This window comes from Juglans regia, chromosome 10, assembly GCF_001411555.2.
Source record: "Juglans regia cultivar Chandler chromosome 10, Walnut 2.0, whole genome shotgun sequence".
NCBI classification, from domain to species: Eukaryota; Viridiplantae; Streptophyta; class Magnoliopsida; order Fagales; family Juglandaceae; genus Juglans; species Juglans regia.
In genome coordinates this window covers 11,628,704-11,685,949 of record NC_049910.1, presented here as the reverse complement: position 1 = coordinate 11,685,949, position 57,246 = coordinate 11,628,704, and the positions used below count along the sequence as shown (strand labels likewise).

General features: G+C 35.9%; 3 protein-coding genes across 4 annotated transcripts; all 3 read left to right on the top strand.

The window, feature by feature from the left end:
* The first annotated feature begins 205 nt into the window (after positions 1 to 205).
* Positions 206 to 20,463, top strand: LOC109021584 (CLIP-associated protein-like). Of its 2 annotated transcripts, none has more exons than XM_035694413.1 (21): positions 206 to 754; positions 1,188 to 1,343; positions 1,433 to 1,495; positions 4,189 to 4,257; positions 4,813 to 4,978; positions 11,948 to 12,106; positions 12,339 to 12,436; positions 13,214 to 13,288; positions 13,370 to 13,438; positions 13,516 to 13,601; positions 13,688 to 13,805; positions 14,677 to 14,775; positions 14,861 to 15,218; positions 15,368 to 17,124; positions 17,264 to 17,365; positions 18,233 to 18,337; positions 18,482 to 18,556; positions 18,639 to 18,707; positions 18,844 to 18,912; positions 19,123 to 19,224; positions 20,019 to 20,463. In XM_035694413.1, exons 1-21 carry the CDS (start codon positions 422 to 424, stop codon positions 20,181 to 20,183), a joined length of 4,293 nt encoding a protein of 1,430 aa, XP_035550306.1. In that variant the 5' UTR covers positions 206 to 421; the 3' UTR covers positions 20,184 to 20,463. The 2 variants fall into 2 exon arrangements, with proteins under 2 accessions (XP_035550306.1, XP_035550305.1); XM_035694412.1 differs by having other exon boundaries at positions 11,945 to 12,106.
* Positions 20,464 to 23,983: 3,520 nt separating this feature from the next.
* Positions 23,984 to 25,209, top strand: LOC109021582 (two-component response regulator 24-like). Its single transcript, XM_035694417.1, has 2 exons — positions 23,984 to 24,568; positions 24,757 to 25,209. The coding sequence occupies exons 1-2, from the start codon at positions 24,269 to 24,271 to the stop codon at positions 24,931 to 24,933; spliced, it is 477 nt and encodes a 158-aa protein (XP_035550310.1). The 5' UTR covers positions 23,984 to 24,268; the 3' UTR covers positions 24,934 to 25,209.
* An 8,595-nt stretch (positions 25,210 to 33,804) lies between these two features.
* On the top strand, positions 33,805 to 35,323 carry LOC109019597 (two-component response regulator 24). The gene is made up of 3 exons (XM_019001927.1): positions 33,805 to 33,886; positions 34,347 to 34,684; positions 34,935 to 35,323. The coding sequence occupies exons 2-3, from the start codon at positions 34,400 to 34,402 to the stop codon at positions 35,112 to 35,114; spliced, it is 465 nt and encodes a 154-aa protein (XP_018857472.1). The 5' UTR covers positions 33,805 to 33,886; positions 34,347 to 34,399; the 3' UTR covers positions 35,115 to 35,323.
* The last annotated feature ends 21,923 nt before the right edge of the window (positions 35,324 to 57,246 follow it).

Sequence of the window (57,246 nt, the reverse complement as noted above, 5' to 3'; positions counted from 1 at the left end):
CATTACGAAAAGACCCCACCAGACTCCAACTCCGAATTCGGAGCCACAAACCCAAAAGCTCATCGCCATCTGGGCCACCACATAAACTACCTATTAAAAAAAAATGTCAAAAAATACGGGCAAACCCGCCCGAAAAAAGGCAGTGGTATAACCGGTAAATTTGGTGGAAAACAAGTGGTGAATTCCACAACCAAAGTCCCCCCACCAAGTTCCCAACCACAATAGCATTCGCTTCATCAATCTTCGTCCGTCAATCAGCGAAGCAACCTTCTCTCTCACTCTCACACTCACTGCTCCACCAGCAACATTTCCACTGCATTTAGCCTTTCTCTGCTCCCTGTCTCCGCTCTCCCCTTCTATGCTTTCAATTTTGGCGAATCGAGTTCAGATCTGAAGCGGATCGCACCAGATCCGAGCAACAATGGAGGAGGCCTTGGAGCTTGCGCGTGCCAAGGACACCAAGGAGCGCATGGCCGGGGTGGAGCGGCTCCACGAGGTCCTCGAAGCTTCCAGGAAGAGCCTCACTGCCTCCGAGACCACGGCCCTGGTCGACTGCTGCATGGATCTCCTCAAGGACAACAACTTTAAGGTTTCTCAGGGCTCCCTCCAGGCCTTGGACTCCGCCGCCGTCCTTTCCGGAGACCACCTCAAGCTTCACTTCAACGCCCTCGTCCCGGCCGTCGTCGACCGCCTCGGCGACGCCAAACAGTCCGTCCGTGACGCCGCCCGACGCCTCTTGCTCACTCTAATGCAGGTACTACTCCTGGCTGCCCACATAGATACGTGTGCGCGTGAGATTGAATTTTAAAGCATTTCATGGTTGTTTGAGTGCAATTTGAGGCGATGTGGGCTCAAAAGGTGTTGGATATAATTGAACTTTTGTCATAAATTTGTTTGGTTATGATCAAATTAAAATAAATCTGTTTTAAGCCTGTTTAAGCAAAAATCCAATTCAAGTTTAGTCATTTTCGATTGCTACGCAATTTTTTGGGGTATGCCTTTTCCAATATTTATTGCAAGTTAGGCTAAGGCACACTTTTCCAAATAGCGTTAATTAGTTCAATCTCTAAAAAAGCATCAGTTCTCGGGGTTGCATAACATCAATGGATAAGCTAGCTCTAAGAATGTTTAATTTAAAACGGGCAAGATGTTTATTGCTAAAACATGGGTGCTTAATTGTGCTGTAGGTTTCTTCTCCAACGATAATTGTTGAAAGGGCAGGGTCTTATGCCTGGACGCACAGAAGCTGGAGGGTTCGAGAAGAGTTTGCGCGTACCGTCACATCTGCAATTGGTCTTTTTGCTGCTACCGAGCTTCCTCTTCAGCGGGCTATCCTTCCTCCGGTATAATCATTGACAACAATGCAGTCTTTTGTGTTTAGTCCGATTTTTCAGGGAAAACAGACCATGTTTATAAATTCTTCAATTATCAGATTTTGCAGATGTTGAATGATCCAAATCCTGGTGTTAGAGAGGCAGCTATATTGTGTATTGAGGTTGGTCTTGTCCTTTGGTGTGCTTTGTTTTATATCAACTCTCGCCTGGCCTTGCTTGTTTGCATTTTATATCAAACTGCTATTTCTATGAGCTCGATTTGCCACTTCTTAATACACAACTATAATTGCTGTAACTTTTTTTTAATCTGGATGAAATTTAAATTTTCATCCTATAAATTTAAGGACTTGATTTTTCCTTTTCCACTTGAAATAGATATAATAGGTGCCCCACCTACTGGGGCAAATCTCAGTAAGTTTTAGCTTTGACAGCTTCATCTTCAAGGGGCTACACTGTTTTTTTTTTAGATTCCCTATGGAGGATCTCATGAAAGAAGTACTAAAAGAGCCTTAAATGAGTAAATGGTACTGAATTGACATTGCTTCCGGTTGTAGAATCTTGCTCATAGTCTATGTTGAACTTTATCCTTATTAAAAAATTTAATTATAGGAATAGCGGATGCAGCTTAAAAGCATCTCAAAATGCTTGTTGAAGTGCTCGCATTAATATTCAATGGAAATCCATCTGGGAGGAGTAAAGCCCCCCTTCTAAGAGCAGCTTTCTTTGTTTATTTGGCTACATTAGAGAAGATCCTTACTTTGGAAAACATAGGAGGCATTTCGTGTTAATGGAGTGATGTTGCATGTGTTGGAGTTGGAGGTATGGGGTAACCATGGATAATTTATTTCTTCATTGTGAGATCTAGAACTGTGTGGCATGCAGTTCCTGTCTTCTTTGGATTAGATTGGGTGATGCATAGACTGGTAGTATATTTATTAGCATGATGGGGAGGAAGATTTGAGAGTGATCAGCATAGGATCTTGTGGATAATGACCCCAATCTGTTTTATGTGATGCATATGGTGAGAAAGATACAATTGGAACTTCGAGAACAGCACAAGGACAGTGGAGGAACTCAAAGATTTCTTTGCATTACATCTCATTAATAAAGTTATTTTTACCTAGATATATAAAAAAAAGATTTCTTTGCATTACATTTTACCATTGTGGCAGCTCATTTATGTTATTCTAACTTTAATGTCTAGAAGTTTCTTGACCTTCTTGTAAGGCGTTTACGTGGTGTTTACCCTAAAAAGGGGTGAAATGTATGTATACTCTTCAAACCACTACCCTTATTTCATTACACCCACGTTTTTAGTTGTTTATGGCTGGTTTGAAGTTCATTGTATTTGGTATCAACCACTAACTCTTGACTTGCATGATCTTCAAACATTATGTGTTCTCAAACCAAATCCTTACTCAGGGACACATCTCCTCTAAAACCATCTCGTTTCTTCCTTCTTTGCTATCCTAAACCAATCCATTTTCCTAGAATACCATGAAACTTCTCTAACTGTTAGCTGCCAAATCACCTATCAAACCGGCCACAAAACTGATTTAATTGCTGTCCAGAATTTCTCCCTGTCTCAGCCACCATTTTTTCTGAGTTTACCACACTATATTAAAGAGGGCTAGGGATTTTTATATTAATAATTTTATACTAATATCATATCAATATGTTAAATCCCTTCTTAGATATTCTCTAGATAAGAAGAGGAGAACCAAGAATTGAAAAATCTACAAAGATTTAAGCATAGAAATTTCTAACTCTAGCAACAATATCTTGCAGTCTTCAATGTTGTGGGTGTTACGCTCCTTCCAAATACTCTACATTAAGCATAAAGGAGCCATCCTCCATATGTCTATGCTCACATTGCCTCCTAGTTTACCTCCCTATGCCCCCATTAACTCCACCACCTGTTGGGGCATCACCCAATCAATCCCTAAAAGGTGAAAGATTATATCCAGAAAGCCCTAGCCACTTCTCCACTCTTCTTGCACATACACCAATCTATCACAATTCTATGCCTCCTCCTGAGTATTCATTATTAAAATATTCCTTAGAGCTAATCGTCCATACAAAGAAAGCCAGTCTTGAGGGAGACTTGTTCCACCATGTGATTTCTTCCAAGGAAAGGACCGTGGAGCTTCTAGGTTCAGAATGTCATAGAATGAGTTAACCTCAAATCGCCTTCTTCTGAAGTTGATCCAGCCCATTTTATCCTCGCCAATTCCCCTCAACTTAGTAGAGTAGAGAATATTGAAAAGCAAAAAACTGATTCCACTTCTCAATCCTGCACTAATCGATTCCACTTCCCTCAACCACCAAAATTCCAAACCTTCAAAACCTTAGATCCTTTCCCGCACAAAAAAAAAAACCCAAGATCATTGCTTTTCCTATCCTAAAACCATCACAAGTACATCTACATTTCTCTTACTTGTCCTACATCACTTTGGTGTTTGAGGTTAAATGCTTAGATTTAGGCGCCAATAGTGTCTCTTTGTGGAGTATATTGGGTGATGCCTAGGACAGTTTAGAAGGTGCTTACTTGTTGGTAAGGGTGGATGGTAAAAATAATGGTTTGGCAATTCTACAGTCTATTATGACGAGAATGTAATAAATGGATGTTTAATGGAAGGCAAGATGCTGTTGTATGTGTATACATGTTAACTTGATGTGTTGCATTAAATGATAAGGAAATCTATTTTTCTGAAGGTCAATGCCATATTAGTCTGAGCTCAGACACTCCAAATGTTTTATCTTCAATTTGCCTTTTACCAATAATAAAAAAAAAAGATGGATGTGATGGACCGTAGACAAATTAGTCTGAGCTTTTCTGTTTGTTTGTTTGTAGGAGATGTATACACAGGCTGGGTCTCAATTCCGTGACGAACTTCAGCGGCACCATCTTCCTGCATCCATGGTGAATTTCTAACTAAGGATGCTTCCATCTTAATTTGCTGTTTCCTTTCCTTCATATTTTATATCTTGCATGGCATGTTTTGGCTACTTTTTCTGCCCAATTTTAGATAATGCTATATTCAATAAAGGTTTAGGTGTAAGATTAGTTGTTGCTTTACATTTTAACCATGAAAGTAGGCTATTATGTATTTTAAGGGGAAATACAATTTTCCCACTCTCTAACCTAACATGCATTTTGCTTATGTTTACTTATATATAAAATAAAAACTAACATGGGTTTTGCAATGCACACCCTAAATTACAAAAACCCACACATTGCATCCTCCAACTGTCATAAAATTGTAATGTGCACCCTCTACTAACATCCAACCATCAAGATTATGTCATGTTTCCTATTTTTCATTCATTCATTTGCAGTTGGTGGTAGTTTGAGGGTACAATATGTCACTTTTTTGTAGTTTAACGTACATATTGAAAACATGTGTCAATTAGAGGGTGCAAGATGTATTCTCCCCATCTGTTGATCATTAGCTTATGATACAAAATGTAACTGTAGGTAAAAGATATCAATGCCAGGCTAGAAAGAATAGAACCACAAATTCGCTCTTCAGATGGGATTACAGGTAATTTTGCTGCTGTAGAGATTAAATCAGCAAGCCTTAATCCAAAGAGAAGTAGTCCAAAGGCCAAGAGTTCATCAAGGGAGATGTCTCTGTTTGGAGGTTAGGATCCTTTTACCTCAGATATTGTAAATACTCTGCTTTTATATTGTATGATAAATGATATTCTGGCACTTCTACTTATGTAGATACTGTTGTAGAACAATTTTTTTCTTTTCAAATCATGGTCAGAACAGTATTATTTTCAAATTATATCTCTCAACAATAGTTTGTCTGCATCTTTGGTAGCAGTGGTTATATTGTTTCTTTTTAGAGAAGATGATGGAATCTTTGTTTTTTATTGGTAAACAATAAATTCATTTATGAGAATGATATGCATAATCCATGTACATGGGACATATACAAGAGCGATACCTAGGCATGATTGGTAGTTGTTACAAGAAATTCATGCATACTCAAACCATTAAAGCCTAATACAATTGTCCAATGGAATAAAGTGTTGAAAAAGTAAATTCTTAGCTCATCCATTGACCACTTGTGATCTTCGAAATTTCTTTCATTCATTTCCCTCCAAAGACACAATCATAGGCAAATGGGGACTATCTTCCATTTTGCTGCGAATTGTTGATTGCCATGCAGACCTCTCCAATTTGCGAGGAAATCATCTAGCCTCCTTAGCATCACCAAAGCTAATTCCGCTCTAGCAAAGAAAGTATTCCATAGGGTTGTGGCTACCTCACAGTGAAGTAGTGGATGGTCAATGGTCTCCCCACTCTATTTGCACATACGATACCAAAAAAGCTACTTGTAAGGGTGCCTTAGGCCATGTTTGGCAACTAAAACTATCGCTAAGGGTACAAACATTTTTCCAGTAAAATGATTTTATTCCCAAATATATGACAACATTAAAACTCATCAAAATGTACCAAAACTCCCAAAACTCAAAATACCATCTTCAATCCAAACATGCTCTTAGTCTTCGAAATACTCTTCCAAGGGAATGGATTCGAATTTTGGATAACTAGGGAATGATAGTTACCCTTGTACGACTGCCACTTAGAAATGTGTACGGGGAGAGAAGTTCCTCACCTTGGATAATCTAAAGGTATGTCATATGAGAACTTCCACGCAAAGAGAGCACATTTGAGCTCGTGAGCCCTAAGTGTGTGGTGGCTCCGTTGGCCGTGCCGTCGACATAGAAAGAGTTGCAGGCATTCAACAACTTTGCTGGGAGTACCCGACATCAAGATCCATTTGTCTCGTGAGCCCTAAGTGCGTGGTGTCGTAGTCCAAACACCCGACGGCCCAATTGGCAGCCCAAACACACTCATGAGCCCTAAGATTCGATGGTGACTGACGACTCTTTTGGGAGTACTTCGACGTCGAGATCTTCTCCGGTGACGAGCTATCTCTCATCGGGCCTTTTGTGGAGTTAAATCACAGATCTAGGAGTTCAGATCCGCAACTATCTCTCTTGTCGCTGGGAGTTCAGATTTGCAGTGCGCTCTCTCTCTCTCTCTCTCTCTCTCTCTCTCTCATCGTTGAGGCTAGGGGTGTAAGGAGTTCGGTCCAGACTAGAAACACCAACCAGACCGAACTCCAGATTGGTCGGTCTCAGTCCCATAAATTGTGGACCGAAAAAATTCGGTCCTGTCCCAGAGTTTATAAATTTTGGACCAGACTGAACTCTATAGATATTTTTAAAATATTTTTAATAATTTAATATAATGTTTATATAAGTTAATGATGTAATTTTCACTTAATTTATTATCATTGATTATATAAAATATTTTTTTAATGAGATAGTTACATAATCCACATTAATAATTCAATTAATTTTAATTTAGTAATTTAAATAAATTCTTTTTATTAATTTATTTGAAAAAAAAAAAAGAAGAAAAAAAAAATTGGGCCGGACCAACCATACCGATAGCTACCGGTCTGGTCCGGTCCCTATGGAGGTTCGGTCCGATCTAGAGAAAATGATGTACCAAAAATTTCGGTCCATCATTTTCCCCAGACTGGACTGGGCCGATTTACACCCCTAGTTGAGGCAACGAAGAGGAATGGAGCTTGGGAGCCTTTGCATTTGAAACCAAAGGTCTGATTGAGATGGGTAAGATTGTGCGCTTTTGGGTGGAATCGAAGGCTTTTGAGTGGAATCGAAGGCTTTTGAGCTTTCACCAGAAAGATGGGGGTCCTCGATAAATATTGTGGAGAAGAGCAAAAGGGTTTGGAGGCCTGTAGTTATGGGTTGTAGTAGAGTGGCTGGTGGCTACAGTGGAAGTAGTGTTACAGGTGGAGAAAAACTTGAAATTCACAAAACACTTGCACGAAGGTAGCAAAGTCTTCATGGCTCAATGAGGCTCCAATGTACATGGTAAATACCTGACTGTTACCAAATATGGTGGAGGAGGCAGACAGAGTGATCTAGTCATTCTGGAAGGGTATGAAGGGCTAGGTTGGGAAATTTTATTTGTCAAGTTAAGTAGAGCCGCTGCTATGTTTTTATCCATTCCCGATGATGGGTCATGGCGGGAAAGCCAGGAGAAGACATCTGGTCATCAGAACATTAATTTGGAGGTGAAACAAACAAACCCAAGCATAACCGTGGTGGCGAGACTATCATATGCGGCAACTCTGAAGAAGGATCACGCTTTGGCTACTCGATTTGATTCCACGGGCAAGAAGGGGAACTGAGAAAGTGGCCTTTAGACCGTGCAAACCATGCAAGGTCAGAACCAGCATAAAGAGTCTGACTCTGGAAATATGGCTGAACGAGAGATGCTTAGTACATTAAAGGATATGAAAATCCAACTTGTCGAATTGGAGGCAGCGATTGCTTTTTTATCTACGAATGGCCTCACCACTCATGACAAAGAGAACCAATTTGTCGGTATCTCTTCAGGCATCTTGTGACAATAACAAGGGTGCTGTTGAGGAGGTACAACATTTGAATGCAAGGGATGGTGTGGAGGAAATTTTGGGCTTGTCGTCGGTGCCTTGTGAGGAGGAATGTTTAAGGCTGGGTGTACAGTTGGGAGTTGAGTGTGGGGAAGTTGTTGTCCCCTTGATATCTCTTCCTCCATTAGCTGGTTCATCATCGGATTGGGTTCTGCAAAAGGTTCATGAAATACAGCACAATGTGGGGATTACATGTGGAGGATTTGACGACCAATTCACAGCACTACCCTGTGCTATTGAGGCAAGTCACCTACTTGAAACAAATTCAAGATTTAAGAAGAGCAGGGAGTTAAAGCGTCTTACTTGGACAATCAACTACGACACTAAGGAAGGTAGTTCAAGTTGAGGGAGGATTAGAGGGAGGGCATGAAGCCTTCCTCTGTCCTTGTAGGTAAGGGTGCAGTATTAGTTTCAGGTGTAGTATGTAGAATGTAGCTTCTAAGGGTGTTTCGGGTGGTGTCTTAGTTTTGTGGAAACAAGGGGTTGGGGTAGTTACAGTTGCTTTGCTACGGGAGGAGCGTTTTGTCCCAATCGGGCTTGGTGTATATTGTATGGACTTTCTGGTCATTAGGGGTACACAATTATGGGCTAGGTGTTCTCTCTTGTATACACCTAGTGTACTTGATTATGCCTATCGATATTAATAAATTTTTACTTATAAAAAAAAAAAAATTCCTTTCTTAGGAGGATTGGTTGGCTCACCCGCCATGTTTTGGGTTGCAAAGTCTCCAGCTTGCCATTGAAGTTTCTTGGCCTCCCTTTGGGGCCACCTCAGAAATCCAAGGCTATTTGGGACGGGATTATAGAGAAGATTGATGGCTTGTTTGGGGAGTGAGATGAGATGCGAATTTTTTGAATAGTAGTTAGATAGTTTGTGAATAGTAGTGAGATAGTTCGAGTTGAGTATTTTTTGGGTTTTGGGAAATGAGAGAGAAAAAATTGAATAAAAAATATTATAAAGTTAAAATATTGTAATAATATAGTTTTATAATACTATTTTTGTTTGGGGATTTAAAAAAGTTGGAGTTGTTTTTTATTTTTTATTTGAAATTTTGAAAAAGTTGTAATGATTAGCTTGAAAAAGTTATAATGATTAGTTAGAAAATTTTGTATTTGAATTATGTTTGGAAATAAGATGGGATAAGATGAAATGAGATCAGATGAAAATTTTATGTTCATCTAAGGCCCCAAACCTGCCCTGAATGTCGTTTGGCTGGTTGGAAAAGGATTTATTTGTCCAAAGGTGGTAGAATTACTCTAATCAAGAGCACCTTATCTAATATCCCAACCTATTTTTTCTCTTTTTCCTTTGCCTATAGGTGTAGCTAATAGAATGGAAAGGATATTTCGTGCTTTCTTGTGGGGTATGGAGAATGAGAAGAAATTCCATTTGCTTAAGTGGGATAAGATTTGCAATCTTCTTTCACTGGGTGGTTTGGAGATTAACAAACTGAAAACTTTCAATGAGGCACTTTTAGGCAAATGGCTGTGGATATATCATCAAGAAGGGGATGCTCTTTGGAGACTTGTTATTGAGGCCAGATATGGGAGTACTTGGGATGGTTGGCGCTCCAATGAAGTAGGAGGGGCATATGGTGTGGGAGTGTGGAAATTCATTCGAAATGGATGGGAGGAGTTTTTCAGAAATTTCAGATTTGAAGTAGGTAGGGGAAACCGGATCATTTTTTGGCATGACTTGTGGTGAGGATGAGGCCTTGAAGAATGTTTACCCCTCTCTTCAGAATTGCTTTGAATAAAGATGCCTCTGTGGCTGATTACATGGATAATTCTGCTGGATTTATTCAGTGGTCAGTAAGCTTTATTAGAAATGTCCAAGATTGGGAAGTGGGGGACATTACTATTTTTACAGCTTGCTTTATGCTTTAAACATAAATTCTGAAGGGGGAGGATAGATTACTTTGGAATCAGCTTGGTAATAAGAAATTCTCGGTTAGATCTTTATACAAGGCTTTGGCGTCACATTCTTCCACTGATTTTTTTCTTTGGAAAAATATTTGGAGATGCAAGGTGCCTCTTAAGGTGGCTTTCTTTGGGTGGTTGGCTTCTCACGGGAAAATTCTTACCATTGATAAGTAAAGAAAGCGTGGTTTCTTTGTAATGTATTGGTGCTTTATGTGCAAAAGATGGGGTGAATCGGCGGATCATGTTCTTCTTCATTGTGATGTGTCAAAGGCTTTGTGGGACGAGGTATTTGCTAAGGCGGGAATTGCTTGGGTGATGCTCAAGAGGGTGGTGAACCTATTTGCATGTTGGAGAGGGCTTCTAGGTAATTGTCAAATAGCAATCGTTTGGAAGATGGTTCCTCTTTGTCGTATGTGGTGTATTTGGAATGAGAGGAACGGATGCTGTTTTGAGAATAGAGAACGATTGGTGGAAGGGATTAGAGCTTTCTTTTTACATACTTTGTTGCTTTGGGCTTTGGTTATTGCATTGGATGGGAATAGTCTCAATGACTTTTGTAATGTTTTTCAAGGTTAGCTTGTAATTAGGTGTCTCTCTATGTACACTTCCTGTGTATTTGGACTATGCCTAATTACGTTTATTAATAAATTTCTTTCTTAAAAAAAAAAAATTCCTTTCTTAGAAGAGTGCCATAAGATCTTATCTACTTCTCCCACCCACTCTAGTAGAGTACAAAGGGTTGTAAAACTCATTGAAGGCATCAACTTCCCATTCTTGTGCGGTTATGAAGAAACTTACTCCTCACTCGTATATGTCTTTTGTACTTGGGCTATGCCTGTTATCATCAATAGATTTATTGTTTATTGATAAAAATATTGGGGAAAGCCATTTGATAGCTCTAAGAGATATGCAATTGAAGCTTCTTGCATCTGCGCGATTCCATAGATTTTTGGGTAGGCTTCCTTGAGAACCCCGTCACCATACCATAGGTCATGCAAAAACTTGATTCTAGACCCATCAACCACTACAAGATGAGTGTGTCTAGAGAAAATCTCCTATCCTCTTCTTATATGCTCCCATAATTCCACCCCATGCCACCCCCATGTGGTCCATTCACCTCATTTGAACACCATCCTACAAAGCTTGTATTCAATATTTTGTGATGGTAAACAAACTATTTTTGATAGTTGTGATGGTAAGCAAACTTTTTTTTATTAGTAAAAATATTATCTATATCAATAGGAGTAACTAAGTACATTGGACATATATAAGAAAACACCTAGCCCATACTAGAGAGCTCCTAAAGACCCATAAAGCCCGTGACCAATGCATGTGACCAATTTAGCCGTGGAAAGATGAAACTGACAATCGTAGCATTGCAAGGTCACCCAAACATTTAGGGGTTGGCTCAAGTGGTAAAAGGCCTTGGGCTTGGGGGTACTTCCCCAGGTCTAAGGTTCAAATCCCCTTGGGTGCAAACAATCTCTAGGGGCCAACGGACTGGGGGATGTTTTCCTTGAATTACCTGAGGTGCACTTACAAGAAACTCCTTGCCAAGGGCCTGTGCACTCCCCGGGATTAGTTGGGACTTTGTTCGCGGACATCCAGTGCCAATAAAAAAAAAGCATTGCAAGGTCACCTTAGTTGGAATTGGAGTTTAATGGTCCTTGTAGTTATGGCCCTTAGAAGATGTTCTTTTCATATTTGCAAAATGTCAGATGGGCTTGTACTTTTCCTTCTTAGATTTTCTTTGTTCAATACTGATTTTTTTACAATTAAAAACAAAAGAAAATAACAATTCCGACCTGTTGGATTCGAACCAGCGACCTAAGGAAATATTATGAATTTTTCTTGTTCTTTGTATGAATTTTTCTGGCCAAATATTATGTTTTTGATGGAAATACTGAATTTTCACCCGAGCATTTGTGTTCCTTGCTACTGTAGAGGTGGATTATAACTGTTTGGAATTTTTATATCATATATTCAACCATATCTCAATGTATGCATCAATGAATTGTTGATGGCTGCCATTTTTTTCCAGATTTACTATTAATGTTAGATCATCTGTAATTTTTTTTGCTTTGTTGTTTTTGTTGCTATATGAAAGATGTTGAATCATATGGGCATTTCTGAAAAAATTAATTATGTGCAATTATTACCGTGAGCGTAATTTCTGTGCAGCAGAAGGAGATATTACAGAAAAACCTATAGAACCTATTAAAGTGTACTCAGAGAAGGAGCTAATACGGGAAATTGAGAAAATTGCTTCTATCCTTGTACCAGAAAAAGACTGGTCTTTTCGGATAGCTGCAATGCAGAAAGTTGAAGGCCTTGTTTCTGGAGGTTGGTTTACCCTCCTCTTTGTCTCTTTGCTTGCACATTTGTCTGTGCATCTGTTTGAACATTTTCTATGCTCCTAAAGTGATATGTTCTGTTAATCATTTAGATTCCCAGAGTGTTGATTAATTAAAGAATGTTTATTATTTGTCATCATTATTTCATTCGATGAATAAAAATGTCTTTCTTACTTATAAAAAAAAATTAATTTGTCATCATTAATTTGTTTCTCCATCAGGTGCTGCTGACTATCCATGCTTCCGGGGACTCTTGAAGCAACTTGTTGGCCCTCTAAGCACACAATTATCCGATCGAAGGTCCAGCATAGTGAAGCAGGTATGTTGGCATTTTCTTGTATTGTAGGTGCCGGTTAGTATGTTCCTTCCTCTCCACTTATAAAAAAATAAGTATGTTTTCCTGCTCACCCTTTTCTTTTCAGGTGATTTGAATCGAAGTTGCTGTTTCTTATCTACGAGTGTTGGTTGTTTAATGTTGTTCATAATTGTTTTTGTTATTTCAAGTGGAATGCCTTTTGATTTTTACTGTTCACTAAAGTGTGTTTTTAACTTTTGAACATATTGCTGGAACTCAGCTTTGAGTTTAAGTTCCGGAACTAAAAATCTCTACTTCCCATTGATACTTTGTTGCTATCCATGCCTTGTTGGGATATATCTTTTGATTGGCACTAGCTACTGCATAAATAAATTCCAAGAGGGGAAAAACTGTATTTTGTATGCTAAAATATGCATTAAGAAGGGAAAATCCGTACTACCTTGTATCTGTATCTAGTTCCTAACTAGGTGTATTCTCTTGTATGCTTCCTTTGTACTCGGGCCATGCCTATTTTAATATCAATAGAATATCTTTTTACTTATATAAAAAAAGAAGGGAACATCTGTACTATTCTAATTCCATGGCCGTTGTCTTGGTGAAATTTCAGAAGGAAGAACAAATTTTTGGTCATACTACAGTATGAAAAAAGACTGAAAAATTGCACTACAACCAAGTAGCACCTCTATTCCAATCCATATCTGTTTCCTCCATCCCAATTAAAATCTTTGTGGTTGTATGTAGCTCTTGTATATTTATTTCCCTCTAATTCATCCTTTCTAGGCGTGCCATCTATTATGCTTTTTGTCGAAGGAGCTGTTAGGAGATTTTGAGGCATGTGCCGAGATGTTCATTCCAGTAAGTTCAACTCGTTCTTCCTGACTATAGCAATCTTAATATGATGAAAGTTTTCTAATAATCTTATGATACAATAAACAGGTTCTTTTCAAGCTGGTTGTGATCACTGTACTTGTAATTTCAGAGTCTTCAGATAACTGCATAAAAACGGTAATGCCCAACTCTTTTTTTTTTTTCCGTTGTTATTTTGTATTTTCTTCTTTCATCTGAACCTTTTTGCTTTACAGATGTTGCGTAATTGTAAAGTTGCCCGTGTGCTCCCTCGTATAGCTGATTCTGCAAAAAATGACCGTAGTGCAATACTTCGTGCAAGGTATGGCTAACCATTTTTTAAAATCTTATATAATATAGCTGTATGTGTCACGGTTCACTCACTTTTATTATTCTTTTGTATGGTAGGTGTTGTGAATATGCACTATTGATATTGGAATATTGGGCTGATGCTCCTGAAATACAGCGATCAGCTGATCTCTATGAAGATTTTATAAGGTGCTGTGTTGCAGATGCAATGAGTGAGGTACTTATGGTTGGAGTTCTTATAATTTTGCTATGTTCCAGTGGCTTAGACGTGCATTTTGCATGGTTTTTGGGTTGGCATGCATGATTGGTTATTGAAACGATCTAGAGAAAGCGCTCACCACATTTACACCATAACCCCAAAAGACTAGTCAAATTTGAATCTTCCCTAGAATCAGTTATGAAGTCCAGTTTCACTTAAGTGGCCAATGTGGGGCTTAGCACCCATGACTACCTTTTCTATCACCTCATCCACTCTATGTGGGTTATTCATATTCCCACTGTGGGACTGGTGTGGCAGTTATGGTTGCCCTTGCGAACCCAGATAAGTGTTGGTCACAGTTATGGTTGGCTCTTCTAGCCTACTCATTAGTAGTTTCAATGGAACTTTGCATGCATAAGCTGAAGGATATGGCCTTATGCTCCTCCTGTTCTTCAATCTTTCTGATTCTTTGAGCTTCCAATCATCCTTCTCCTTTTAAGATCGTCTGAATGCTTTGATTTGAGGGCTTATTTGCTTCTTTTTCAGTCAAGTGCACCTCTCTCTCCCTCTCCCTCTCCCTCTCCCTCTCCCTCTCTGTGTGTGTCTGTTTTTGTTTTAACAGTATTTTTATATTATTTAAGGAGATTTGGAATGAGTATTACCTAGTGTGTTTAGTGGTGAATCATGTTTGTTTGATATTTTTGGGCACCTTCTGCTTTCTATAATTGAATGCTAATTTTCAAATTGTAGTGAAGAAGTCACTTTGTCTTACATACTCATTCCAAATACCCTTAAATGTGTATACACATGCTACATTAAAAAATATATAGTTATCCAAATAACTCCCGGACAAGGTGATTATAAATGCCAAATGTATTCAACTTTGCAGGTACGATCAACTGCAAGAATGTGCTACAGAATGTTTGCAAAAACTTGGCCTGAGCGTTCCCGGCGCTTATTTTCATTGTTCGATCCTGTCATTCAAAGGGTAAATGTTTATTTTCCCCTTGGGGATGTTTCTGCTTGATTTCTTTGGTAAAATGCCATTGCTTGAAATGTATCTTTTTGCTCAGATAATAAACGAAGAGGATGGAGGCATGCATAGGCGACATGCTTCTCCTTCCATCCGTGATAGAGGTGCACCGACTCCATTTACCTCTCAATCATCTGCTCCCTCGAATCTACCTGGGTATGGAACTTCTGCTATTGTTGCAATGGACAGAAGTTCAAGTATACAGTCAGGGACGTCTCTGTCTTCTGGACTACTTCTGTCACAAGCAAAGTCACATAGTAAAGGTAGTGAACGGAGTCTTGAAAGTGTTTTGCATGCTAGCAAACAGAAGGTCACTGCCATCGAGAGCATGCTTAGAGGTTTGGATTTGTCGGAGAGACATAATTCTTCAACACTCCGATCATCAAGTTTGGATCTAGGTACCAAATGACTCTGCTTATTAATATTTTTCTTTCATTCCAAAATTGTTGTCAAGTCTGTATGAACTCATGCAATGATGCAGTATAATATAGTTAATGTTTGAACAGCTTGTGAGTGGTAAATTTTTCTTTTATTGCCCCTAGTGCAGGAGTTGACCCTCCATCATCTCGTGATCCACCGTTCCCTCCTGCTGTCCCAGCTTCTAACCATACTTCAAGCTCTTTAATGCCAGAGTCAACTGCCTCTGGTATCAGCAAAGGTGGTAACCGAAATGGCGGCTTAGTTTTGTCTGACATCATAACCCAAATTCAAGCTTCTAAAGTTTCTGGTAAAGTGCCATCTCGAAATAACATGGCAAATGATCCTTTGCCGGCATTTTCATCATACTCAGCTAAGAGGGCTTCTGAAGAGAATAATGACGTGAGGGAGGCTAGGCGATTTATGAATCCCAACATTGACAGGCAGCACGTGGATACGCCGTACAAAGATGGGAACTTTAGGGAATCACAGAACAGTTATGTTCCCAATTTTCAGAGGCCGCTTTTAAGAAAGCATGTTGCTGGACGGATGTCTGCAGGCAGGAGAAAGAGTTTCGATGACAGCCAGCTGTCACTTGGGGAGGTGTCAAATTATGTAGATGGTCCAGCATCACTTAGTGATGCTCTGAGTGAAGGACTCAGTACAAGTTCTGATTGGTCTGCTAGGGTTGCTGCTTTCAATTATCTTCGGTCTATGCTGCAGCAAGGCCCAAAAGGTATTCAAGAAGTAATCCAGAATTTCGAGAAGGTAATGAAGTTGTTTTTCCAGCACTTGGATGATCCCCACCATAAAGTTGCACAGGCTGCTCTTTCAACACTTGCAGATATTATTCCATCTTGCCGGAAGCCGTTTGAGAGTTACGTTGAAAGGATCTTACCTCATGTTTTCTCACGGTTGATTGACCCAAAAGAGTTAGTTAGGCAAGCATGCGCTACAACTTTGGAAATTGTAAGCAAAACTTACAGTACAGATTCTCTTCTACCGGCTTTGCTCCGGTCACTAGATGAACAGCGATCACCGAAGGCCAAATTAGCTGTTATTGATTTTGCTATCAGTTCCTTTAACAAGCATCCAATGAATTCTGAAGGCTATAGCAATACTGGTATTCTCAAGTTATGGCTTGCTAAATTGACTCCTTTGGTCCATGATAAGAACACTAAGCTTAAGGAAGCAGCTATTACATGCATTATATCTGTTTACTCCCACTTTGATTCAACAGCAGTCCTGAATTTTATACATAGTTTATCAGTTGAAGAGCAAAATTCCTTGAGACGATCTCTTAAACAGTACACTCCTCGCATTGAAGTGGACCTAATGAACTCTTTGCAGAACAAGAAAGAGCGACAACGATCTAAGTCTTCTTATGATCCATCTGATATTGTTGGAACATCCTCTGAAGAAGGATATGTTGGTGCATCAAAGAAGAGTCATCTCTACAGTAGGTATTTGGCTGGTTCCATTGATGGTGATGGTGGGAGGAAGTGGGGTTCCACCGGAAATATTGGTCAAGCAGTTTTTGATGAAACTCACGAGAACCTTTGTCAGAGTTTTGATAGCGGTTCTAATGCTGATGGTCTTGGTTCCAAAACCAAGGAGCTATCTTACACAGTCAATGCTACTGGTCAGAATGTGGGCTCTTGGTCAAGCCAAGTAGAAAATGTTGACAATAGTGTTAATGTGGAAGGTTTGTCTACTCATCCGGACAATAATGGTCTGATGAGGTCAGACCACTTGGGGAATGCAGATTTCTTGAGCCATGCCAATGAAGCTCCAACAGAGTTTGACCTTAACCATTATAAACCAAAAGCTGTTGATATTAGTGGTGTGCCAGACACAGAACTAAGCATTCCTCAAATTCTTCATCTGGTGAGTCCTGTGATATCTCAAGTGTGAAACTTTTCATTAGTTTTTTCTCAGAAAGATTTCCTTCGGCATCTTTTAATGTTGATTATATAACTTTAAGAAGATTTCACTAGTGGTGAAGGTTACGTTTGTTTTTATTTAGATAAGTAATGGGAATAATGAGAGCCCTATGGCAAGTAAGCGCGATGCTCTTCAGCAGTTAACCGTAGCTTCCATGGCTAATGATCACTCAATTTGGACTAAGGTATACTCAATTTCATGCTTTCATGCGATTATGGTGCACTTCATAAGTTAATGCATGCTAGTGTGTACCCATTTATTTTTTTGATTGGTAATCATAAATTTCATTGATAATATCAATAGGCATAGTCCATGTACATGGGTTGTATACAGGAGAAACACCTAGTTAGAATTAGGAGTGTACCCATTTGTTATTAGAATGAAAGCGAGATTGGATGATAATCTCCTTGTGATCAGGCAGAAGAAATTGTATTCTCAAATGAATTTCACGTGTCTTGAATTAATCCACTTTCTTGTTCTAGTAAGGTTTGGAGCCTTTATTATAGTATCTTTTTGGTTGGAAATTGAAATTAATTATCTGTAGTAGGCTATTACTTATAAATCTAATCTACTTTAGAACACTCTACTCTCCCTGCCAATATGTATCCTGTTCTATTCAATATTACTATCCTGAGAAGACCTTGTTTCTTGGTCATAATTGAGCAATTAATTTATTAAGCATTATTTCTTAATAGTACTTCTGAACTTATAGTCTTGATATACTATCATGTTTAATGGGGTTTATTTATTATCTTTTTATTAGATAAATAGCATTACTTATCAAAAAGATAAATAGCATTGAATTTGTCAAGCGGTTTACTTGTGTGATGCTCAGCCAAGCACATGCGGCCATATTGCTTCATTTTGTTATCCATTATTTTACCTTTTAGTTGTAGCATAGTTGTAGAGTTGGCTGTACTTTTATGTGAACTATCTCTGTGCTTGTGAAGAACAGAACTTAAGGTATCATGTCAGCTTTAACTTAGCATTTAGCAACATCTTAAGATATATGTAATTTGATGTCAGTGGTTGTTTTATTGTGTGTTTGCAGTACTTCAATCAGATTCTGACGGTTGTGCTTGAGGTGTCAGATGATTCTGACTCCTCAATTCGGGAACTTTCTCTTTCATTGATTATTGAGATGCTTAAAAACCAGGTTTGTTACACACACTGATTCTTTGCTGTATGATATTCATATTATTTTAAATTTTAAGTATCCTTTTTTCCTGCTGACGGGTATCTCATATTTAAATGAGTGCGTTCATCCTCTATTTTCTTCTTTGTGGTTTCATGTTTCCAGAAAGATGCAATGGAAGATTCTATTGAGATAGTGATTGAGAAGCTGCTTCATGTTACGACGGATATTGTTCCAAAAGTAACTAATTTCTGTTGAAATATTTCATTTTCTCTGAACTTCCTTACTTTTCCAAATCTTATTCTTTCCATTTCACTTTCAGGTTTCAAATGAAGCAGAGCACTGCTTGACTATTGTATTGTCTCAGTATGATCCTTTCCGATGTTTAAGTGTATGTGGATTGGAAACCCTCTCTCTCTCTCTCTCTCATTTCGTTCATCTCCACCACTCCAACCACAAAAAGAAAGAGTGTTGACCCGTATTTTATGGAATCATAATAGAGATGCTCTCATTTAATGATGTTGCAGGTTATTGTTCCTTTATTGGTTACTGAAGATGAGAAAACTCTTGTTACTTGCATAAACTGTTTGACCAAGGTATTCCCTGGAACATCCAGTCATTTGATTTTGTATCTCAATAGGTAATTCGTTTTAATTTTAGACCTATAGAAGTTTTCTAATGCATGCGGACCTCCTGTCTATTCAAATGAGGAATCAAGTGACCTTTTTTTTTGCACCGTTTGTCTTTGAGTTCTTTTGCAATTTTTATCTACACTTTTTTGTTAAGACTCTTTGTTTTCTTTTCAGCTTGTGGGTCGGCTTTCACAAGAGGAGCTGATGGCTCAGTTAACCTCATTTTTGCCTGCTCTTTTTGAAGCGTTTGGAAATCAGAGTGCAGATGTTCGCAAGGTACCATATTTTTTTTATCTGCACTTGAGAATATGGATTGATGCACTATATTTGTGTGCTTGAAATGAGAGAAGTGGAGTAAAAAATATAAATCACTTGGCATGTATCATACTTATCCCCAGAACTGAGCTATTTGGTGAGAAATGGAACTGTTCACATACAATATTTAATGAACATTGTTCAAACTAATCACTACACAAATTCAGTTGACCATATTTCTATTTTTTGCTTCTCAAATCTTGTCCATTATCAATGTAATGACCCAAGGGAAAGTGCTAGTCATATATGCACTTGTACTTCAAAGTCACTAATCAATGTAACAGTTGAAGGTCCTTGGATGGTAAAGGCCTTTGTTTTCACAACTATTTTCATCTCATCTCATCATTACAACTTTTCCAAATTCCCACACAAAATAAAATAAACAATTCAACTTTTTTAAATCTCAAAACAAAAATAATATTAAAAAAAATATATATTCTAATAATATTTTATTCAACTTTTAACTTTAATCTCAACTCATTTCATTTCATCTGCGAAAACAAATGTCAATGTGAGACTTGACACTCAATGCACCTTTTTATACTTGTTCAAATTTATCACATTTCACTCGATATATTGAAGTGAATTCTGAAAATGAAAAAATAACTTGGTACCTAATAGAAAATAACTTATAAAGCTCTCTCAACATGTTCATCAATGGAAGTAATTCTCTCTCTCTCTCTCTCTCCCCCCCCATATCTGTTCTAACTAATTCTAACTTTCTTTTCTTTTTTTCTTAATCTTGGGTGGTACAGACTGTTGTTTTCTGTCTAGTGGATATTTATATCATGCTTGGAAAATCATTCTTGCCATACTTGGAGGGGCTCAACAGCACACAACTGCGGTTGGTTACAATATATGCTAATCGAATCTCACAAGCTAGGACAGGCACTGCAGTAGATGCTAGTCTTGATAGCTGAGTTTGATTTTAAAGGATATTGTTGGTCATGGGTGTTAGCTTATTCATTGTTGTGTATTTTGTATATTGTGTGAAATGCATTGCATAGGTGGGCTTTCTTTGTTTTTCCCCTTTTTTGATTCCTATTATTATTTTCTTTTGTTTTATTTGTTTGTATGGTTTCTGGAGGAACAGTGCTTTTGGTGTGGTAGCAAATATTGCATTGTATTAATGTGCCGATATTGTAATATAAATTCTTAGAACATAATCTATGATATGGAGAAGAAGGTTTTGGAAGAAAATCTCCTATAATGCTCGCATTTTAGATTTGTTTTGGTGGTTTGCTCATACATGCATGAACCAAGGTATCCGAAATCTGACGTGCATTAGTAAACACTGGGTGGTTGTTGGAATCCCTTGAAATAAGTTGACAAAATCATTAGTTAGTAGTCTGTCTTATGCTGGAAAATTTCACCTCTCGACCAAAATTCCATTTCAAATTCTCCAATGGGATTTGTAGTTGAAGTGCGGTCCATTCTTCCCCATTTCATTCATTCATGACTCCAAGATGTGCAGATTTGACCAATTTACAGCCCCAAATATGCCATTGTCTAGTACTTGAGTTCATTTGACGGGGCTTCAGCCTACTGTAGACCGTATACCATATTGTATCCGTCTTGTGTTCTTTTCAGCCATCTTTTCCAACCAAAATAATGTCGTTTAAATTTGGATCCATAGCTCCCAATCGTCGCCAGAAAATAGTCTGCAAAGGACTAGAGAATGCCTAAATTGGAGGGTCCTATTTCTGTTTGACTGGGCCCCCTAAACAACTAACTAAAGTAGGGGGTAGCCGATTCGGGTTTGGACAAATTTTTGAACTGAACATATATATATCGGTTTTGAAATTTTAAAAATTGATACATGCTTATTCTTTTTCTAGTTTCGGTTTGGTCTGATCCTGTTTTTTCGATTTAACTGTTTACACGTGTTGAACTACATAATTTTAGCATTATAATTTATAATTTTTCAACGCTAAATTTAATTGTTAAAATTTAATATTTATTATTAATAATTACTAATACATTAGTATCTAATTATATTAGTATAATATAAGTAGTGTTTAACTTATTATTGAGATTAACGTATTAGTTATAAAATTAATAGACATGTATAAAATGTTATATTAATTAGTAGTTTAAAATATAATGTAATATAAAAGATTATATAAAAAATATATACAAACTGGTTTTCAAAATATGAAAACAGGCACAGAACCAATTTCGATTAAGAATTAGTACTAGACTAGACCGGTTACGAATCAAATTGAACCCACCCAATCTAGTTCAACTGATTTTCTTATTTTTTCTACACCTCTACTCGGAAGAGAGAAAATAAGGTTCTTTCTTTTCATAAAACAACTTTTTTTATTGACACTGGGTGACCGAAAATAACGTCTTGACTAAAGTGCATATCGGATAATTGAAGAGAAAAATCTCACAGTCCAATAGTTTCTAAAAATTGTTTGCACCCAAGAGGATTCGAATCTTAGACCTTGGAGAGAGCATACTACCAAGATCAAGACATTTACCACTTAAAACAACCCTAGGGTTCTTTTTATAAAGCAACTAGTTGTTTGGCATGTGATCTTAAATATTTCGGTGGAAGGGTGTTATTGCAAGACAAGTAAACAATTTGGAATTGACTTATGCAAGCAAAACATTAACGATGGAAGTATACTTTCTTTTGGTTAATATTAGTTACTACAGAGAATGCTCATGGGTTGAGCTAAGGCTCTTGTGTTGAATGGAGATAATCTACATAATTTGCTTAGTCGTTTCTAGTTCAAGCTTGTATATATGTGTTTTCTCTTATATATTTCATGTATATTTGAGCTATGTCTATTTAATTGGTAATAAAATTTTCTTATTACTTATAAAAAAAGAAGTTAATTTTCTCCATATAGATAAAGAAAAAGAAGATTTATACGTGGGTTTTACAAATTTATTTCATCTATAGTTAATTGAACGATAATTTTAGTTGTAGTACGAGTGGATTTTGGGGTTGAATCTGTCCCCACGCTTGGGTTGAGATTTTGTCTGAATTCGTTGTACGGGCCAGCGGTTGCCCCAACAATCTCGTTCAATAATAGAAAAACTCAAAATCAAGACAATCAAAATCAAAATCAAATTAGAGCAAACAACGCAAGATCATGATCACCAGACTGCAACAAAGAATCAAAGCATAACCGATCAGCTAGAGCAAGACAACAACTCCATATTTCAAATAATATCCCACATCACCATACCCACAACTTTTTGTTTCGAAAATCACGATTGAAGTATCAAGAAGTTTGAGAGAGAGAGAGAGTGAGAGAGAGAGGATATCTTCTAATCAGCAATTCTATACTACACACCTGCTGATGCCGGTTTTTATTTTTTCCTTTTACAGATGTGTGGTATAGGGCTGTTGAATATAATTTTTCGGAGGACTAATGGTTGCACGACAAGTGAAAGAGAGCGTCGTGATAGACTGCGAATGCTGTGATAGATCGCAAACGGCGCAATGCCAAGTGAAAGATAGAGATGGGGTTACAAGGTCTCGATACAAGAAAGGCTTAGAAGTTTTAACTTAATATGAGACTCTAAATTTAAATGGCCAAATTTATGGTCATTTAATAATAGGGCAGGAATATCATCACCCGACTTACTAGAGATAAAACATTTGCATGGAAAATTTTATAGGTTCTAGATACAGGAGTTATTGTCTTCCCTTCACTGGAAGATTCTGAAATGTGGCGTTAATGGTTTTTACATCAATTGCCTACACGACTTAATAGGCATAAATTTATCTACAAAGCGTGTTACATCAATTCCATCGAAATATATATGTTTTCAGCTCAATCAATAAACCAGATTCATGCTTAACATCACCAATAAATGTTAGGTAGCTTTCGATCAAGATAAATAGCTCAAACACATTGGCTAATATGTACTGGAGATGTGAATACATTATCTCACTCTTGATGAAATCAGACCCAATAGACCAGAAATTTCATTTCTCAGCTTGCAAAAAGCTACATTAACTGAGGTTAATATAAAGAATTATAAAGAGGGCTACTTTTGAAGATATGTGAAATGCTAGCTATTGTTGTAGTTGAGCAACATATTGATCTAGAATGGTAAATTCGTACCAATTGAAATTTTGAAGGAGGTGGTGCCGTGCAAGACACACATTCTAAAATGGTAAAATAAAAATTAGCATTTTTGTCACTTGCCGATCATTAGTATATTTGTTCTCATGTAATTAAAATGGACAGATGCAACAAAATCTCAGATGTTACCTTGAAAAGAAGAAAAATCTGGCTATTGGATTACATTGTATCCTTTTCAATAGCTACGTTACCGCGAATCTCGGGTTTCTGCTCTTCCTCTCACCCTTTGCACGTTTTTTGCCCAGCGGATATGGTAAGACAGAGAAAAGTGTTAGCCCTGAGTCATCTATATAAGCTGATATTCAGGCACTAGTATTGTCATCAGCATCAAGCTTTGAAGAGTTTGGTGGTAAGTGCCTGTAGTTCCTAGCATTGTCCTTCTAAAGCCTTCTTAGATTAGTACTATTGTTCCTGGTTTCTTCTTTTGAGTTTTCTCCTTTTGGTTACGATCTAATAGTGTTGTATCCTCATGTAGAGCATAGAAATGCAGGCAAACAGTTGTTTTCAATACCATTATTTCAGAGAGTTCTTGTATTTCTAGTCATAACATGTTGGTCCTGACTCCTTTCTGTAGGATAGCTTCAGTAGCATCCATGAAGTTAAGTGCTTTGGCCCCATTTCCTAATTAGCTGCAAGTTTTCTAGCTTTAATTCACTTGGCTATCAATTATATGCAAGTATTTTCCTATAAAATAAGGCTCTTCAGTTTGTTGAGGAAGAAAGAAAGGTGTGGGAGCAGATTGTGATGATATCAATTTTGGGAGTGTTCTTTTATTTTCTTGGATAGGTTTCACTTAATTATATAAGCTATAGATTGGTGTCCCTTGCATCTAAATCAGCTCACCTTTTTTGCCCCCACTTCGTCGTGCAGAAGTATTAATTAGATCTTAAGAAGGAATGGCATCTGATACTGATTATGATAGTGATGGCATGAGAGACAATGGGAATGGAGGCTCATCTGAAGGAAATGGCAGGAGAAGGAGGCATCCAATGATGACCTGGAGGAACAATCTGAGAGCGCTTGTGGTGGATAATGGAAGAATATGCCGGATAATGGAGAGCGGACTCCTGGACGCCTACGGCGTGGAAGTAGAAGCTGTGGGGACTGGGGAGGCTGCAGTGGAGCTCATTGCTTCTGGAGAAACCTTTGATCTCATTGTCATTGAGATGTTTCTGCCTTTCATGAGTGGACCTGAGGTATATACAACCTTCTTCCATTTCATTTCATTAACACAAGGACCAAACTTCAATTCTCTGGTTTTTCATCATAACTTGCTAAGAAGTACATCCTTCAACTTTGAGATTATGCTACTTCATGCTCAATTAACTTTCTAGTTCTGGTACTTTAGCCACAAGATAACGTGCTATTCCATATTATATGTCAGACTGCTAGGACGATTCGTGAGATGGGCATCACCAGCAAGATTTTAGGTATTGCCCCAATGTATTGGGAAAAAGATGCACAAGAATTTCTTGCAGCTGGAATTGACGAGTTCCTTGAGAAGCCATTTACACCAGAATTGTTCGTCCCATTCCTAAGGGAGATTGACAACCAGAAATGAAGCGCATACCAAAATAGAGGACTCATTCCCAGGCTGATCCTATGATATCGTACCTTGAGTTTCCTTTTTGTTATAATCTTTTTCTATGTTGTTCTTCTGGGATGTACTCGATTGCAGTACATCAACAGAAGTTGAGTTGTTTGTTGGTTTGTTTCCTTGTCCTTGTTCGTTTTGTTTCCTTTATGTTTTGTTGTTGAAGGCATAAAATCGGAACTGGGTCCTCTTTAAGTTTCATGTAAAAGCCTGCATAATAAAAAAAATTTCCCCTTTGTTCTATTTTCTTCTTCTGCTCCCTCTTCTAAGAAATCTAACTCTCTCTTGCCAATTGCCTATATGTGATTACCGCTAATTGATTTCTCAGGTGGCTAACAACAATATAAGCAGTAACTGTGACAATCTCAGACAATTTTCCACCACAAAATACCACTGGTTGTATTAAAGGTAAGGGATTGGGAAGGAAATGTAATCACGATCTCATGGTCCCAAAGTACTAAGAAAAAAGGCAAATCCATACCGAGATAAACGAATCTGTAAATATGCAAAAAGCGTATCTTCACTCTATCCTGCAAAATATTCATCAATCCTTACAATAATATTGTGAATCTGTGAGTGATACCTGAAGTTGAAACCGAAGGCTTTGGAGCGTCTGTGTTAAAGGGAAGGTGCAGCGCTACACACACTCCTGCACTTCTCATTTTTTGCAGCGCTGCAGTTGTAAACTTCCAACTCCCCTTCTCGATCATGGTGACCCAAAAGGTTGTTAATTCAACAATCAAAGATTCGAAAGACTTATCTTTTACAATCTCTTCTCGATCGAGTTGGGAAACAGGTGCCAAACCAAGTCTTTTTGGGCTGCACGGTAATCCATTATACATTTAAGGCAAAAATAAAAAAAAAATAAAAAAACTGGTAAAAAAATGCAAATAAAGAAGAATATTTTATACCATATACCATATTAGATCGAGTTTTTTACTGTCTATAAAAATAAAAAGACTAGCTTAAATGTGTTTATTTTTTTTAATCAATTTAAAGAGTTTCTTCTGCCCTATACTATACATGACTTGTTTTTACATTTTATCTTTTTATTATTATTTTTTCAACAATATATATCTATTTAGTGTAAAATTGTTGAACAGAAGAACTCGGAAATATAAATCCGGAATGCCGGCGGAGTATGAATGACGTAGTATTTCCATCCAATCAAAGTTTGACATGAATTACATACGTAAGTACTATTTCTTAAGAGAAAATATACTTACAACCGTGAATTGCGTAATCGCCGCGTAATCGTTTTGAAAAAAATGAATAAAACATGGGACCCACATGAAAAAAATTAACTTTTTAATAGTGGACCCCACTCTTTTTCAAAGCGATTACGCGGCGGTTACGCACTTCACGGTTGTATGTAGAATTACTCATTTCTTAATGACGCGTTATTTTATAGAGTTTTGTTACATAATTTTCACCACATTCCATATTCTATATTTTTTAAAAAAATTTAATATATTTTTTAATTTTTTTTGAGTTTATTTTTTTTAAATTATTTCTAATTTTCTATTTATTATTCATATAATAAATATTTGATAAAAGAAAAAAAATTAAAAAAATATAAAATGTAGAATATGAAGAGATTGTAAAGATTTATTCTATTTTATGATAGGTTGAGACTATCGTGTATCCTTTTGAGACTATCTAATAATTACTTATCCTAGATATATATAATTAATTACATGATTGTTCAAATTATTTTAATTTAAATGATTGCACTGGAGGTCATCTAATGCAATTTGACAATGGTGTGATTCAACAAGAACAAGACTTTTATTTTGAAAATGAGGTATTATAGATCGATTTGTAAATTGGATATGCTATATAAAAAATGAAGAAAAAAGAAGAAGAAGAAACCCTAATTTTGATAGGGTTGAGATGCGTGAGAGAGAGGAGAATATATGAGACTTCCTTTCACACGCGTTACAAATACAAATATGCTGGCCAAATTCTATATCATCTTAATACATATTTGGACCATCACATATAAGGGTGCCGAATCGTGTTAACGGATCGTATGTATAGGTCAATTCAAATCCAACCCATTAAGTTTATCGCGTCAAAATCTCAAATCCTAACAAGACCTGTTAAACATAACGAGTCATGTCATGTCAATCCGTTTTGATCCGTTTATGTAATTATGTTGAATAGACCCGAAATTAACCCGTTTGACCTAGTTAAATTTAACATAATTTTATACAAATGTTAAAATCACAATATCTATAAAAAATATACAACTAACTATAAGTTTCAAATTACAATCCAAATAATAAAAATATCAAAATTAAAATCTCAATAATTTTATTTTTAGGTATAAGGGTATAATTGTAACTTTAACATTCTTAACGGATCATAACGGGTTAACTCGTTATCCACCCGTTAAGCAATCGTATCTTAACGGGTCAACTTGTTAAAGCTAAATCCTAACCCACTTTTATCGTGTCATTTTCGTATTAAGTTAACGGGTCGTTACACATGTTGACATCCCTAAGATTCACACACACAAATGTGCCTTACACCTTTCACATATGGGCCTGCATGGGTATCAATTTCATATAAAAGTGGTCACATGATATAAGTCCAATAATGCACTATAATTCGTTGAAAAGTATAACAAAAATAATAATTTGGTCCAACCCCTATATAATTTGCTAGGGGTGATACGCGCCTCGGCCACACCTTCAATGGTCAGATATATATAGTGTAGTGCTACTATGTCACCAAGGTTTGACCACTGTAACTCCCGGTCCCATCGTGAAACACTTGGTCCCATCATGAAACCCAATCCCAAACCTGCTAAAGCCTAGCCTTCAAGAGAAAACGATACCGTTTTGGGTAAGCTACCTCTCTTTCAAAATTTTTCTTGACCCCAACGGTTATTGCTCTTATCTCTTTTCATTCAGTTTTTTTTTCACACCCCCGAATCCCTCTCCACCTAGAGTTCCACCTCCCCACGCCTCTGTAACCTTTTTTCTTTCTCCCTTTTAAGTTCTCTCTCAAGCTCTCGGTTCTCTCTCTCAGAGTCTCTCTCGTTTCACTGCACACCTACATGCAGTCACCATTACCTGGGTCTTCATGCACTGCTACAACACCGCCAGCCTCCTTGCATGACCGTCCTCCACTCTCATGCACCATCATCAGCAATAGACGGCGCCGGACATCAAGACTCCGCTGTCGGAAGCAGCCCCGTTGCACTCCTCACAAGAGTCGCACATGCAACCACCGTAAGCCACCCCAAAGTAGAACTCCTCTTCTGATGTTTCCCGTGAATCAGCCACCCCCACGCACGTTCAACGGTTTTGAGCCACCGCATCGCAACCTCCTCTCTCGATTCACCACTGTGCCAGCCATCGAAACCTTGGACGAGTGTGCCCTGTTGCACCATGCCGAAACAGGGGAGGTATTTCCCCACTGTAAGACATTGCAACCACCCCCACTGTGAACTCCATCACGTTGAGACCCTATAGAAAATGCCGGTGAAAACTTCCTGTCACCCCCTGTCCACCGCACGCCACCTCAATCTCACGTTGAATTGCATCTCTCTCTCTCTCTCTCTCTCTCTCTCTCTCTCTCTCTCATGTTTAGCTTGCTCATCCCGTTACCTCTCTTTGTCTCATCACATGGTTTCTCTTTCATCACCGTTTCTCTCTCAGTGCTCCGCCTCCAAGCTCGTCAGCGATTTCATCTCAACTGTTCATCTCCGAGTCCCTGTCGCAGTTGATCCATCTCTCTCTCTCTCTCAGTAAGCTTAGTTTTTACGTATGTTCTGGCTGATTCTTTTCTATTTCAGAAACTTTGTTTATGATTTTTTTTTAACTTCCCATTTTATTTCCTAAAACATCCCTTTAGGTGAGTTTTATACTTATTAGTCTAGTACTCATTTTATGAGAGTATAATATATATGTATATATATATATATATATATAAAATATGAATTTTTTGAAGTGAATAGTAAGTATAAAATATTTTTGATTTAACCAAAATTATGATTTTTTTCTTATAATTATTTTGATATAATTATGTTATTTAGTTTTATATTTTATAGTTAGACCTCATTAGTAATTGAGTTAGAATTTAATACTTTAGTAAGAGATTAAGTTGGATATTGATGAATTCGGGAAGTGATGATATTTGTAGGAATTGAGAATTTAGGTTTTTGAGGAATAAAAAATAGGTTATTTTAGCATCTTAGGCTTAAATATTGAAATACATGTTCGATTTCAAATTTACGGGAATTACATGATTTTTTTATAGGTGACGATTAATATTTGTTTGACATTATTGAGGAAATTTTTGAAGGCTAAGAAGTCCAGGTAAGCGGGGTTTATATACTAGTTTTGCATAAAAGAAATGAAATGAGATTGACTTTAAAAATAAGCATGTTTGTTATTTAAAAGAAATATGAAAACGACATCAAATGTTTATTCTGCATATGCATAAATTCTATATAAGAGAAAATATTTTCTGTCAGGACTGGTGTAGACATGAGCTAATTTTGTGCATTATGTTTCTGAACCATGCAAAAAGAGCAAATATGAAAATTTAAAAGTTTTTGCTATGAATAAATGAAGATGTTTTGATTCTGTTTATTTCGAATATGTAAAATGATCTGAAACTATTCAGTATTTTGTTTTGATATGATGTGTCATATGAAAACCTTGGCATGAAGTCCTGATTCTATATTTGAATGTGATATGGTTCCGATGATGTTCCGTTCTATTTTGTTAAGGCCCAGCCACGGGTATAATGGTGGTTTATAACCCTATCACGGGGTGAAATATGGTATCTAGCCCAACCACGGGTATAATGGTGGTTTATAACCCTACCACGGGGGTTAAACATGGTATTTGTCCCGATGTGATGCTACGAGATGTTATGAATATAGTGTTTCGGTTTGAATATGCCCAAGGATTTTCGTTTTGGGAACAAGTTTGTTTTTCTGAAAATTTCGCTATGATGTTTTGTACCAAGTTTGTTTATGTATTTTGAAAGTAAATATGTTGTTTCTGCATTCTGAAATTCTGAAAGTAAATGCTTTGTCCTGCATTCCGAACTTTATAAATGCTCATATTTACATGCTAGTATATGCTCTCTGCTTACTGAGTTGTTGATAACTCACTCCTTATCTCCATAATATTTTTCATATATTTTGATGGTTCAGTTGAGGATCAAGATTATGAGACATTGGGTGAGATGATTTAAGTATAGTGGATTAAGCATAGAAAGTTTTTATGAGTATTGACGATTTTATTAAGAAAATTTATTGTATTATGATGACTTGACATTTTGAAAAATTGGTTATATTGAGGAAATTAGTTTGAATCGAAGTTTTTATATGACATTGAGAATTTGGAGTCTATATTTATATTGTTAAAATGTGAGTTTAAGTGATAGGAAGTAACTCTCCGACCCCGTGCGAGATCGGGACGTTACAACCAATGAGTGTACTTCTAGTACAAATTGTATTTTTTTTTTCTTTCAAATACTTTTTAATTTTTTTAAAAAAATTTTAAAAAAACACCAATATACTAATAATGATTTTCCTAACCATTAAGTATAAAAAAAAAAAAAAAACATGAACGATCAAATTAAAAGGGCAAACTCAAGCAGCATAGTATCATTTTCCATATATATAACCTCCCACTGCACATCATAGGGGCGGAATCTCACTATCCCTGGCCCTTCACTATGGACAGGTAGAATATTTTGGAGTGCATTTGCTTTGGCTCATTGAGGCTTCGAGCTAATCTCCACAAAATTAAAAAATGAACCAGAATTAAATCATGAAGCCTCAAAGAAGAAGAAGCAAATATTAAGATATAAATTAAATAATAAAATCTGCTTATTCTCATCAGTTTAAGTTTTTGAGACAAATTGTGATTTCATATGATATTAGAGCAGAGATCATGAGTTTGAATCTTGACTCTACACTCAGTCCACACGTGAGGAGGAGTGTTAAACAAAAAAATCAACCATATAAACAAATAAAACCAAATAACCAAACAAAATAAAATATGAGTAGTTCTACATATACTTACAATTTTACGTATAAGATCCATTTTATTAGTTTTCTTTTTAAATTCAAATTTCATAATCTTTACCGTGTCAAAAGCTGAAACATCAGCACATATTGTTATGTAAATAAAAATTGTAAGTAAAAATAGAATTTTTCATAAAATATTATCAATCTAACAAGAATCCCAAACAAAACAAAACTAACTAATTAATTAAGGTCTGTTTGGTGACACAATTATTCTCAAGTATTCTCAGCTATTTTCAGATATTTCTTTCTCAAACATCATTCAAATACAAAACACTTTTAGTTTTAAATATTTAACTTTTTTATTTAATTATTATATAATCATTACAACTTTTCCAAACTCTCAAACAAAACACGAAAAATAATAATATTTTTTTAAAATTTTAAAACAAAAATAATATTAAAAAATTATGTTAAAACAATTTTTAACTTATTTTTATTCAACTTTTTTTCTATTGTTTTCCAAAATCCAATAAAACATCTTAATTGTGATAGGTTTTTCTTACCACGTCAAGTGTGGCGACGAACCTTTCACACTACCTATGAGTAAGCTTGCTATTCGCCCCCAATGGGTGGGCAACCGGCCACCTCCACTCCTTGCACCCGCATGGGTAGGGGTCGAGTCTAGTCCTTGGGTCTCGGTCCCATCCCGCATGGTTGGGTGACTTCGCTTAGATGCCAGGAGAGAGAGAATCTAAGAGATTGAACAAGAACGATATGAGAGAGAGAGAGAGATAGAGAGAGAGAGAGATCCCCACTTGGCACCTACCACCTATTTTCCCAAGAGGCTTGGCGCTTGCCTGTCTAATGTGGACGGGTTGCTCCGCCAACCTTAGGCGGGGCCCAGTCAGGAGTACTGGTGTGGCTACTTGGCCCCCACCCCTAGATATGGGAAGAGGGCCTTGCACCCTTACATAGTGGTGTGGGTTGGGTCTACCTCGGTGGTGCAGTCTTCCCATTCCCCCTCTTTTTAATATGGGGAGAGAAGGATAGTTGTAAGCTATTAGAATGAAGATATAGTAAATTGTCTTGTTTTCTTTATTTATTTAAAAATCAATATTATATAGGCACATGTTATTGTAAATATTTTTATAATGAGTAATGTTACTCATCATCCAAACTTTTATTATCCTTCCATCATCCCATGATGTGTCATTAGATGATTAGATATTATTTATTATATTTCACTTATAAACCTATCATTTAATGCCATATCATGGAATAATAGGAGAATGATGGAAGTTAAGATGATGAATATATTTTTTCTTTTCTAATTGCATTAAGTTGTGTTAGAGTAAGCTCTAATCGTTGTGAAAAACTTAAAACAACCTTAACAATGGAGGGCTAGAATGGTTCACCCCTATGTGAGGGCTATAATGGTTGCATTATCCATCTTGGAAAATTTCCACCTACAACATTGGATCAAGGGCATCCCCACAACAATATATCTGTAGATCAAAATGAGGAGTCCCTTCTCCACCCACCTAGAAGAGTGGCGCAACCCTCTACAAGGTGGCCGGTGTGATTAAGCTGTGTCCCGCTATCCTGTCCAAGGGTATTAATTGGGAATAGGTCTCCCCCATCCCTTTTTCCAATTTTTTGTTCGGGTAGGAGTTCTAAAAAAATGCTTTAACTTTTAAAAAAATTTCCCCTATTGTAGTAGTACTCTTGTATATATTCCCTTGAACTTACTCAGTTAATTAAACATATATAGATCATTAAACTTATACGATTTTCTTGTATTTATTTTACTTTGGATTCCATGTTAACTTATACAAATTAATAAGTTTATTGTTTCTCATACACTTGGTTTTAATTTAATTTTGTTTAGGTGCCACTCATATATATAAGAAAATAGGTAATATATAAAAATTATACCAAGTATATAATATATAGATACCTTCAAAATTAATCGCGACGCTATTTTCAAGACGCGATGCCTTCAATAATTTTTTATTTTTTTTAAAGAAAAACATAACTTAATCGGTAAGAAAAACATGATACGCCATTAATAAGGCCAGATGGGGTTACTCTGGTACTAGTACTGCACTACTATTAAACACACTAATTAATGATGAGTTGGATGTAGAAGTTTCGTGATCAAGTAGAGTACTCATCATGTGTTTACTCAATCATTTCCAAATCTCAAAGATCTCATGAATTTAATGACATTGGCGGTACGTACTCATGATAATTAATTTTCACGCCTTTTCACCCTTAATTAATTGTAACCTGGCATTTTCATGCATATACAGACATACGTTAATTTCAAGCTGGCATGTATTGAAATAGTAGTAGTAGCAGAGCTAGCTGTTTTATTTTTATTTTTTAATTTTTTTAATAATATTTTATAAGTTGAGTTAATTAGAAAGCACAAATATTCCCAAAAACAGGGCCATATATAATAATTGCAGAGATTGTGTGAGAATTTCACTACTTAATAAGACAGAAAAAGGTGCATAAATCTGGAAACAAACGAAATTGTGGATTGCGTGGGGATATTATGTTATCTAGTTTTTTTGTTTCGCAGCTGTACATGATATTGGAAGAAGCTCGATCTAAATGCTATTCTCCTCAAAAGTCTTCAATTTTTGTTGTCACTTGTTCAAATAAACTAAGATGCCCCTTTGAACTTCATTGCCATGCTCATTTCATTTATGGAAAAAATCACAACAATAGATTCTCATGCATGTAATAATTTTAACAAAATCCCAACTGATACTGATGATCTCATATTACCACGGCCATTTTCTTCTTTTTCCTCCATTATAAACTAGGACTCCGACGCCTCAAGGAGAGCACACACCAATTCTCTTCTCTTCACTTCTCTCTAGCTAACACCAGCTAGCTAGCATAAACGTCGAGGCAAGTACTACTACTCTAGCTACCAAGCCTCGCTCCTTCTTGTTGATCACTCTATCTGAAGATCATTATATCTTTGATCATGCTATTATTTAAGCAGTATATTATATATATATGCTGCCATTTTGTTTTTGTTTTTAATTTCCTCTTTTGATGCATGCAACGAATGATGAATTAATATGCCTGATCATTTCCCTTCAGATGATGCTTCATTTCTAGGAATAATGATCATTTATTATATGAAGTTTAATTGTTATTAATTGGGTAATTGTGAGATGAAATCGTGAGTTTCACGATTCATGTAATTTGTAGTTTGCATGCACTTGGGCACCTGCGCGCAGTACTTGTAAATTAATATAAGTTTTTTTTCCTCTTTCTGGTTTTCAAATTAATCTTACACTAACAGATCATGATGAACTAATTCAGTATTAATTATGATCTTGTTTGTTTTTTGTGCGTTTAGGAAAGCAAGTTGATTGTTCTTGGCCGGAAACAAGATCAAGAAATTAACAAAAAATGTCGTCCAATAATACTGAAAACTGGATGAAAGATATTGGAGTGCTTGATCATCCAAGTGGTGTCGGAGAAGGAAGTACTACTTCTGCAGCAACAAATATCACTGCACTTGTGGTAGACGATGATTCTGTAAACCAGATGATTCACAGCAAAATCTTGGAAAATCTAGGCATACAAAATCAGGTGGTGAGGAATGGCAAAGAGGCTGTTGATCTCCATTCTTCAGGAAACAACTTTGACCTCATTTTGATGGACATGGATATGCCTGTCATGAATGGCATCGAGGTATAAATTATATAAATATATATATATATATATATATATATATATGCATGCATGCATGCTCAGTAATGAATAAACCCAGAAATTAAATATGCGATTGAATATCGAAACTTTGCTTAATTATGAATTTATTATTTTTTTTTTTTTTTAAAAAGCGGGAAGAATAGCAAAAGTTCTCGGGAACTTTGCCTATTTTACAGATTTTTCTTTTGTTTAATTTCCTTATTTGAATTATATATATTTATGTATTTAGGCAACGAGGAAACTCCGAGCGATGGGCGTTCGTAGTATTATTGCGGGAGTATCGACATGCACAAGAGATGAGCGAGAACAAAAGGAGTTCATGGAAGCTGGGCTTGATGATTTTCAAGAGAAGCCTTTGACAACCCCCAAGGTGGTTTCAATCCTTCAAAAGGTCAACAAAAAATGTTGAATAATTGCTAAATACTACCGATCAAGGCTGATCAAGAAAAGGACGGAATATCATGAAGTTATACAAATAAAACTACTCTAGTACTCTTTTTGTTTTGTTTTGTCTTTCCGGGGGTTGCAGACAATGAGAAACTGTAACTCTTATAATCATGTCTTCCAACATGAGAAAATGGAAATGTTCTCAATAAAGTAGTCTGCATGCTCGATCAAGTCTTGCAAACTATATGCAGTTGCAATAATGGACCATATATATATATATATATATGCATGCATGCATCTTCGACAAAATTAAATAAAAATCTATATTTCGTAGCAGTAGTTCTACTAGTGTTCCAATTATCGCTCCTTTGATATATAATATGCTCGGACTGGGGAATATTATTGCTCCTAGTTTCTCTCTGTTCTTTTGTTTTCCTATTACTAATGGAAAATATCTCCCAATTACAAAAGGAAGGAGGATCAGTGAAACAGATTTAAGAAAAAATTAGGGAGAAAAACCTGGACCAATGTACAGATTAATGATTCAAAGTTTATATTTTCTTTAAAGCTAGCTGGGAGTAAGAGCTAGGCCGCCGCCATTGGGTTTGGGGACCGGAATGGGTCGGAATAAACGAGCTGCATGGGTAGCTCTGCATGATGCATGCATGCCGGCCTGCATTATTATGTATAAGTACTGGCCAGAGATGATCTATCTGAATGCATATAATTAGATAAATTATCTATATATATTAGAAGAAAAAAGGAATTAGAAACTACGTACTGTAGCATGCACCCACGCATCAATTCATGTCTAATTAACTTTCTGATCCTAATCCAAATTACAAGCTGCATGGGGAACAGTTCTAGCAGACGCCTCAAGCGATCTCCCGTTTTTGCAAATCATGAGCTTGGATGAATATTGGATATTATTTTTCACATTGAGCACGCGGCTTGCGAAGCTTTATAATTTTGTTGGTACTGTTGCTGTACGTTTTGAAGGTTTTTGTTCTTTCCTTGGAGTACGACTTAAATGTTATCGTAACTTCTGTTGAGACAAATCCGGATCAGGTAGATATGGATACATCCTTAAAAGAACAATTCAAAACAACATATAATTGATAAAGAAAATGGTACAAAGTAGGTAGCAGAAAATCTTCAAACACCAACAACGATAAACCATTAGAAACTCAAGGGATCAGATCAATATAATTAATAGCTATACATTTAAAATCACTTTTTTGAATTTTGTATTGTAACTAAATTTGATCTTGTACAACTATCAAATGTTATCAGATGTATATTATAAATAAAGTACAAGCTTCCATATATTATTCAAGGAAGCATATTCATCAAAACACTTTGTCAAACACAAACTCTATTATGGTATCAGTTAGCTCTGTCGCTACACATGCATGGCTTCCTCATATTCAAACACTAGTTCTTTTTGATCCTCTTCCTCCACCTCTGTCGCACAACACTTTCCTATAATCCTATTAATCCATCTCACCTTATCACAGCAAACAACCAACATCTTTCTTCGGAGCACGTCCCGCTATTCTTGTCCCTCACTGTCAGGTACACATTGTTGGGATATATGTGGAGACTGATTTTGATTTTGGAGCTGAAAAAGATGTTTGCTGAATGTGCGCTCGAGCAAAGTTCGCTCGACGTGCGTTTAACAGTGGGCTCGAGCGAAACTCAAGTCCGAGAGTTCGCTTGAGTCCTGCAAGACAGTGAGCTTAAGCGAGACACAAATCCTAGTGTTAGCTCGACCCCCGCTCAAGTCAATGTTGATTTGGCTGTTCACTCGAGGCGCACTCGATACGTCACTCGAGCGAAGTACACCAATTTTGCCAGATTAGGATTTTCAGCGCCATTTGCTATAAATATATCATATTAGACTTGTTTTGTACGGCCTTAAACATATTGTGAGAGAGAACAATTTTCTAATGAGTGTATATTGTGTGAGAGAGAAAAAGTCCTAGAGAATGTGAGTTGAGATTGAGTGACTGTAATCTCCTCTGGTTAATAAGATTTTTGCAGTTCTGTGGACGTAGACAATTTGCCGAACCATGTATATTGTGCGTCGTGTGCTTGATTGTTGCTTTTACTTTATTTGTCATAGTTGGTGTGTGTGTTTTGCACATCATTTCCTAACAACTAGTATCAAGGGCGAATGTCGGACTGAAGGAGACTGACGGTTGGAGATCAAATGAAAGCACACGGGATTGAGAAGTTCTACGGTATTGATTTTGGGTACTGGAAGATGCAGATTGAGCACTATCTCTATGGAAAGAGGCTCCACCTTCCACTGTTGGGAAAGAAGTCGGCGAGCATGGATGATGCTGAGTGGACCCTGTTAGATTGACAGGTTCTAGGGGTTGTTCGGCTAACCTTGTCTAGAGCAGTGGCGCACAATGTCAGTAAGGAGAGAACCACGGTGGATCTCATGACGACTTTGTCAGGTATGTATGAAAAGTCGTATGCGAACAATAAGGTGTACTTGATAAAGAAATTGTTCAATTTGAAGATGTCGAAAGGTATATATGTAGCCCAACACATGAATGAATTCAATACAATCACAAATCAACTATCTTCTGTAGAGATTAAGTTTGATGATGAGATCAGAGTGTTGATTATGTTGACATCATTGCCAAATAGTTTGGAAGCCATGAGAATGGTTGTGAGTAGTTCAACCAGTAAGACAAAACTGAACTACGACGACATATGTGACATGTTACTTGCTGAAGAGGTACATAGGAGAGACTCGAGTGAGTTCTCTGGTTCAGGATATGTACTAAATGTTGACAGTTGGGGTAGAGGACATGACAGGTCAACCTCCAAGAACAAAGGGAAGAGCAAGATGAGATCTGGGCAGTAGATCACGTGCTGGAGCTGTGGCAAGCTGGGCCACATCAAGAAAAACTGCAGGAATCAAGAAAGTGTTGAGGATGATGCTGTGACTATAGTGGTAGAAGAGATTCACGATGCCTTACTTCTTACAGTGCACAATTCGATTGATGATTGGGTTTTGGATTCAGGGTCTTCGTTCCATAGTACCTCACATCAAGAAATCATGCAGAATTATGTTGCTGGTGATTTTGTGAAGATGTATGTGGCTGATGGAAAGGCACTAGATGTAGTGGGAGTGAGTGATGTGCACATCACACTTCCAAACAAGGGCGTGTGGACTTTATAACAAGCCAGACACGTTTCAGATCTGAAGAAAAACCTGATCTATGTGAGACAGCTTGATGACAGTGGTTTTGCAGTAACATTCTATGGAGGAGCTTGGAAGATCACTAAGGTTGCGTTGGTCCTAGCTCATGACAATAGATCTAACTCATTGTATTTAACATTACGGTCCAGTGATGTGCAGAGAAATACAAGAGTGCAAAAAGGTAATCTTGATCGCATGAAACATGTGAGGAAGCCAAAGGGAGTCAGTTTTGCCATTCCTCATGAAAGTCGGAGAAAGTTGGCTAAGGTTGCCAAGATCAGTTTGAGATCAGATACTCCTAGTACAGTAGGAGTTGTGAGTCACCCAGTGAATGTACTGACTAAAGGCAATTTACATGGAAGACTGGAGTCAAGCTTGACTTCAGTGCATTTTCTAACTTGAAGATGGGAGCTGTGAGCTGTAGAGATGATAGGGCTTGGCTGCAAACAGTGGCTGACATGTGGAGACCCAGTCTCCAAGTGGGAAATTGTTGGGGTGTATGTGGAGATTGATGTTGGAGTTGAAAAAGGTGTTTGCTGAGCGAAACTCAAGTCTGAGAGTTTGCTTGAGTCCCGCGTGATAGTGAGCTCGAATAAGACACAAACCTTATTGTTCGCTCGACCCTGCTCGAGCCAATGTTGATTTGGCCATTTGCTGGAGGCGCGCTCAACACGCCGCTCGAGCGAAGTACGTAGATTTTGCCATATTAGGGTTTCCAGCGCCATTTGCTATAAATATATCATATTAGACTTGTTTTGTACGGCCTTAAGCATATCGTGAGAGAGAACAATTGTCTAATGAGTGCATATTATGTGAGAGAGTAAAAAACTCTAGAGAGTGTGAGTTGAGATTGAATGATTGTAATCTCCTTTAGTTAATAAGATTTCTGCAGCTCTGTAGATGTAGGCAATTTTCTGAACTACATATATTGTGCGTCATGTGCTTGATTGTGTTGTTTTTACTTTATTTGTCATCATTGGTGTGTGTTTTGCACAACATTTCACAATACACATCTCTCTCTCCCTCACGGTCTATCTCTCTTTCTCTGTCTCTGTCTCTGTCTCTGTCTCCACCACGGTTTATCTTCCTTGAACTCGGATTGATGCCCTCAATCCAACCAAGAATTTTCAAGTAATTGAGTCCTCTATAAATCCAAGCTCTAGTAGTTTTTCAACCTGAAACATTCTAAAATGACGTACACTTCTTGAAAATAGTAGTTTCACATTTAAAGTCAGCAATGGTTGCATTCAAGGGAAAGACTCTTAGCTCTGGATAGGGGTGTAACTGGTCTAGTTAGATCCAATTTTGGACATTTTATAGAACCGAACCGGTATCTATCGGTTTTGAAAACTTAAGAATTGATACCAGACTGATTAACCACCGAAACCAGAGTTTCTGGTTTCTCTAGTTTTGGTCCGGTCTGATCTTTTTTTTCAATTTTACAAATAAACAAAATTATACTCGAACAAAAATTTAGCAAGTGATTGACCCATATCCCTCATTTTATAGATTTTGGCTAAAAATTTAAAAACTTAAAATTTATATGTTAATATCAAAATTCAAATGTTATATTAAAAATATAAGATTAGTTTATGTTATATCATAAATAAAATGTCATATTAAAACTTTTAAGATTAATTTTTTGTTATATTAATTTTATATTATAATATTGATAAACATGAATAATAAGATTAAAATTTCATATTATATTAATTAGCAATTTAACATATAATATTTTATGTATAATATAAAAAATTAAAATTAAAATATATATATACCGGTCCGGTTCGGTTCAAACTGGTTTTCAAAATATGAAAATCGGTACCGGATCGGTTTAGAACCAATTATAGATCGAACTGAACACACCAGTTGGTCCGAATCGGGGAGGTGAAATACTTCACCATTGCATACAGTCGGCATCACAAACCAAGAAGCAAGACATCTAAAATTGACGAGCCAAAACTGGTAGAGGATAGATTGCAAGGCTAAACTTAATACAAAACAAATAGCTGATGGAAAGTATAAGTTATCCACTATTGTCATTGAACACAATCGTGTTGTGAGACCAAGTAAGGCAAGACATATTACTTGCCATAAAAAATTACCAATTTGGTTAAAAAAATTAATTGAGATGATGGACAAAGTCAGAATCTGTCATGCTAAGTACAAAACCATGATTGTTGAAATGAGTGGATATGAGAATCTCTCTTTTGGAGAGAAAGAGTGTTGAAATCATATAATAAAAAGTTCGAAATTAGTTTCTTAGAGTAGGAGACACCGAGCCATTTCACAACTATTTGGTAAAGTTGTGATGGACCTAGATGATGACTCGAGATCGAGAAAATGTGTTTTAGATGGATGCCCAAAGTAGGACAGCATATGACTGACTTGGAGATGTTATAACGTTTGGCTGAATATGAGAATCTCTATTTTGGAGAGAGAGAGTGTCGGAATCATATAAAAAAGTTCGGATGAGTTTCTTGGAGTAAGAGACACCAAGCCATTTCAGAACTATTTGGTAAAGTTGTGATGGACCTAGATTATGACTCGAGATCGAGAAATGTATTTTGGATAGATGCCCAAAGTAGGACAGCATATGAGTGATTTGGCTATGTTATAATGTTTGGCACAATGTATTTGACGAATAAGTATAAGATGCCATTTGCCCCTTTTGTAAGAGTCAACCACCATGGCTAGTTGATATTCTTTGGATGATGTCTCATATCAAACGATGACACATATACATACATATATATATATATATATATTTGTGTGGATATTAGAATCATTGTTGAAGTGCATGTCAAGACTGGCTCCTAATGCAATTATAATTGATTAAGATAGGGCAATGCAAGTAGCAATTGCAAGATTTATTTTCCAAGGGTCAAGTATAGATTTTGTTTGTAGCACAATTTTTGCAAATTACCTTACTAGCTTGGATCTTATTCACAATATGACAACTTTAAAGGTCATTTATTAAATTATATATGACTCTATGAGTTGTGAAAAATTTGAACAAAGGTGACACAACATCGTTCAAACAAATGGTTTAATAGATAATGCTTGGTTGAGTAAGTTATACAAGAAGCGGCATCAATGGGTACCGACATATGTGAAAGGTGCGTTTTGGGTTCGAATGTCTATAAAGCAACATAGTGAGAGTATGAGTGTATTTGTTTTATGGCTAAAGGTACTACTACATCATTGAAAAAGTTTTTTAGGGATTATGATAATGCGTTAATGATGATGGTCGAGAATGAGCACATAGCTAATTTTGGTTTGTTCCAGCGAAAGATTCTTTACATTACGGTCCATGCAATTGAGAAGCAACTTCAAGAGATATACACAAATGCCAAGTTCAAAGATATCCTGTGATGCCCCCAACCTCCACTTGGGATGTAATGAATTGAGAGCGTCGGGATATGCAACACAATGTTACATACCCCCATACATGACAGTTAATATGCAATGCAATCTCAGTATGCAACTAGCAGTATGCAATAATCGTAGTAGAAATAAAAGGTGTAAGAATAAAATACGCCATAATAACTAAAACCATCTCAATTCATTAGAAATCATTAAGTTCAAAATACCAATGTAGTATAGACTTAGTACAACTAAGAGTTAAAGTCAAATCATTCTCTTAATGCGATCTAAAGCATGAAGGACTTTGGGCTATAGACATCAGGATTAAATTCAATCTTTTTTCAAAGTCCAGCTCGTCCTCAATTAGTTGGATCCAGCGCTCCATCTTGATTGATCTCCTCAAGACTTGACACAACTTTTATCATTTCAAGTGGAATGAGTGGTCTCACAAGGGGTGAGATTTACTCGAAATCTTAGTAAGTTAAACAACAACATGTACAAAGATAAATTAAGCATAAAAAATGATAAATATGTAATGTATGAAATTTAGAAAGAAAATCAGTATGCATGTCTCTTATCCAGATTCCTCAACATTTCAGAAAAATGGAGACATATGTTTTCCTTCAATAAATATTTTTGCCATCATTTTTGAAAACATAACTTCATTATAACTTTCATCATGAACCTTCATCATTATTACCAATTCGTAATTATAACGTGTGGTAATGTCATAGTTCCCCACATGCACTATGAGTACCTGTTGGTGACTGTAGTACAACTTACGTTGAAACTATGTTGTCTATAGAATCATTCTCAATGTATTGGTAAATATAACATATCATCATAAAAATTCATAACGTATACACCCACCAGCGTTAAGTGTCATAACATATTGACTTCGCTCCGGCCTTCTTTAAAATGAATCCATTCTAAGCATGTTGACTATTTTTTGTCAACTCAGGGGTTACCACTTCATTATTAAACATTCCAGAGTGGACATAGGAGTTCCACTAGGATAATTCCTCATTCTAATCTTTGGGATTGTGACAAAAATTATTTTTATACTATGCTTAAAAAATATATTTCATGACATATGTATATGTAGCAAGTTTTCATGTGAAAATGACATTTATATGCAATATGCTAAAAATGGTGAAAATCTCATACGTCATGTAAGTATGCACTTAATGTATCATATAACAAGATATTTTATACTCAAACTGATAATTGAAATATGAATGAAACATTTATCAATAATTCATAAATAATCTATCAAAGTGTAAGTTAGAGGCCAACTTACAAACTTTGGGAGAAATTCGAAAATAACGTCATAGCTACATTAATCATGTGTATACTAAGTTAGGGTTAATATTCTATGGTTGAGGATCAAAATCAAAGGTTTCAAAAATTGAGTATTTACAAAAATACTCCGAAACTTTCAAAAATTATCATTTAGGCCCTAAATTTTCTTTAATTGCAAACGAATTCCAAATTTAACCAAATTTCATAGACTTCATATTTTGGCATTCTTAAACCATTTATGCCCTTGTATTTTCAAAAATTAAAGTGGAATTTGCCCAAACAGTCCCAACCCTTGGCATGCACTCTAGTTGATGCCTAAGTGTGTTTTCAACTATTGATCTCTATGAATGCATGCATATGAGATTTTATTTACTAAAAAATATCACTAAGATCTTTAGTGACATAATGAAGGCTAATTATTTGATAATCAAGTTCATCCCAACACTTAAACATGACTAAGAAATCCTTAATCACCAATATGTTCAAAACCGATACATGCTTGATGATCAAGACAAAATAGATTCAAAACCTACCATGGCATACTTCTAACCACAATTTAAACCTTTCATAATCATGTAAAGATAATGATAAATCATATCAAATCATGCTTAAGACATGTCATAGTTAAGTTCCCACTTAAAATCATTTAATCATTCAAATCATCTTTTAATTGACCCGATTTTGAACTAAGCATGATAACTTTGTCAAAACTCAACCAAAATTCGTACAAACACTTGGAAACAAAGCCTGACATGCTAACTAAGATCAAAAGCAAGAAAATTTACAAATTCCATGGCCTTCCAAGCGCTCAAGACAGCCAGCCTTACACAAGAACACTCAAGAACTCACCAAGAACTTACTCGGCTTTACTATTTTGATCTAAGAGAGAGAAGTGCTCTCAACGCTCAAGAGGAAGCTTGGATCTAAGGTGTGGAGGATATAAGGAGGTGATGGAGGTATTTATAGGGTTCAATAGGGGTATGACGCATTGGCTTGGGTGCTTGGTGATTGGGTGAAGTGGGAGGTGCACCAATTTGGAAATTTTCCAGACTTGCTTCCATGGCTTAGGTCACTTTGTGCAGGGGAATAGTGGCCTAAAACCACCATGATTCCCTCTCCACAATAGTTGCAAGGGTCTTGCAGAGATTTCCAGGTCATGGGGCATCATTTTGGTGGTAGAAAATCCCTCAAACCACTCTTGGTAATTGGTGGATGGAGGTGGTTTTGATGTGATAGAAATTCAATTCGGTTTTGGATGGTTTTGGGCAGCAAAACTGAGTTAAAATCCTTCATGATGGTCATAAGACCTCTTCGGAATTGGGTGGTGAAGGAGGTGGCATGAGGTGGTGGTGCAAACCATGGCAGGAGGCTGGGTCAAAATCAACCCAATCGATTTCTATACAAACTAGACCAAGGTGCACCCGATTTGGTTCTTTGAGTTGGTTTGTGCAACTAAATTCATCCAAGGCTCAAACTAGATTTGAGAGGGTCTCATGAAGTTTTTAAGGATCACATTATCCTTGAGGACAAACCACAAAAATGTTGAATCCAAGGACAAATCAGTCCAATCATTACAAATGGCAATGCACAAAACCGATTGATGCAAGGTTTGGGCTTGTTGTGTCATTTTTCTTAATGACATAAGGGGAGGTTTATCTAAGGTATTAGTGAGGTCTAATCATGTTTTAATGGAGTATTAATTCAAGAAAAATTGAATTAAAAGGTTTAAGAAAAGATTAAACATAATTAAACTTTAAAGCATGGCTTAAAGTTTACTAACCTCAAGTATGATGGTTAATGGCTTTAGTTAATTTTTCAAACTTAATTTGTGTACTTAGGGTATAATTTGGACTTAAGGAAACCAATGGTATGGTGTATTGGGCTTTTGGTCTTGAATGATGAAATTAACCCAAACATTAGGGCTCACATAGTGATGGAGCAGGGATCCATCCGATCACTCCCTTATATGGTTATCTACAGCACATACAATATAAAATGTATGTTACGACAAAACTCTCACTTAATTGAGTTTGTCACATTCAAAACGCCATAGAAATCTTAGTCTAGTCGCCACAAATGCATTCTAACTTGACTTTCTTAGCATAGTCACTCATCCAACGTTTGTCTAAGATCTTACATTCCGCTTTAATTAGGCTCATGAAGTTGTACAAATACTTCATATACGACTTTTATAAGTCTCATCTTAGCAAAGTTAAGGCGACATTCTTTAAATTTATCTTAAATGCTCCAAAATATTAAGATATTTACTAGCTCGCTTTCCGAACGCCAAACTAATCAACTTGTGTCATCTTGCTTGCTACTCAAGCTATTATCTCCATATCATTTCCAGCTAATAAGATGTCATCCACATACAAAGATAAAATTAGAAAACTCTTCCATGTATGTTTGACATATACACAATGATCTTCTTCTAGCATTTCAAAGCCAATTGAAGTAATGCCTCATGAAATTTGAAGTATAATTGTATAGACGATTGTTTAAGGTCATAAATGGAATGTTTCAGCTGACATATTTTGTGCTCTTGTCCCTCAACCTCAAAACCAACATGTTGATCCATATAGATCTCCTCATCTAGTTCTCCATTGAGAAATGCAGTTTTCACATCCATTTGGAAAAGTTTTAAATCTAAATGTATAACTATAGCTAGAATAAGGAGAATGGAAGCAAATCTCACCACATGAGAGAATGTTTCTTCATAATCTATACCCACTCTTTGGGTATAGCCCTTCGCCACGAGTCGAGCCTTATATTTTTCAATTGATCCATCAGCCTAGCGCTTAATTTTTAAAACCTTCTAATAGATTTGCACCTAGGTGGAAGATCAAATAACTCTAAAACTTGGTTCTTTGCCATAGAATTCATCTCATCTCTCATATCAGCCAGTCATTTATTTGAAGCCTGTGAACTTAGTGCTTCTTCATAAGAAGAAGGTTCATCAAAGTCACCCAGAGCACACATGAAAGATTCCTCTTCAATCTCAAAACGACGATGAAGAATGGTTCCACGTTCTCTTCTACATAACTGAGACTCTCGTGAGTTACTTTCTAGTGGTATGCTCCCACTAGGAGACATATCACTCCCACTATCTTTTACAATTCTAGAATGTGATAATTCTCCACCCTCGCCAAAAGGTGGTATAACTCCCTCAAATTCTTGCAACTCAAAAAGTGCAAGATCATTTTTTGCTTCACCAATATTGACAAAATCACTCTCAATAAATGTGACATCATGTGACTCTATTTTTGTCATCCATCTGTGAGGATGTTCACCAAACATTACATAACTCTTTGAGCTCTTTGAATATCTTATGGAGATATGCTTATTTGCTCTAGAGCCATGTTTTTCATATTTATGGGAAGTGGTGTGAACATAACCTGCAGAATCCCAAGGACTCAAATGTTTCAAATTTGATTTTGCGTTATTCTATAATTCGTATGGGTTGAAGGAACGGGCTTAAAAGGCACATGGTTCAAAATGTAGGCAGTAGCTAAAAAAGCATCCCCCCAAAAAGATATTGGCAGGTTAACTTGTGCCATCATTGATCAAACAATTTCCAATAAGGTACTATTTCTCCTTTCCGCAACACGATTTTGTTGTGGTGTGCCAGGAATCGTCAATTGCCTGTGTTTCCCATTTTGCTCACGTAGTCCTTGAAACTCTTTAGACAAGTACTCTCGATCACGATCAGTTCGTAGAATTTTTAAATTTATTTCTTTCTAGTTCTCAACTATAGCCATGAAACGCTTAAAGTAGTCTAATGCTTCAAAGCAATGAGAGATCAGATAGACATGACTGAAACATGAGTAGTCGTCTATAAAGGTGAGAAAATAAGAGGCATTATGGCGTGCCTTCACATTCATAGGTCCACAAATATCAGAATGAACTGGCTCTAAAGGATAAGATACCATAAGAGCCTTTCCAAAAGGTTTCCTATAAGCTTTATCAGCTAAATAAGGCTCACACACAGGTAGGCTGACATTAGCGAGAGACCCTAATAAACCTTCTCTAGCTAGTCTAGCCATTCTATCTTTTCTTATGTGGCCTAGTCTAGCATGTCATTTCAATGAATTAGAAACAACATCATAATCATTTAAAACCATAAAGGAAAATGAGAAATTATCTAAATTCAACAAAAAAAAAACCATTCGAAAAAAAACCATGTCCATACAAAGCCCTATCCAAATAAAAGTTCAGCTGAGGGCCATCAAAGTGAAAAGTAAAACCAAGTTCCAACATAGAAATAATTGAAAATAGATTACATTGAACACTAGTTGCATATAGCACATCATGAAGAAGTAACTTGCATCCCAGACGCATCTTGAGTTGGTAGGTGCCAACTCCAAGCACTTCCTCCCGAGTTTCGTTACCCAATATAACGTACTATCTGCCAACTGGTATTCTTCTACAATCTATAAACTCAACTCAATCTCAAGCTACATGTTTGGTTGCTCCTGTGTCTACAATCCATTCAGGGATTGCGTGGGCAACAGTAATGAGAGAGTTGTGTTTAGTGGATACCTTCTTTACCTTAGTGCACTCATGAGTAAAGTGTCTCACTTTTCCACAGTTATAGCACTTCAATTTGGACTTGTCCTTGCCAGCACGCTTGCCTTTACGATGCTTTGCTAATTTTCCATTCCTTGGCCCAAGACTATTTGCTGCTTTAGCAGATCTCCCATGTTGCTTGGCTTAGACTTGAATGCCTTGCACTTCCTAGCTTGGGTAACAAGAAGAGTATTAAGGTGCGCATCTATGCTCTCCGCCTCTAACTCTAAATGGTGAGATATATCAGCAAAAGTCTTAATATTCTCACTGTATGTCAAAACAAGCTTCATTTGCCCCCATGTTGACTTAAGCAAGGATCGTATCACAGCGGTAACTTGTTGTTCATCAGTGAGATTATTACTAGCAGCCTTTAGATCACGAGTCAAGGCTAGGGCTGAGCATCGACAATGTCGGAGTCGGAGTGTCCTACTTCTGACTTCGAATCCGACCTCCAACTTCAACTTCGACTTCGATTCGCATAGCCTTTGATCCAACTTCAACTCCGACTTGTCAAAGCGGCGTAGGATTTGAGCTTTTTTATTGGACTTTTTTTCTTACTCCATTTGAAATTTCAATTTGACAATTTTGGGCTCTTATTAATCGAGTTTGGGCTTTCAGATTTCAATTTTTTTAAAAAAATATTTTTCAGTTTCTATTTTATTAAAATAACCAAAATTGAAAAAATAAATCATTGTACAAATTATTATTATTATACATGTTATTATATGTTAATGTTTATACATTAATATTACATGTTATTATATATTTATATATTTGTGTTTATACACAATACATTAGTATTTTTTTTTATGGAAACAGACTCATTTCATTAATGAACTAAAGTTACAACTGTGACTTATTAATACATGAAAAAATCCAGACTATAAACCAAACTATGCGTCAGCTCTGGGGCTTCCCCACACACAAATTCCTTTGTGGTGGACAGTGTTTTAACTTCTCAACATACTCTCTCATAACTGAGAAAGTGCTCTGTAAAAAGAACTTGAAATAACAAAACAAAACTACAAATAAAACACATTAACAACTAACAACTACAGAACCACAAGCACATGGGTGACCCCGGACGTCACGCCCACCTCAATCATCGGCATCTCGAGCCCTGAATACACGAGCACCCTGCTCACGTACGGACAAAAACAGCCTCCAATGTGCAGGCAACACTTACGCGCGAGTACTAGTCGTAACATCGTCCACCATTTTCGAATAGCTCTTGCCCCAGATTGCGTCCGATCCAAAGGTGCAACACCGCACTCGGGTCAACAAAAGAACAAAAGAACAGACAAATAAACAACAACATAAACACTGAAATGGAATAACAAAGAAACAAAAAAATAAAAATGGATGAACAGTGCACAATACATCGGCAGTGGTGCGTGCAGGGCACTGGTCACTCGGGGAGGAAAGTCGAAGGGTCAATCTTGAAAGCCCCGGAGTCAGGGAGTCTAGAGAAGCCGAGCGTGGCGTCGACACAGGGCTCCTCAGTGGCGCGTGATATTCAAGCGCCGACGAGATCTGGAACTTTGTCCCGCGCATGCAGGATATACTCCACTCCGATGGACGCCATATTTGGTGGTCTTGAAGATCGGTGGCTGGGCATCACCCCGGTGGGGCGCGTGTAGAAGGGCGACAACTGGAAAGACCCGAATGATGATCCTCCCTTATTTGGCCTGAAAAATACAAAAAAACAAAAAAAAAAAACAAAAAAAAAACACTACACAGAAAATAAAATGGACAGAGGAGAATGGAGGGGGAAGGAAAAAAAGGGAGGAGGAGCCGAAGCTCCTACCTGCTTTCGTTTGATCTGAAGTTTGAGAGAGTTTAGAGAGAAGGGAGATGATTTTTTCTAGAGAGAGAAGTACAATACATTAGTATTAAATGTTATTTAGTTATGATATAATTAGTATTAGATGTTATTATACATTAGTTGTTAGTATACATTAGTGTTATACGGTAGTAATAGTTAGGGTTAATTAATTTTTTTCCCTTCGAATTTTCACTTAATTCACAATGTACCCCCAAAACTAATAATTGCATCAAAGTGGACATGCTTACTTTCAATACTTATCAATCCCCCTTCCGTCTACCAGTAACGTCAAATGTAACGGAAAGTGCCTTCACGTGCTGATCATGTGCATAACATTTACTACAAAGATGTAATTTTCATCTAATTTATTATCATTGACCATCTAAATATAAAATAATATATGATATCAATTAAGAATAAAACTCATTAATTAATTTTTAAATTAATTATATAAAATTCTTAGGAATATGGAATATTTTAATTTATCATAAATAGTAATAAATCCAGCTAATTTTTTATCGTTTGAAAATGATAACTAATAAACTCAAATAATATTTATTTTCAAAATATCTGAATGTCTTTTAATAAATTTCTATAATTAAACGGTACCGTTTGAACGACTATTATGAGCATTCAAACGTTTAATATATCCGTTCAAACATAAAAGCACCATTCGAACTGTGTTGCAACCATTTTTGCCATATTTATTTATAACTTCCCACCAAAAAATTGATTCAAATGAATAAATGTGGTATTCGAACGGGTTCTAATGTATATGTTCCCGCCATGACTATTATTCAAATAGTTATATCAACATTCGAACATGATTTAAAATACAGTTCGAACTTGTACTAGAGTGTTCGAACAGTATAGCAACATCTCCGTCAGATTTATTTATAACTTCCCACCAAAACTTCAATTCGAATGATTAAATATCACGTTTGAATGGGTTCGAACTTTTCCCAGCACAATTGTATAGACTTTCCCGCCATGACTATTATTTGAACAGTTATGTTACCATTTGAACACTATTTAAAATTGTGTTCGAGTGGTCTTTTTTCGTTCGAACAATTTTCGTGTTTTGAGACGATATATTTCGTCACAGAAGGTCTAGTTTAAACAAATACTTAATTATCTATTCGAACGCATAAAAATCTGCATCTATGTTTTGAGATGAAATTTAATTTCTTCCCAAATAAATGCTTTTAAGAATGAAATTTAATTTATCCTTAAAAGATTTCGCCTCTAAAGATCAAATATGTAGTGTGGATACATCCTAGTCAATTGATGAAGCTCATGTGGGTACCAACAAAATTGATGTTGACAGGAACTTATTTACATTGATGCTGTTTATTTGTTCATTGATTTACCAAGTACAAACAAGATCGAGAGTGGGGAGAGAGAGATAGAGAGAGACACCTATAGCGATGCAGAAGATGGTTGGCGACGATGTCGGTGTTAACGGAAAGTAGCAGCGGTGCTGGACTGCACGGATGGGGTAGCCGGCCAAATGAGAAAAGGTAAATTATTGCAACCGCGCGCGGGACTAGTATTTAGAACCATTCCTAAAAAAGTTTACATAAAAAAGGAAGTGAAACGCTTTGCAACGGTCGGGCTAATAAACGCCCAAAAGTAGCCCTCCATTCAGTGGTCGCCACACAAGGAAAAACACAATAAGAGAAATAGGCTTCACCACACATAAACGACTCTAATCACCCCCACAGAAATAGACTTTCAGCTCTTTGCCCCTTTCTTCGTCTTTGTCAATGCCCCTTTCTAAATGAGTTTGTAAGTGGTCTAAAAGGGGACTGGCTGAAGACATTCGAAGCTCTACATTGGTAGGAAGGGTAGACACTAATTTTTTAAGTGTTATTATTGGTTTTTGTTCAACACCTACATGTGGAGTCTTGACTGGTTTTTAATTTTTTTTCTTAGAGGTTCTGGTGTGAGAGGGGGGTGCCCTGCGAAAGCCTCTGTGTCGCAAGAGGTGACGAAGCCATGTGAGAGGTGGGTGTCGTGGGGGGTGCGAGCTCCAACCGTGCGAAGGGGCAGAGAGGGGGGGTGCAAGAGGTGCGAAGGGTGCGAGAGCCTCTGTGTCGAAAGGCTTACATGTTTATGAAATACACAATAATCAAGTGTAGTGCAACCACAGAATAGTTGTGGTGGAAAGTCTAGGTGTCAATTATTTAGTGGTGGGCTGCTCTTGGGCTATTAGAAGCTCGACCATTTCTAAGGTTTTCTCAAAAAGGAAAAGTCAAAAAATTAAAAGGTTTTGAACAAAAATAAGAGGGCTACGTACCCAATCCAAAATATTAAAGGACTAGAAAAACCTATTCGAACAATATTTTTGTAGCCATGATAGTAGACATTGCCTCAATATTGTGGGACAGTCCATATGTATCATGTGAAGAGTTTTTTTTTTTTTAGTGGAGGACTATACTCTAATTTTATTAATAAACCATTACTTGTAGCATAAGAATACCGTGGTTACAACCTGCAGATACTTGGAAGTTACAACAAGAAAACGCCAAACCCAAGCACGCAAAAATTCACTATAAATTAACCAAAGAACAAATTCAATAACAAATACAAACCTTAATAAAAAAAAAAAAGACTAAAACTAAAGAAATACATGCAAATAACCGGCACTTATTTTCTTCTCAAATATGGCAACCCGCCCTTATCAAGTCTTAGAAAACCTATAGCCATCCGTATAAGATCCAACGCAGAGGAATAAACCTCTATCATGTGGAGAGTTATGTTCCAGCTGATTCATCATATCACCTAATAATTTACAGCCTCGATCCATCGGCCACCAATGATATATAGTAGCTCTACTATTTTGGACAAAATTGGGACACCCATATCATCTTAGTAAATTATAATAAGGTCATCAATAGTAAAAAAAACAAAGATAGTAATTCAACCAGATCATGATCTTAGGGTATATTTGAGGAGTAATTACTAGGTAATATTAAATACAAAAATACCATTCATCATCATCTAATGGGATATTAAATAATTGAGAAATTATTTCTAATTCATTATGACTTATTATTCAATCATTTAATGTACATAAATGGACGGTGAGAAGATGACGATTAAATTAATTGATAGAGTTTTTCATATACATGTACTTGACTTCCTATATATATTATAGAATTTCTCTTGTTATGTCGGCAAATAACTTAATGTATCATATTTGAGTCTCGTTTAGTTATACAGATTAGATGAGAAATATGTTAATAATAATGAGATAGTTTATAAATAGTAATGAAATAATTTGAATTAAGATATTTTATTGTGTTTTTTAGAAAATGAGAAATAAAAAGTTGAATAAAAATATTATAAAATTAAAATATTAAAACATTGTTATAACATAATTTTTATTTTGATATTTGAAAAAGTTAGATTTTTTTTTTATTTAAAAGTTTTGAAAAATTGTAATGATTAGGTAATGATTAGATGAAACAATTGAAAGTTTTCAAATTTAAAATTAAATTATGTTTGTGTTTGAATAATGTTTGAATGTTAAGATGATAAAAAATGAAATAAGATGAGTTGAAACTGTGTGTGAACCAAAACGGGACCTTAGTGTCGAGGATGATAGGACATATATAAAAATTTGAAAAATGATATTTGTAGTTTTAGAGTGTGCAAGTTCCGTATATTCCTTTTGAAAAAAATAGGTAAATATAAAATTCACATAAAAAAAATATTTTTTTAATGATGAACTCCATTTTTTTTAAAAATGAATACGTAAAATTTATATATATTCTAAAATTGTATCTAACATTACTCATAAAAATCGAGGAAAGTCATATATACCACATGTTTTTAATTAAGAAAAGTCTAGAAAAATAAGAAGATAAAATTAGTTTAACAAAACTCGAGAAATGAAGAAAAAACCCTATCCCCCCAAAAGAAAAATCAATATTGAGAGAGGATGGCTAAAACCACCAAAGGGTTTTACTACTCGAGTTTTACGGCTACACTCGTACGAACAATAAAATCAATAGTGTTTGTGAATAGTAAAAAATAAACACGGAAGGAAATTGACATTTTACTTTATGAATATATATATTTTTTATTTTTTACTTATGGAGCGGTTTACCGTTAGTTGTCATTTTCATGGTGATGCAAATGAGTGGCATTAGAGCCACCGCTCCAAGCTACAGTTGGGACTCCTATTAATGGTTTTGTAATTTTTATTTATTTTGTATTTTTTATGTATTTTTTTAATATTTTTTAAAAAATAAAAAAATTTATAATAGTATTAAAAAATATTTACTTAATTATTAAGTAAAAATAATAAAAAAATAAAAAAGCACAGTGATAAAAACTATTGATAAAAATAATTGATAAGAGTAGTATTATTATTCGATGCAAATACCACACTCCCGTAATTGATTAAGATATTATATGCATGGGGGTTAATTTACAATCACTGCACATAGTCAAAAGTGCATATAAATTAAGGTGTAGAAAGCATGTGTGCCCAAAATGTTTTCTAATTAATTGGCATTTATTTTTCTATCTTCCTATTTTATAGTATTAATTGTTTACACCCATAAATCATACTTTGCATGAAGATATATATATATATATATATATATATTTAATTATGTGGAATCGATTCGGATTTGTTCATTGATCTATTGCCTTATTGGTCTTTAACCTATCTTTAGTTGTTAACTATTATGCATATTAAATAATTCTTATTATAATTAAATAATTAGATTTATTGCACCCCATTAGTTTAAAGTTCTAATTTTGTAAAGTTAAGGCATCATATGAGATCAATTCAGTTCAGTCTAATTTTAAGTTGAATTTAATATCCAAATACTCAACTTTCAAACTACTAAACTCATCTCAACTCAAAACATTCTTACACGTGAGATCCATAATTTTTTTCAACTCAACATCTATTTATATGCGAGATCCATACTCTTTTTCAACTTCTCATAAATATATCTAAACTCATATTAACATCTAAACATATCTTAGGTGGGCCCCATAAGACTTACTGCACCATCTCAACTTACTGTTATTCATAAAAAATTTAAATCAACTCAACACTTAAATGAAACCTTGCAACTCATCATTCTTTTAAATATTGTACAAGAGAAGAGTGCTGACCCACACATCAATGTTATGCATAATTAATTCCCTTATTCCTAGCATATTAAGCAACTAGTTATCTCAAAAATTTTAAAAAATAATATTTTAAAATATATAAGTCTAAGCAAGCAACTCAATGAACTCTATTTAAAAAATATGCCAAAAAATAAAAGAAAAACACAAGCACAAATAAAACGTCGAAGTAGCTAGAATCTATCATATAATCACCGGCCACCACATCCCACGGCCTAAACCCCACCATAAATTGTCCTTCTTGAGCCAGAAAGACACTAGCTAGTACCGACACCGGCCTCTTGATCGCTAAATAACATACAGATGAAATTGAATATTTTTGTCTCATGCCAAAACTCTTTCACCAACATGCATACTTCGACGATGCAGTACTAGTCCTTGGACGACCATTAAGTGTTATGCACAGCCAACCACCACTAATTGCAATAACTCTCGTCCAAATTCGTTGAACCATCCGTCGAATGTGCATTTATGATGTGATATTTACGATAAAAATAATTATTTATAGAGAAATATTATTATAATTTTTAAATAAAAATTATATTGTAAGTCTAGTTAATTTTATTTTTAAATTATAATAATATTCTTATTAAATGATATATTTTTATTTAATGAAAGGTTTGAAATAAAATTTCTCTTATTTACAATGATAATAGATTTATTTTAAAAAAATAATTATTTTTATAGTAAACAACTGAAAATAAATAAGAATTTTTTTTTTACTATATATACAGTATCTCAGCGTTGATCAAGAGATAAGAGATGATGGTGGCAAGACAAGCAACATGATAAAGAGAAGACCAATCATGTGAGGTTAGGTTCAACAGATATACGATCGAGTTACATCTAAAAAGTTCAAGTAGAGTCGTTCTACAACACATGCGTGGTATGATTTTTTTTTTTTTTATAATAACAAAGGAACCCATTCCATTCATTGAAAGCGGATATATAAAGTTGACTTAAAATAATAAGTGAATTATAAATATTAGTAGCTTCTCAGTACACTATTGTGACTGACATAGTCTAGTCCAGACGGCTTATCTTTAAAGACCGAAATCTAAGAGATAGCACAACTCTATTCACGACAGAGTTTGCAGTAGCCAAATACAAAACTCCATACTCAACTAAACGGAATATGGAGAAACCAACCTCAACATCACCGATTAAGCGGAGGGGAGACAACACCCTTTAGACCCAAGTCCGAAGGGACAAACATTTTTAGATTTTTTGTTTTCTTGAAATAAAGTCAGGACATAAATAAACTACATTGAGAAAATACTATAAAAAAGAAAAAATAGTGCACAAAAAAGTCTCAGAAGGGAAAACCGACGGTCAATCTTGAAAGATTCAAAATCACCGATTCGGGAGCAGCCGTGTGTTGCAACGGCAAAGAGCTCATTGGTGGCGCGTGAGGGACATGTGCCGACAAGCTTCGAAATTTATGTCTTGCGTGTGCGGGCTACGCTCCACTCCAGTTGGGGCCGTGTTTGATTGACATGTAGATCGGCGGCTGGGTAACCTCCTAGTGGAGTGCGTGTAAGCTATTGAGTACCGAAAGGTCACGAACGACTATTCTTCCTTTTATTTGGCCTGAGAAAACAAAAATTAAAAATTAAAACTACAAAAATAGAAAACAGATAGGGGGAGGGAATGAGTGAGGGGGGAATGAGCCGAAACTCCCACCCCCTCGAGCCGGTCTGAAGGTTGCGGGAGATTTAGAGAGAAGCGGGAGAGTTTGGAGAGAAGAAGAGGTCGAGAGAGAAGTGGTAGGTCCCTGCACGTTGATTCTTAATTCCACATGCGTGGTATGATTAACGTGATAAATACTGATATGATTGCCGCATCAATCATTGGCTTATTATATGCCGACGTAAGTGGTGCTATATTGATATTATACTCGTGGTTTTTCAAACATTGTAAGCTTGATTTTGAGATTCTCAAAAGCTAGTTTTGACATTCAGAATATTTATAAGGAAACTGCTACACCATACCGAAATCTTCTACCGAAAGGAAAATGTTTTTTTTTTTTTTTTCTTGTTTTTTTCAATCATATTTTTAAACACTTTAAATATTTTTAAAAAATATAAAAAAATTATAAATTCATTTAAAAACATTTTCTTAATCATTAAATAAAAAATAATAATAATAAAAAATAAAATACAATTCGGTAGAAACTTTCGGTAAAAATTTTATGTGAGAATAGTATTTTCCTATTTATAAATAGTAATAAAATATTTTATGAATAATAATAAAATATTTTGTGTTACGATGTTTTACTAAGTATAATTTGAATATAATTTTTTAATATTATAATTTGAATATAATAGTAAAAAAATTAAATAAAAATATTATAAAACTAAAAAATTATTTGAATAAATTTCTTAATATTATTTTGTTTTAAATTTGAAAAATTGTATTATTTTTTATGTTTTATTTGGAATTTTAAAAAAATTATAATGATTAGGTAATGATTAGATGAAAAAATTAAAGATTTCAAATTTAAAAATATTTTGTATTTAAGTGATGTTTAAGAAGGAAATATTCAAAAATATCTTAAAATACCTCAATGTTCAAATTAGCGCTAAGTGTAACCTTTAAAATTTTTACAAGGTATTAATTTCTTGGTTATAAGTGAGAGCTTATAAATAAGTGAAGGTCTATAACTAATAACACTAATAGCTGGTGTAATTATGAGGATTATTAATAAATCATAAATACTAT

Coding starts and splice junctions, on each gene's coding strand:
- LOC109021584 (XM_035694412.1), top strand. CDS start 422: ATGGAGGAGGCCTTGGAGCTTGCGCGTGCCAAGGACACCAAGGAGCGC. Junction 4,979..11,944: donor GGAGATGTCTCTGTTTGGAG/GTTAGGATCCTT, acceptor ATTTCTGTGCAG/CAGAAGGAGATATTACAGAA. Junction 18,338..18,481: donor TTGAGATGCTTAAAAACCAG/GTTTGTTACACA, acceptor TCATGTTTCCAG/AAAGATGCAATGGAAGATTC.
- LOC109021582 (XM_035694417.1), top strand. CDS start 24,269: ATGGCATCTGATACTGATTATGATAGTGATGGCATGAGAGACAATGGG. Junction 24,569..24,756: donor CTTTCATGAGTGGACCTGAG/GTATATACAACC, acceptor ATTATATGTCAG/ACTGCTAGGACGATTCGTGA.
- LOC109019597 (XM_019001927.1), top strand. CDS start 34,400: ATGTCGTCCAATAATACTGAAAACTGGATGAAAGATATTGGAGTGCTT. Junction 34,685..34,934: donor CTGTCATGAATGGCATCGAG/GTATAAATTATA, acceptor TTATGTATTTAG/GCAACGAGGAAACTCCGAGC.